This window comes from Gymnogyps californianus, chromosome 27 (genome assembly GCF_018139145.2).
Source record: "Gymnogyps californianus isolate 813 chromosome 27, ASM1813914v2, whole genome shotgun sequence".
In the NCBI taxonomy this organism is placed as follows: domain Eukaryota; kingdom Metazoa; phylum Chordata; class Aves; order Accipitriformes; family Cathartidae; genus Gymnogyps; species Gymnogyps californianus.
Genome location: NC_059497.1, coordinates 3874990 through 3943011, shown reverse-complemented (window position 1 = coordinate 3943011; position 68022 = coordinate 3874990). Strand labels below are relative to the sequence as shown.

Below are 68022 nucleotides of genomic sequence, written 5' to 3'. Positions count from 1 at the left end.
GGACCCCCCCCACGGCATCCCCGTTGTGCAAAGCCGCTTTGCACCATGTCCCCTCTGCACCCGTGCTGGGTGTACCCCTGTCCCATGAGGGCACCGCGGCACCCCCCCGCACACCTTGAGCCGATCAAGCTCCCCCAGGCCAGGCCGGCGAGCCGCCGCCACACCACCCTGCCAGCAACGCGGCTGGCACCCATCCGCTCCCAGGTAGCTGGGACCGGCCCCGCGGCCTCTCCCTCGGGGCACTCGCCCTGACTTGGCAAGGCCACCACGGGGGTGATTTATGCCGTGCCAGCATACCCACAGTGTCAGGGGTCTGGTAACACCGGCACCCAGTGGGAAGAAGGCTGGGGTCCTTCATCTTCATGCGGAGGAGCACGGTGCCATGGTTGGCAGCCCCAGAAAGGGGCAGCGGGATAGGGTCCAACCCAGGGTATCAGGAAGGGATTCCTCACCACGAGGGTGGCCAAACCCTGGCAGCAGGGCAACCTCCATCCTTGGAGACCCCGATCTAACACCAACGTTGGCCATGCTTGGGGCTGGACCAGAGGCTCCAGAGGTCCCCTCCAGCCTACGCCCCTCTGGGATGAGGATGGGGTGGTGGGAAAGGCGGGGGATGGCCCCATTACCAACCCCAGAGAGCAACAGTGTCCTCCCCATCACCCACCCAGCAGGCAGGAGATGGGTCGGGCAGGAGATGGGTCAGGCAGGAGATGGGTCAGGCAGGTGGATGGCCAGAGCCACCCCAGCCCTGTCCGGAGGCGCCTTCCCTGCACAGCGAGCACGCAGCCCTGAAAGGGAGAAGGAGAAGGCGGAGGGACTTGGCAAATAAAAGCCAGGGTCAGTTGACAACGCCAGTGAGAGACTGAGTCACCGGGACTGTTTTTAGCCTCGGCATCTCAGAAACGTGGACCGTGGCGTTGTTAACAGGCACTTGGGTCAGAGGCCAAATGTTTTCCCTTCCATGCATTAAATACCGCTCCTGGAAGTGGCCCAGGTATCCAGCCCAGTAAAAACATTAACGCAAGTCTTGTAAGGCAGCAGGACCCTGGCTAAAGTGGTCCCCAAACTGCCCAGGCAAAGCTTGACCCACCAGGGAGGTGTCAGGGACCCAGTGGAGGGAAAAGCATCAGTCCCTGGGTACCAAGAGCCAGGGCTGAGTGTCCCTTGTCACAGTGTCACACCCAGGGCAGAATAAATGGGGTCCATAAAAAAGCCCCCTGGTTCTGGTGGTGCAAAGGTATATCCACGAGAGCTCACCTGTGCGTAGCAGCCGTTACGGGGTTAATAATGCACAGCCTTGCTCCGACGCCTGTCCTTCACCCAAAAAGCCCCTCTGCCCGCGTGGCACAGCTGGGGGACGGCATGCACACCATCACCCCGGCCAGGCACGGCAGATGGAGGCTGGCACCCGCGGGCCAGGTCTGGGTGCAGCCCGCAGAGCAGGGCTGAGGGAGGCAGGGGGACCCCTGGGACCCCACCACAGGGTAGGGTCAGATCCTGCCTCCGTGGCCGCTCCAAACCGGAGCAAAAGCCCTTCCCGCAGGGTGGTTGGAGCGGTGCAGGAGCCCTGATTGAAACATCACTGTCCGACTGACCGCCCGGGGAATTCACAGCCCGCTAGCGCAAACAGCCCAAGCCGACAAGTTCCTGCCCTCCCCTCCCGCCCCCTGCCCGACAGCAGCAATTAAAAATAAAAGTGTTAACAGGCAGAAGGACGTTCCTCAGGCGAGGACGAGCCAACGGCAGCGCAGAGGCCGGGGACGCGCCGCGGCCGCAGCTCGGCACCACCCGGGGCTGAGTGATTAATCAGCCCCGTATCGTGTCCGCCTTTCAGCGGGGAGGCGAGGAGGAGCAGGGTGACCTTGGAGGGGCCTCGGCCGCGCCGGCGGGGAAGGACACGCGGCCGCACCGCATCCCGCTCACCTTGGCAAAGGTCGCGCGCTCCCAAGCGCGCGGGAGAGAGCCGGGAGCGGGGCCCCGCACACAACTCCGCGGCCAAAGAGCAAACCCCGTCCTGCTCCAACGTGGGCTGACTCCAGGCAACTCGGGTGTTGTTTTTTTTTTTTAAATAACTGCATAAATGAGCAATAAGGGGAACTGGTAGGACAGCACCATCCCTGGCCCCGAGCTTGATGCCAGCAGGGCAGACGTAATGCACCACGGCGCTGGGATTTAGACGCACCGCGTGCCCCAAAATCCTAGAAACCACCCCAGAAAGTGGAGACGCTCAGCAAAACCAGCGCTTGGGCTCCATGCGCCCCAAGTTCATGGTGCCACTTGCCACGAGCAGAAGGCGCAAGGTGACAGCAGCCACCCCGTGCCCCCTTCCCGGTGCCGGAGGCACTCCCAGCGCCGCCCCCATCCCTCCTCCCTCCCGCCACGGCCCCGTGCTGCTGGAAGGAGGTAATATTTATAAATACGCCGCGTCCAGCCCCCAGCGCCCGGCCAGGAGGCTTCTCAGAAGGCAGATTTCATGTAACCGTACCGTGGCCGGCAGCCCCAGTGCCGCGGCCGCCCCGTCCATGGGAGCCGCAGCTGTTCCCCAGCCCCAAGAATAAACAAGTTGGGGACAGCCTGTGACTTGTCCTCCCAAACAGCCCCAGGGCTCTCTCTGCTGTCATCCCGGCCCCAGCAGCACCTCTCATGCCCGGGGGAGCACCCAGTCACCGCCACTCACCCGCAGAGGAGAGTATTCTCCTCTCTCCTCCTCTCCTCCCGGCTCAGCCCGGTGCTTTCCTGCTCCGTGAAGGTCAAACTCGGCTCTCAGGAGCCCCCGCTGCCAATCCAGCCCCTGCCCTGGCACCGTGCCGGTGCAACCGGGTCGGGTCCTCGCTACGGGTGCTGCCGCCTCCCCGGCATGAGTTATGCTGGTTTGACCATGAAGGAGCCCAGAGGTTTTTCCCACCAGGCTGGGCTTTCTCCAGGCGAGATCTTCGCCTACCCTGAGCCTGGAGCGGTCCCCGAGGAGCGGCGGCGGGGCCGGGGCTGAGCGTGGCACCCACCCTGCTGCAGATAAGGTGCGAGCTGCAGCCAGCGCTGAGCCTGCTGGCACCCAACCTCCCCTCCTCCCGTGGGGTTTGCAAGCCGGGAGCAGGAAAACGCTCCCTGCATGCCAGGTGGCTGCAGACCCCGCTCCGCCGGCCCGACCCGGCCGCAGCCCCCTCCTCATTGCCTCCTAAAAATTCCCCACCCCATGCGATTCCCCCAAAATCTCAAGGAAACAGCCTGGGCGAAAGCCAGAGCTGCTGCCCTCACTTGTCCCTGAGGCTCCAAAAACTCCCCTGCCCATCCCCAAGCTCATTGCCAGCCATTGCCACCAAGGTGTCCCAGCCCGGACCCTGCACCCGCAGTCCCTCCGCTTGCTCCCGATGTGACACGGGGGGGTACAAAGGTGCCCAGGTTGGGTGCCCCCTCGGCCCTGCTAATTTTGGCACATGGGTGCTACCGCAGCAGCTGTACAAACTGCGCTGGAGGTTCGGCCGTGCGCTGAAAGGAGAATTTACAGCTGAAGCAGAGTCCCCGAATACTGCTGTGCCGGGCGCAGGGGAAGAGGCTGAGCCGGGGCAGGGTGATGGGAAACCTTCGGCTTCGCAACTGTTTATACAAGAAGGAAATCACTTTCGTTAATAGTGTGCATGTATGGGAAGGAAAAAGAGGGATGTAACCAGCAGGGAAGGATGCTGCCTGGGCGTTTCAGGTTTATCCGGAAAGAAAGTTGTACTGATTTAACTAAAGGAGGGGATTTAAGCAGAGAGCAGGGTGCGGGGAGTTTGTTCGGAGTTGAATGCACTTGTAGGAACGGTGACAAAACCCCGGGAGCAATTCTTAGAAGAGTCTTTAAAAATAAGATGGCACAGCCTCCTTGCAAAGACTGTAGGGACCGTGGGGCTGGGGCGGGATGTGTCACTGAAAGACCTTGAACCCTCCCCAGGCGACCCTGTCCAGGCGACCTCACCCACCACCCGCTGCAAATCCCCTGGGCCGCACTGCAGTGCTCGTCCCCATGCTCCCACTCCCAGCCCTGTAGCACCTATCTCCCCAAAATGCCTCCGGAACCACCCACTGCACCTCCACAGATGGAGTATCCCCCGCTCCCCAGGCAGCTGCCGAGCTCTGCCCCCGTCCTACAGACCTACAAGCTCCCGGTGGCCAGGATCCGGCCCCACGCCATCCTCCCGGGCTGGATCCCCCCCCGCCATGGCATGCCAAGCTGCTTCTGGCGAGGTCCTTCCAGGCAGGCACCGTGCAGCCCTGCTTGCCTCTGCCGCTCGGGGCTCGGCCCTCGCGCACTCTTCCTCTGCCCGCAGGGAAATCGTGTGGTTTCTTTACTCTTTCTTTTGTTTTTGCAATTCAATATTTATAGCTTTGCTCTGCTGCCTGTTTATTCAGTAGAAAGCGAGGGGCAAGACGTTTGGAAAAGGGACGGCTTCTTCAAAGGCGACCATCAGCATCAGCTGGACAGGACTGGGGCCGGCATCAGTGCCGGGATCATGCCCATCATTCTCAGTTTTCTCAGCAATGTGCCGCCTCCACCTCCAGCCAACTCGTGTGTCTCCCTGGAAGGCGAGGAGCAGGAACCGGAGCTCATCCTGGAGCACGAGGCTCAGCCTCCTGCATCCCTGGGCTAACCATGCTGTGGGACCCTACATGCATTCAAATCTGCAAGGAAAACCCGCTCTGACTGAAACCCAAGTGCCAGGCGCCAACCCTGCGGCGGGGCACGACCTTGCAATGAATCAGGGGGAACCATAGGGGCTCTTTCTGGACATACCGGTGGGGGAAAGAAAAAAAAAGATGAGCACGTATTTCCTGCGTGTTCACGAAGAGATCATCCTTTTCGTCCCTCCAAGCGTTACACCGCCAGTGCATTCCCCTGCTTCAGCTGCAAGGGTGACAACGACCGCGGCTCGCCTCGGGAATCACCGGCTGCGGGGGGGATGCACCCCAGCCACCTCTGCACCGGGACCACACCACAGCTCGGCAAAGCCCGAGCTGCTGCCTCCCCCGGGCTCACGGAGGAGATGCCACCACAGAAAGGCCACCACAGGATGCCCACGGAGCTGGAGCCAGCATGGCACGGCGCCAGCATGGCATGGCGCGGTGGCAGGCACACGTTGCACCTCCGAGCAGCCTCTGCTCTTTTATGGGGCTATAAAATGCCTAGCGCTGGCTCCTGCGGCTGCGAAGAGCCCTGTAAATCTCCCACAGCAAACAGAGGGTCAGGGAAGCCGTCATAAAACGGCTGCCATGGGTCAATGCCGGCTCAGGCTGCAGCCACGGGATGCCACGATGCTGCCCCGGGGACGTGCCAGCGGCGCAGTGCCACTGCCAGGCTGCAGCGCCCACGCCGGGGACACCGCTGTGCTCAGTTGACTCTGGCAAGTCGCTTCCCCCCCAGCCCGGTTCCTCTTTGACTGAGGAGCGGGATAACCCCACGCAGGGCGGTTACGAAATGGCTCCCTTTCGGTGGGTGCAGCTCAAGGTCCCCCCCAAAAAAACCAAACCGCAAACTCCAGGTGCCCCCCGGGGATGGAGCCCAGAGGTGATGGGGATGTGCCATGCCCAGTGCCGGGAGAGCTCCGTCTCTCCCCACCATCCATCTGCACCCCCCAGGAAAGGAGGGAGAAACGGCGATCCAGGGCTGAGATCCCCCCGTGCCATCGCAACATCGAGACCCCAGCACCCCCCTGCAGCACCCCACGACATGGGGAGAGCTGCAGGGAGCCAGAAGAGCATTTCTACCCTCAGTACACGTGCTTTGGGGGGGGCGGGGGGACGACACCCCCGGCATGGCCTCCCCAGCCCTATTTCCCTGCAGCGGCTGCTTCTTTCCCCACAGGGCTGTGCTGCTCGGGCTCCACGGCCACCCCACCCTCAGCCCTGGAAATGTCCCCCCTGCTCCGATGATTCATCACTTTGTCGCTCACGCACGCAGGGCTCTTCCCTTTCCCCACAGCACCGCCGAAACCCAGCAAACAGGGAAACCTCATCACGGCAAAGGCGGTGGCAAGGGCGGGGGGGGGGGGGACCAGGAACACACGTGCCGTAAACTCGGTGCCACGGAGCGTGGAAAAAGAAATAAAGACCTGGCTGGAATCACAACCTCCATCCCAAACACCCGGATGCTGGAGTCGCCCCGTTGCAGCCAGCCCCACCCCAGAGCGGTTTCCTACTGATAAGGGCGGGAGGCAAAGCCAGCATCCCTCGGGAGGCAAACCCAGCATCCCTCGGAAAACACGCCGGCTTTCCTCCACGCACCGTGGGGTCAGCACGTGCCGCTCGCAGCCGCCCGCTGCAGCCATCGGCACCCACCCCTATAGCCTAAATCTGGTGGTTTCTCAACTCCAGCAGCCCAATTCCCAAAGGCCTGCCGTCCCGGCATGGTTTTCCCCACCGGATCCCCCGGCAGCAGGTAAGCGCAGGCTCAGCCGCCACCGGCACACGCAGCAGGGAGAAACCAGCCCCGCTCCCTCCTCCAGCCGGAGGAGCAGCCGTGCATGAAGCCAAGCAAATATGGCAGGGGAAACTAGAGGGGAGGGGGGGGGGAAATCCCCCAAACTCCACACCTTTGCTGTCTGCTCGACTCTCTGCTGTTGTATAAAAAAAAAAATCACAAACTCCCCCCATGCCCCAAGGGCCGCGAACGCGCAGAAGCGCTGCGATTCCTGGAAACAGGCCCTGCTTGTCCCTGGACCTGCACGGGCTCATTTATTTATCTTAGAAGAGCACAACAATAACCACCATATTTTCTCTGGTTTTCTTCTTTTTTTTTTTTTTTTTTAAGGAAATTTCCCCATCATCTGACTCACTGAAGCTTTAGAGGACATGGGCATGAGGGCTGTCGTAATCCTTCCTGCTTCGCAATTAATTCATAAATATAATTAATCGGCGGCTGTAGGTTAAGTGCAGCCCCCTCCTACGCCCCCGCCAAACTCCTGCTGCCCCAGAGGAGCAAGTTGCAGGCTGGGGGGGGGGCTCCTCTTGGTGATCCCCTAAAAGCTGTGTGACATGGGGTACCCCAACTCTTCCCCTGCCTTTTGCAGACCCCAAAAGCAGCAGGGCTGGGGGACTGCCAGCTCGCATGGTGGGGACCCACTCTCCTGCCCCCCAGGCCAGGAGGGATTTGCACCCTGTCCCGGGGTGGGGGGGGGGGTGCACGGAAACCCCCGAGCAAACCCAGCGCTCCGGGTGTCAGCACTGAGAGCTGGAGCATCCGTGCCTCAGTTTCCCCACGCGTGGGGTAAATGCTGCGGGGCAGGGGGGGGTTTACGCTGGTAAAGGCGACCCGGGCAAGTCACCTCCGGCTGCCGGAGGGCTCGCAGCCCCTGGGACCCTCGGCCTTTCGGAGGGGGCACCTGGCCAAGGTGCCGGAGACCCCCGACCCCCCCACCCAGCCGACAGCTCAAGCCCCGCAGCGCCGGGAGCCGCCATAGCCCCAGCCCGGCTGAAGCCTCTTGTAAGCGGGGGCCGCTCCCGGGGGCGCAGGGGGGGGGGTCGTTATTATTTACAGCAAAGGAGGAAAAAAAAAAGAAACAACCTCGCGGCTGCGAGTTCAAAGCACCCCGGGATGGGGCAGGAGCGGGGGGGCACCCAACACCCCTCCCTCCCCCCCCCGAAGCCGGGCTCCGACCCGAGGGGGCCCCGCTGCACGGCTGTCCCCCCCCCCGGCACCCCCCGCCCCGCTGCACTCACCCGGCGGCTGCGGGGGAGAGGGGAACGCCAAAGGAAACGAAGTGGCTCGGCTCCGCTCGGTTCGGTTCGGCTCCGCTCGGCTCGATTCGGCTCCGCTCGGCCCGGCCCGGCTCGGCCCCGCTGACTCCCGCGCCGAGGGAGGGCAGCACTGCCCGCCCGCCCGGCCCGGCCCGGCGCGGCACGGCCCGGCCCGCTCCGCTCCGCAGCACGCCGGGAGCTGTAGTCCGGAGCGGGGCAGGGCTGCCCGCGCCTGCCGGGACTTGTAGTCCCCCGCCCCGGCCACAGCAGAAGCGGGCGTTAGGTGATTTCCTCCCCCAAAAATGGTTTTTTCCACCCCCGGAGCGGGCCAAGAGGGTGGGTGCCGGGGCGGGGGGTGAAGGCAGGGCTGTGCCGGGGTCGTGCAGCCCCTTGCACGGGCGTTGTGCAGCTCCTTGCACCGGGGTCATGCGGCCCCTTGCACCGACGTTGTGCAGCCTCTTGCAAGGGCGTTGTGCAGCTCCTTGCATCGGGGTCATGCAGCCTCTTGCATCGGGGTCATGCAGCCTCTTGCACGGGCGTTGTGCAGCTCCTTGCACCGGGGTCGTGCGGCTCCTTGCACCGGGGTCGTGCGGCACCTTGCACCGGGGTCGTGCGGCCTCTTGCACGGGCGTCGTGCGGCCTCTTGCACGGGCGTTGTGCAGCTCCTTGCACCGGGGTCGTGCAGCTCCTTGCATCGGGGTCGTGCAGCCTCTTGCACCAGGGTCGTGCAGCTCCTTGCACGGGCGTTGTGCAGCTCCTTGCACCAGGGTCGTGCAGCTCCTTGCATTGGGGTCGTGCAGCCTCTTGCACCAGGGTCGTGCAGCTCCTTGCATCAGGGTTTTACAGCTCCTTGCACCGGGGTTGTGCAGCTCCTTGCACCAGGGTTTTACAGCTCCTTGCACAGGGATCATGCAGCTCCTTGCACCAGGATCGTGTAGCTCCTTGCACTGGGGTCATGCGGCTTCTTGCACCGGGGTCTTACCGCTCCTTGCACGGCCATCACGCAGTTCTTGCACCGGTGCCAGAGGCTTGTTGCGGCCGTGGAGGGTTAGCAGTGACCTGGAGATGTGCAGGGTGGTGGGGAGCAGTAGCAGTGTCTGCCTGCTCAAGGCACGGGGGTGTTTGCCCCCCACCCCAGACGGGACCCTCGGGGTCTGGCAGCTGCCGGGGAAAGCTGTGCGGGGAGTGTGGAGCTTTTAGTGCGAGATGAACTCTCCGGGGATTGGGGGCTGCAGTGGGAGGGAGCGGTGGGGACCCTGCCCAGCCAGAGACAGCAGGCCGAGTCCCCAGGGCACAGCGTGACCCTGCCACCGGGCTGCCCGTGGCAGCAGGACGGCATTTCCCTCTCCGTGGCTGAGAGCTCCCCGCTCCGCGGGACCCGCCGTGGCAGATTTGGCTGGAAACAGCAGATTTAATGGGCGGTCACATGCCCCAGTGGGGTGACTGTCATCTGACCGGGAGATGAGTGTCAGACAACGGGCAATGGGGCCCTTCAGCGCTGCATCTCCCATGCATCGCCCCGTGCTGGACCTCGAGGATCAGCCTCTTGGGTCTGGTCCGGCCACCCGGTGCTGGCCCATCTGTCTGACACTGCATCCAGCAGCTCCTCTTGGGGGGAAATCCAGACACCCCAAGCTTTGGTCACATCCGTGTCCCAGGCATGCCACCCCCTTCCTTCTTATTGCCCATCCTTCGAGGCTGCAGCAATAAAGAGATTTACCCCTCGAGGACAAAACCAGGGCGTTTTCCTCAGCGTGGGTGTCCTTGCATGACACTTTTTAATCCCTAATTTATTTGCAAATACGTGTGGGCAATTCCCCCAACCCTAACGAACCGAGAGCTGTTCACACGCAGCTCCTTGTCTCTGCACATCCTGCTCCGAACTGGTTTCTGAAGCCTCCAGCGACTGCACCGGCTCAGCCCTGGGGTCCCCGAGCCACGGCTGAGCACATGGTGCAGCCTGAATTTCTCCCGACCATCCCAGTTTCCCAGCCAGCCCCAGCAGGAATCCGGGTCCCAATCAAAAAGGTGACCCCAAATTTGTCATTGCTGCAAATTCAAAGGCTCTGTGCACATCCAAAAGCCCAGGCAGCGCCTGGAAACCTTGAGCATGAACTCAGGCTTTGTTGTTTTATTAAGAAGAGCTGTGCCAGATCCTGCTCAACCGCAGCCAGATGAGACACGAGGCAGTTAGATTTGCAGCCCTTTATTCACTACAGGAGATTTGGAGACTACTCATCGCCATGCACGGGTCCAAGGGAGGATAAGGTGTTTCAGGGATGAATTATCCCACGGGTGATGCTCAGCATCCCTAGGCTGACATGGCAAAGCCAACTCTGTTGTTGGCCAAGTCGAAGATGGAGTAATACTGCCGGAGGAAGATGTTGCCGAGGATCCAGAGCGGCTGGCCACTGGAAGAGGGCACGTACGTGCTCTCGACCCCAACGGTGCAGACGCCGCCATTCTGTCGGGGGAAAAGGAGCAAATTTCAGTGCCAGTGAGGAGCACGGGGGATTTGTGCTGCCCGTGCCTTCATGGCTGCTTTGGCTGGGAACAGGATTAGACTCTCCTTACAGTCACATACTGGCATGCAAAAGCACCGTGAAATCGGGTGCTGGGAAATATGGCACTCAGGCTGCTGGAAGCTTCTGCATTTGAAAAGAAACTCTGACTTTCTCCTGGGCAAAACTGCCCTGTGATGGCAAACGTGTTGGGAATGATAAAATCACACCTACGTTTAAGACATAGACAGAGGGAGGCAGCAGTAACTGGACTCCGTTGATGGCAAAGTAGAGGGTAGGCATGTTCGGGACGTTGCTGCAGTTGACGACGAACTGCAAAAGAAGCAAAGAGGGGCAGAGGGGTCAGGACCCGAGGGCTGGGCACCGTCCTTCCTCCGGCTGTAACCCCAGCCGTGCTCCCTAAGGGTCAGCACAGCTCTGACTGTGGCAGGGCTGCGCTGACCTGGGTTTATCACGGTTGGAAGAATTATTTTTTTTTTACACCACCGCAGTGTTGTTTCAGGTGAGATGTTTTGTTCCAGAGAGGCTGGGAGCCCTCCGTAGCTCGGCGTTACCACCCAGATGTGTCCTCATCCCATGGCATCAGCCCCTCATGTGCAGGGTGCAGGGCATCCTTCCCACCTACCCCATCGTTATTCTCCTCCGCACCCAGCTGCTGCAGGAAGTCTGACATGAATTGTCCCGGGATGGTCAGCAGGTACGTCCCAGTGTCCACAATGCCATGACAGCCTTGGCTGCACCAGCCTGTGGCTGACGTCCCGATGGAGAACCTGGAGAGAGCAGCAGAAAAGGCATCAGAAAAGGCTTCCCCCCCCTTCCAAGACCCACTCCGAGCTGTGGTGCAGCACTTACTCCTCAATAGCGATCTTCCAGTAAACTTCCTGGACCACAGGAGTCCATACAATCTCCCCAGAGTACAGCTGGGGGTCAAGCCCTCCGAGGATGACTTCCCCGCCATAACTATATGATGGGTTGCTGGAAAGACACAAAATTAAACCCCAGATCAGGCAGGCTGCTCAGTAGAAAGCGATGTAGCATACAGGTGCGTGGGGAGAATGTGTGGATGGAGAGAGAATGAAGAAAAGGATGGATCCAGGCTGTGTCTATGCAAGAGAGAGACCCGCTGCCAGAGGTCTCACCGTGAGAAATAGAAGCTGAAGATGGGTTCGGTGAGCTGGCTCTGCTGCAGCATGTTCTGCATCAGCGTGTTGTAACCGCTGATGGCAATGCCCGGGTAAGCCATGCCCAAAATCCCATCGAAGTCCAGGTAGTAAAAGGGGCTGCTGGGTTCATCCAGGCTCAGGCCAAACTCCTGGTTCCTGACGACGATATTCTGGATCTAGAGGGAGAGGAAAGATGCTGGGAGATGTCGGTGTTTTGGACATCCCCCTTGACAGCAACATCCCACCAGAGAGTTTCTGGGGAGAGGCAGGGGTGGCCAGGAAGGTCATGAAGGTAAATCCGCACTGAGAGGTGCTGAGCTCTTCCCCATCACAGATGGGAGTCAGGAGCAGCCTGGCTCATAGTCTTTGTCCCATCACCCTTATTATTTCATAAAAATACCCACAAAAATGGTTTGCCTCAGTTAAATTAGTTTAAAATCGCACTTTCACTGTGTGCAAGTCCCACAACAGAACATTTCTTATGTCCTGTAACAACAAAGCCCAGCCATCAGTGTAAAAAGCAAATGCTTATGGCCAAAGACATCCCTTAGCCCAAAGCAGTGATGAAAAGCCCAGAGGACTCGGACTGAGTTTGTTTGCAGATCCCAGTCTCTGAGCAAATGTATGCTGACACGCAATAAACTCTACATGGGAGATTCAGGCACTAATATCCAAAATAAGAAGGTACTTTCAGCTACCCTCTAAATTTTTAACCAAATTGGACTGATCACAACCGCAGTCGCTTCCTACTCTGATGGCAGCAATGCACCAACACATCAGAAGTCACTTACTGTCACGGTGTCGTACCCTAACGCCACCGACAGGTCACCGGCCCCGTAGCGCAGGGTGTAGGTCTCATCGATGCCCGAGAAGGTGGACGACTGGCTGTAGTTGAACCTGTAATGATTCACTGCACAAAGAGAAGGTCACAGTCCCTAGGTCACATCCTGCTCTCGGTTCAGCATCCCTGTCCCCCCACGGACAGGAATCCCCAGCAAGGGGCTTCACAGGGAAGGGGCCAGCCACAACCAGCCCCGCCGGTGTCACTGAACAGAGAGCAAACACCAAACCCCATCGGCTCTCACTGATTTCCCTGTCATAGCTCCAGCCCGCAGCGCGCAAGGGATATCCGAGAGCGCCGATGGGTGGGGAGCCCCAGCCCCCCGGCACTGCTGTGTCCCCTGAGGGATACTCACTGCAGGCTGGAGACTGGCAGTAGATGGAGGGCACCCACAGGTTGGAGGAGCCGGTGTCGAAGACCACCAAGAAGTTTTGCGGGGGGGTCCCGATGCTGATCTCCCCGAAGTAGAAGGACTGTGAACAAGAGCATGGGTGGATTTCTGTTTCTGCCTGGTTTTTTGAACAAGAGTTTTCGGCTCTCTGCCTCTGCTAGCTGAGAAACCCAAACTGCTAAGGGGTTGTAGGAAGGGCTCGTAGTCTTTGAGTGCATCCAGGGCAGCTAAAGCACAGAAAGGGGCAATGATTTGCCTCTGACATAACAAAGTTAGCAGCAAGGCCAGGAGTAGTAGATCTGCCCTATAACCATCAAACTCCGCTTTTTCTGAGAAGGGAAATCAATTCAGGATACAATGTGCTGCCTCCTGCCTTCGTCTCCCAACATCACCCAGCCCTTGGAGCCAGGCTACAAAGACAGCAAAACTCCTGCCCGTGCCCAGCACAGCCCCTTGACTTGTGAGTGGGGAGGGAGTCGAGCCACCCGCTGCAGAGCTTCCTGCAGGCAGCCAGAAAAGGAGGAGGGCATCCCCAAAAACCAGAGCCGGGTGGCTCAGAGGAGGAAGGAAAAGCTTTAATACTTACATCCAGGTAGTTCGCTAGCGTTTCGTAAGCCACAGCATTACTAAACTGGTATTTCCTCCCGGGGTCGCCTTTGAGGTTCTTCAGGAAACCCTCTGGCACCCCCTTCTCTCTCATCACCTCCCGCATGGACTTGCCTTTCTTCAGGGGGATCCTGCATGGGATGAAGATGGCAGCAAGATGCTGAGTGGCCGGGCGGCCCCATCCGCGTCTGCACCTCCATGTGCTGAGGGCAAGCCCCGCTCCGCGGCCAGACCCTGCACCCTCGCACCCATCTCAGCCCCAGGGCTCACCTCACCATCCCCTCCCCGAGCTGGAGGCAGAGCAGGGCCAGCACTAGCCACCACATGGTTCTGGGTGCTGCTGGTTCCATGACAGCTCCTGCACTACCTCGGCCAGGGCAGGGTATATATAGCCAGGAGCCATGCCCAGCCCCTTGCTCCAGACACCCCTTTCCTCTATCGCTGCACCCACCCAACACCAACACTTGCGATGTGTTTATCACCACAGCCACCCTGATTTCGCCTCCTTGCCCGGCTGTTCGGGCGATAACAGATTGGCCAGGACCTCTGATACCAATACCAAATATGTGACATCTGATAAAAAGCAAAATGCTGTTGTTATCAAGAAGTTAAAGTATTTTCTCTTGCCTTCAGCGCCAGCTTGACCTTTCCAGAAAACAAAGGCAAAACACACCCCTTATAGCAAATGGAAATTTATGATGCTGGTGTTCCTCTTTTGACCCATCCAGGCAGCCAAGGAAGTGCCACGGGCCAGCAGTATTTCTTCCATCCAAGTCTACAGACTGTGTTACCTCCAATTCCCTCAACACATCTAGCAGGAAAGAGCAGGGATGGCTTTTCAGCCCAGCTCCAAGCCTCCCAGGAACCAGCACGTACCCCCAGAAATGTCTCTCTTTCCAGGCATTTGTCCTTTTGTCATCCTGCCCCTTCTGCCCTCCAGCTCTGCTAATACCCCCCAAAGAAGCTGAGACGGGGGCTAGAAACTGCTCGGTATAGCAGCCCTGAAAGACGTAACAGGCCTTTACCTGCCCAGTTACAACCACTCAGCCATCTCCAAATGACACTTTAATGTGCTGCAGTTTATTATCCATGTCAGAGTTACGCCAAGGGTGCTCAGGTCACACGTCTGGTGCATTAGAGGTGATGTCTCCCATACGCTTTGAGTGATGCTGGTCATACCCAGGCTGGAGAGATGCAGGGGAGCATGTATTTAGGCACTCGTTCGCAGGGGATTTTTAGTCCTAGGAGACCTTTTTCTCCCCTGGGAAGGTGCTAGCAGCCAGCCAGCCCTGCCAGTCCCTGCCAGGTCACTGAGGACCCATCCTGGCATCTGCTACCCCAAGGATGCTGCTCAGCCTCGTACTCTGAAGCCTGGGCACTCCCTGGCCATGCGCTGTCAGGGAACGGTGATTGTCCCCACGTCCCCATCACCCTGGCAGCCTCATCTGTGCTGGACAGTGGCCTCATCTCCCCTGGAAAACCTGAGGAGACAAACGTGGGAGGTTTTCTGTGCGAAGCTCTCAGTAAAGGAGCCTCAGCTGGACCGAAAGCCGGAGGCTGCTCAGACCCCTCTGCCTGGGGGACGCGGCGCTGGGCCAGCTCCACCTTAACCACGTGCTTCAACACGTATTGCTTCGAGCACCCACCACACGCTGTGGTTCTGCTTCCATTTCACTGGGACCAAAATCTTTCTCCAGATCTGAATTGACCCCACGGGGGTCACCAACGGGGAGCAGGCAGAAGAGAGGCCAGCGCCACTCTCCCTGGGGTCAGGCAGGAGCAGCCCCGCTGTCCTTTGCTGTAGGGCACTTGCAGACTCCCCGGTCCCTGCCAACAGTGGGGATGGACCCCAGCAGAGCCTTGCTGCTTCCATCTGAGCTGGACCAGTGCTTCGAGCCTGTGGCGGCTCAGGAAACCCCCCAGTGCCCCTTCCTCCTCCATCGCATCCTGATGGATCTGCCTTTGCTTGGACTGATCCTGCAGGAAGCAAAGGGAAGAGCAAAGACCAGCAAGGACATGGTCAGCCTTCGCCTGTCCCTTCCTGCCACCGCTGCTGCCAGAGCAGCTTCAGCTCTCAGAAACCTCCCCGTTTCATAGGGGAGGAGAAATGCCCTTCCCTGCTATCCCGCGCCTGTCTAGCTTCCCGTCTTGCTGCGCTCAGCCTGTGTCAATATTTTGACACAAAGCACAGAGGAGTTTGTGTCCTTTCTCTGGTGAAATGACAGAGCTATTAATATATCTGATAATGAACTCCAATGATAAAGAGCTTCTAAGAAACAAGTTTGGATCTGAGGAAAGAGCGGTGTTACTCGAGCGTCCCCCAGCCAAGGTGTTCCCTGTCCCCTTTGGCCACAGACCACAATTTCCGATACTCCGGCTGTTGTTTTACCTGACTGAATAGCCCCGCTTCAGGATTTAGGGGTCATTTGGATGTCATAGCTAACCTAATCTGGCCTCATATTCCCACTTTGACTTAATCACAGGACTTTGATAACCTTATCCAGCTGCAAGGAAGATTAGTGGCTTCCCACATGCACCTCTGACGAGGTTTCCCGATGCCCAGCAAGAGGGATGGAGGCTGGGACCGACCGGCCCCGCGACTTTATCCTCGGCTGGTCGGAGCGATCGGTTCAGCCTTGCAAGTACCAGCAGCAGCAAGAGACAGGACAGTGTGTCCCTGCGGTCACTCCAAGGTCACCACAAACTGCAAGCAAAGCAATGGCCACTGCCACTGGCTAACTCTGTATTTGCCTGAGTAGGTGCTGGTGAGCATCTCCCTGAAGTGACTTAGTGCAGCCCGGCAGCAAGCAGTGGCCGGAGGAGGATGAAACCGTACTGCCCTGTTAGGAATTCGCACGGCATTTCTAAACACGCACCAGTGCCTGATGGCACAGAGCAGAACTGGCTTTTTGGGGAACCCCTCGGGGAACTCCTGTCCCCGGAGTTGTGGTTGGTGTTTAAGACCAACCCCAGTGACCTTTTGGTGTCCTGATCCCCTGCACCGCAGCCTGGCACGTGGTGCTTCTCACCTCCAAAGCAATGCCCTTGCAGGAATCAGGCTCAGGACACTCATTCTGGGCTTGTCCCTCATTGAGGACAAGGAGGACAGAAGTGGGTGTATGGGGTTTGCGTGGCAAGGTTTTGGTGGGGGGGCCACAGGGGTGGCTTCTGTGAGAAGCTGCCAGAAGCTTCTCCTATGTCCGATAGAGCCAATGCCAGCCGGCTCCAAGACGGACCCGCCGCTGGCCAAGGCCGAGCCCATCAGCGACGGTGGTAGCACCTCTGGGATAACAGATTTAAGAAGGGGGAAAAAAACCTGCACGACTGCAGCCGGAGAGAGGAGTGAGAATACGTGAGAGGAACAACTCTGCAGACACCAAGGTCAGTGGAGAAGGAGGGGGAGGAGGTGCTGCAGGCGCCGGAGCAGAGATTCCCCTGCAGCCCGTGGTGAAGACCATGGTGAGGCAGGCTGTCCCGGCAGCCCACGGGGTCCACGGGGAGCAGATATCCACCTGCAGCCCATGGAGGACCCCACGCCGGAGCAGGGGGATGCCCAAAGGGGGCTGTGACCCTGTGGGAAGCCCGCGCTGGAGCAGGCTCCTGGCAGGAGCTGTGGCCCCGTGGAGAAAGGAGCCCAGGCTGGAGCAGGTTTGCTGGCAGGGCTTGTGACCCCGCGGGGGACCCACGCTGGAGCAGTCTGTTCCTGAAGGACTGCACCCCATGATGGGACCCACGCTGGAGCAGTTCGGGAAGAACTGCAGCCCGTGGGAAGGACTCACATTGGAGAAGTTTGTGAAGGACTGTCTCCGTGGGAGGGATCCCACGCTGGAGCAGGGGAAGAGTGTGAGGAGCCCTCCCCCTGAGGAGGAAGGAGCAACATGTGATGAACTGACCGCAACCCCCGTTCCCCGTCCCCCTGCGCCGCTCGGGGAGGAGGCAGAGAATTCAGGAGTAAAGGTAAGCCCGGGAAGAAAGGAGGGGTGGGGGGAAGGTGTTTTAAGATTTAGTTTTTATTTCTCATTATCCTAGTCTGATTTGATTGGTAATAAATTAATTTCCCCAAGTTGAGTCTGTTTTGCCCGTGACGGTAATTGGCGAGTGATCTCTCCCTGTCCTCATCTCGACCCACGAGCCTTTCGTTATATTTTCTCTCCCTGTCCGGCTGAGGAGGGGAGCGATAGAGGGCTTTGGTGGGCACCTCGCGTCCAGCCAGGGTCAACCCACCACAGCGGGGTGCAGCCGGGCCCAAAGGCAGCAGCCGGGATTTGGGGGGACGGCAGCTGCCTGCTTTCCAAGCGCCAAGTCTGCAGCCCCCAGCTGAGTCGCAGGAGCCTTGCAGAGGGGACGGGGCTGGGCTGTGGGACACCTTCACACCCAAGGGCTTGGAAGCCGGGCTGCACTGTCTGCGGGAGCTACCCCAGGCACCAGCATGGGGAAGGACTTGTCGCTCCGTCCCTGTGCCCACAGGGCTGTGAGCTGAGCTGCAGCTCGGAGCCTGCTGCGTTCATCAGAGCCACCGCCAAGCTCAATAATTCACTATAGATAAAGGCTGAGGCTCAGTCCCACAGCCGTTAGGAGTCGACAGACATATACCCGTTTGCAAGAAACATAAATACATCGACTTTAGATTTGAAGCAGCCCAGGGACAGCTTCCCCACCGCTTTCCCCTGCTGACTCTGCAGAAATCTGCCTAGGAGTTTATCACAGCACTTATCTTGCTGGAGAAAGAGTATCTGAGACACGCAACCCATCAGTCTGCACTCAGTTGTCACTCGACAAACTCAGAAGGTCAGAGACAATTTGGGATGTTGGGATTTATTTGTAATGGGAGACTGTGAGAACACACACAGAAATCCTGGAGGGACAGGGAGCCATGCAGGCAGGTAAAGGAACATAAAGATCCGTAGGAAGCCTGTAGCTCTCCGGCAATGCTGGCTAAGGTGTGTTTGGCCAGGAGAGGGGCTGGATTTTGCTGCTGCATTCCTCTACGCCGACAGGGCGAAGCCGATGCTGTTGTTAGCCATGTCAAAGATGGTGTAATACTCCTTGAGGAAGACGTCCCCCAGGATCCAGAGCGGCTGCCCATTCTGGGAAGGCAGGTAGGTGGCCTCAATCCCAACAGTGCAGTAACCGTTGTTCTGTAAGGGGGGAATAAGGGGGAGTCAGAGCCTCAAACAAGCACCAGGACCCTGCCAGCTGGGCTGCAGGGAGGCGGGATCTGCCCGCATGGGTAGGGAGAGCATTGCTACTTGTCAAGAAGCACCGGGTCCTTTCCTGGCCCTCAAGGACTCAGCAGGATGAAGCTGCTCAGCTAATACATACGTTCAAGATGTAGGCAGAGGGGTAGAGCGGGAGCTGAGCTCCGTTGATGACGAAGGTGATGGTGGGCAGGTTCTGGATCTCATTGCAGTCAACTGCATACTGCAGAGAAAGGGTTAAGAGGAGGTTATGGCTGGAACAGCACCCACTGTGAGAGGAGAGATACCCCCGTATGCGGGGGTAACATACACTTTATCCCCTGGCAGCGCCACGTCGCCTCGTCCTTCCCTGACATGCCTGCAGTACCATGTTCTGTAGATGCCACGTGAGTTTTGTGGGACCTGGCCTCACTTGCAAGCCTCCCCGCTGCTCCGCGCGCACCTCCAAACCATCCCCTGCACTTACACCGTAGCTGGTCAGCTGGGCACCCAGGGCCTGAACGAAGCTGCCTATGTACTCCTGGGGCACCGTCAGCAGGAACGTCCCCGTGTCCACGATGGCCTGGCAGCCCTGGCTGCACCAGCCGGTCGCTGACTGTCCGATAGCAAACCTGGGAGGAGAACAGGGAGAAGGACGTCATTTTAAGCACCCATGGGCAACTCAACCTGTCTTGGCTGGATCTGTAAGTCTGGGATGCTCCGAAATGCAGTACCTAACCCCTGCCTCAAGCCCACGCCGGCTGCAATAGCTGCAGCTTCATCTGGAGGACAGCTGTACCACCCTCATTACATGAGCTGCCCGGGTGGATCATGCCCATCAGGTACAAACACAACTCACTCATTAATTGCCACCTGCCAGTAAAGCTCCTGGGTCACCGGTGCCCATATAATGTCCCCACTGAAGAGCTGAGTGTCAACTCCTCCGAGAATGAGCTCTCCCCCGTAGTCGTAGGTGGGTTGGCTGCAAAAACACAGAGTTACAGCAGCAGAGATTCGTAAATCGGTGCGATATGCGTGGGCTAGCGAGGGACAAATTCACAAGGAACCTGCACGGGGACAGGCAGAGGGACACCGGTGCACATCGAACATGTGGAGGGCCCCGGCAGATTTTTACCGAGAGAAGTAGAAGCTGAAGATGGGCTGGGTGAGCTGGTCCTGCTGCAGCATGCCCTGCAGCGCGGTGGGCGTCCCTCCCACCGCCAGCGAGGGGTAGGCCATTCCCAGGATCCCATCAAAATCGGCATAGTAGAAAGGCTCAGACGGCTCGTTCTTGCTGAGCCCAAACTCCTGGTTTGTGACCGTGATGCTCTGCATCTGGAGGGGAAGGGGACGCCAGGTCAGCCTGCATGCTTAGACAAACCTGAGTAGCCATCAGATGGGATGACTGATGCTCTGAAAGACGAAAGAGCACACTGCAAGGTCATAGCTGGTGAAAACATCACCAGGCAGCTGGGAAAATTAGCAGGAATTGGGTTAAAACAAAGGGAAAACCCAGCTGGGTAACTGATGGCAGCAATAACCACTTTATATCGGTTCTGCCCATCTCAGGCTCTGGTTTGCCCAATCTTGGCTACACGAGACATGAGATCTGCCCTTAGGCTGTCCCCCAGGCTCCTTCCATCGGGGCACCCAGCTGGTGCTGGGGACACAGCGCCCAGGAAGACAAGGACGGCGCGGGGTGCACTCACCCTCAGCGTGTCGTAGCCCAGCACGACCGTGAGCGCGCCGCTGCCGTAGGAGAGGGTGTAGGACTGGCCGTTGGAGATGAAGGTGGAGGACTCGCTGGGCCTGAAGCTCGCATGATTGACTGGGTGGGAGAGAAGAGGGCAAAGCTCCTGGGCACGTGCTCACCTGGGATTTCACCGCCGGTCGCTCTGCCGGGATAATGCCTGGGAAAGCGGCTTCCCCGGCAGAGAGCAAGTCGTGAAGAGCAGAACAGGCTGCTCCTCTGCCTCGCGGTTGTCTCTAAGGCACGGTTTGCATCCCAGTTTTGCCTGCATCCCTCTCCAGGGAACAGCCATCGTGATCACAACCACATCAGCCATCCAGCGTGAGCAAAGCCATCAGCAGTTAAATCCCCATCGCTCTCCCACCAGCAGCGAGTTACATCGGATGAGCTCTGCCAGGGAGCGGGACATCAGCTCCACGATTTGTAGCTTTGCTTTTCCCTCCGCCCAGCCACGAAAGGACAGGGACAACCACTGCGATTTCTGTGCTCTGGGGACACCCACATGGCCGTAATGATTTGGCCATCTTCATTAGCCAGGCACAGGAGGGCAGAGGGCTCTGTGTTTCCCAAGGAAGGCACCAGCTGGTACCAGGGAGCAGCTATCCCAGAGTAGCATTCCGGGATCATTTTTGGTCTGGCATCATGATTTCCCCAATGCGATCGGACTACGCTGTGCTGCTGGGGGAACTCTGTGCAACGCGGCTGCTGTACTCACGGCACGCCGGCGTCTGGCAGTAGGTGGAGGGCACCCACAGGTTGGAGGAGCCGGTGTCGAAGACCACCAAGAAGTTTTGCGGGGGGGTCCCATGCTGATCTCCCCGAAGTAGAAGGACTGCAGACAAGAGATGGGGTATCTCCGTTGGCCACAGGGTCAGGGACAGACCAGGCTTTCGCCTCCCAGCCCTGCGCCAGCATCCCAGTGCTTTGCAGGGCGGTGGGGAATGCCAGGCTCACTCTTGCGAATAACAAAGTAGGCAGGAACAGATTGAACTCTCACCCTGCTTTTTCCCCCCGAAAGATGTAATATTAAATATGTATTTTGTTATGTCTTTTGTTACATACAGAAAAGCATCGCTTTTCATGGCTGGGGGAAAACTCTTCTAAAGTCTAAAAAGAAGCTGAAAAAAGAGTGGGGAAAAAAGCAATCTCTCACTCCTGGAGCTCAGGGCTGAACAGATCGCTCCGGCAGCTGGGAAGGAGGAGGAAAAGGGGAGCGTGGTGTACGGACAGACGGCGAGAGGGGAACCTGGGGTACTCACATCCAGGTAGCTGGTTATCGGTTCGTCCACAACATAGTCCTCACTGAAGCGGTATTTCTTAGCTGGATCATGTTTCATTTTCTTCAGGTAGTCCTCCAGCACTCCGGCCTCCCTCATGTTCTCCCGTATAGACTTGGCTTTCTTCAGTTTGATTCTGCACAGAGGGGAAAAAAAAAAAAAAAAAAACAAAACACAGCAGGAAATGAGGAGATTTGGGCATTTTCAGACAATCAGTTCTCTGGGCTCCTTTGAACCCTGCCACGATGGGAGCCCTCCACTCGGCTGCCTTGTACGTCCCCAGGGGCTGCCCTCCCAGCAAGGGATGCAGCCTGGACTAGGACCACGATGATCTGTGGAGATGCAGGAGGCCAGAGTCACACCTGGTTAGACTCGGTCAGCATCCTTGGGGACGCAGTGCAGCCCGTGCAGGTTACAACTGCAGCCGGGCTCTGTTATCTACCCTCTCCCCGCTCTTTCTGCCACAGCGGCTGCTGCAGGACACCCACCTCACCAGCCCCTCTGAGAGCTGGAGACACAGGAGGGCCAGGACGAGCCACTTCATGGTGCAGGAGTTGTCCACCGGTCCACGCACGCCTTCTCAGAGACCACAGCAGATAGGCTGAGCTGCCCGGACTCCCCGTTTTATACCGGGAAGCAGCGACTCCCCCCTTATCTGCTGATCTCCATTTTCCATTACCACCATGCACACCCCCCCGGCTTCAAGGGTTTCTTTGTATTTTGGGCCACGAGGATTTTGAGGAGCTTGTGTCCTTAGCGGGGCGCTGAGGTGAGAAAAGAGCAACACACGTCTTCGATAGCAAGATCAAAGTGTTACCATCCGATAAGAGGCCAGCTCTTAGCACAGCAAAGAGAGGAGTGACCCAAACGTCACCGTGGTGGGGCGTTATCTGTGTTCGTCAAAACCTGTTCAAACCTTTTCCCAAAACAAAGGCGCTCACGGCTCTTGGCGCAGGATGGAAACGCGTCGAACTTTTTGTCTGCCGCTCTTCTGCCCGGCCAGCCCAGCCGCCCGCCCGCGGGGACCTTCTGGCATGGAGGAGGGATGGCTGCTGGCGCTGAGGCTTTTCCAGGGCACGGTGCAAAGAGCTGGAGCCGACTGCTTTGCTCCTCATCCCAGGGGCTCGGGAGCCCATGAGGTTTCTTCTCTTGTTTTCTCGTAGGTGGTTTCCAGCGCTGTTCTGCCTTCTAGTCTGTCCTTCTTCACCTCTTCATCAGCCTCCCAGTCCTTCACTATCCTCTCCTCCAGGTACAGCTCATTTCCATAGGTCATACACCTCAATCCTGCTTCTGCTTTCATACTGCTTTGGACAGAAATCACATATTTTTCCCTTTTTTTTTTTTTTTTTTTTTTTTTTAAATTTTGTGGAGCAACTGAATCCCTCTCCATCCTGCGTTAAAAGGCAGGTGCTGTGCCTCCCTGCATGGGGGAGCTTTAACCCACCCGCGGAGGAAGCCCTTGGGCTTTAACCCACCCACCGGGTCCTCGCACCAGCCCAGAAAGTCAGGAAATTCCTTGTTTGCTTTTTTTTTTCCCCTGTGGAAAAAAAAAAAAAAAAGAGAACCACAAACACAGACCTCCCAAACTGCCAACAAACACCCAAACAGACCAGACCAAAACGTTTTCAGTTACAACCTAAATATTTTCTAGCAAACGGACCAAAATATTTTTGGTCGTAACCTAAATATTTTCTGGCAAACAGATGAAAACATTTTTGGCTATAACCTAAACATTTTCTAGCAAATGGACAAAAATGTTTTCAGTTAGAACCTAAATATTTTCTAGACCTCCTCCGGCCTGGCTTGCATCCCTGTTCCAAGCAGCCTGGCTCTTCACAGCGGGGAAATCACGCTCTCCATCATCCGCCGATAGCCCGGCATCGCTATCGCTGCGCTCATCCCGTGTCAACACTCTGCACAGATTTTATTCCCTCAGGAGCACCGGGGAGTGTGTGTCCTTTGCTGGATATTGAGACTATAATAAAGCAATTATCTTGTTTGCTAGCAGGATTGATAGAAAGATCAACTTATTAAGATTGGATAAAAAGCAAATTCTGGCTGAAAGCAAAGAGCAGTTATCAAAACGTCAATATACCGAGTGTTATCTGCAGGTCCCCACGGGGACTCAGCCTTGCCAAAAGACAAAGGAATAAGGTGCCCTCTACAGCACACACACAAACACATTCTACTTTTGGCACTTCTTGACCCAAAGTTAAACAGCACTTGTTTGCCGAGGCATTTAATCTAACGGGAATCAAAGGATTTACAGTTTCTAACATCGGAGATCCCGTGTCCCTATGCGGAGCCGGACTCAGCCAACAGCACGTACCCACACCGCTCCAAGGCAGGACTTCTCCTCAGGACCAAGCTCTGGGCATTTCTCCTCCTTTGCTTTCAGTTTCTTTTCGGTGTTGGTGCAATCGCCCAGCCCACACGCAAACAGCTCCAGCCCAGGGAACCCCATCTCTCCCAGATGAGTATGGATCCCCTTTGCATCCCATAGCCAACTCCGCCACCTTTCCCGGGACACTCCGGTGGTGTAAAACCAGCAGATGAGATGAGCCATGAGCAGCAGCTGTCCTGGCTATCCGGAGGGCTTAAGCACTTTCAACACGAGCCAACAAATCCTATTAAACAGCCGCCACTTGCAGAGGCCGGCACCGTCTCCCAAAAGCCGGTAGCTCTCAGCAGAGCGTTTCACAGGATTAGAAATGGGCTCTACAGTGGGATCCAGCCTCCCCCATGACCCAAAGACCTCTCCTGCCTGCAGACACCACTCCAGGGGACAGAAACTTTTTCAAAGACATTGCCATCACCCTGAATTTCCTAGTCTGCCCTAGGCTCTGCTTTACCCACGGCAAAAACACAGAGATGTGACTGGTCCCAACTCCAGGACAATTTACCACCCCGGTTCCTGTGCCTCTGCCCCAGACACAGGCTATTGCTATTTACCTCAATAAATGGCAGCACAGAACTTAATAAACATGACTATGGGACTGCCAGGAGCTTTCCCTGGTCATTAAAGCCTGTTGCTCTCGCAAACACCATGTCAGCTAAAATCCTTCCTGAAGGTGCCAAATCCCATGGGAGTTAACGCTCTTCCCCTTGATCATGTAAACAGTCTTGCTCTATGTGATTAATTTAAAATAGCTATATACACTTTGCCTGGAGCACAATTGCTCTCTCCTTGGGTTCTCCAACCAAGAAAAGCTGTTGGTGGAAGCATACCACATGATGGCATGTGTGTGTCCGAAGCAGCTGTGTTTATGAACTGCACACAAGCACACGTATCCTTTACTCAGCGCTGCATGAGCTGCTTTTAGCGTTTTATTTCCAAAACAGACATTATAGTACACAGATGAACAGCTTCCATCCACATTTAAATAAATATTCCTCTTTTCCTACACAACCATGAGAACGGCTCCTGAAATAAACCGTTGCGCTCTAGGTCTAACATTTAACATCCCAAACCAGGGCGAGGATCGGCCACTTCACGATGATCTTCTCTTGCAGGCAGTTTCTGAAGAGACCTCCAGTCACCCTGCTCAGTCCCAGACCCCAAGCTGATGCTGGAGCTTTACACCACCTCCTTATACACCCCAAAACGGTCCCCACCTTCCTGCATCAGTGTACCTGAGTTTAGAAATGCACCCATCACAAGAGATTTTCCCACAATGCTAAGGACTATCCTGAAAACTCCAAGTCAACCACCAGTGGCCAATGCCATGCTATTTTCAAGCTATTTTCAACTTCTTTCTGATAGGGCTATCAAAGTCTTCCTAGAAAGAGAAATGAAAAATGTTTCATTGTGTTTTCCTGGGATGGGATGGAAATAATAACATGGGTTTATCATCAGTTGTGTTATCTCCTCTGTTTCCCTTCAGTTCTTACCTCCAGCATTTTAGAAAGTCATGGAACGACCCTGAAGGAAAGAAACACAGGGGTTTGGGTTGGAAGGACACGGCACATGAAGGCACGCTCACTCAGGAAGGCACGGATGGCACTATTAGCTGTTCTTAAGTCGATTCCTGCTGGGGAAGAGTTTTCAGAGGGAATTTTATAAGCCAGGGAATTAAACTGTGCATGTTACTGCACGATTAGCTCTCATTTGCTGTAGAGTTTGGAAAAACAAGCAAATCAACTCTTTGCACAGAGCGACGGCAGAGAACCCACGGAAAGGCCCTGTGCCGGGAGCAGGAAGAGTGAAGCCACATCTCGCTCAACATTGGCAAAAGCACCTCATTCCCACCAGCCCCCCCAAATTCCACCACTCCAAACTATTAGCTTAAATTACCCATGGTGGAAAGAGCACGTCTTAAAAGGGCAGGTACTCCAGAGACCATGAATGTTCTTGCTATGTTCAACCTACATTCATAGCACATCAATTTCCAAGGCAACTTCATGATTTCCTCCTGACGCTCAGCTCAATGGAAATCTGGTCTACACCCTCATGACCAACTGTCAGCGATGGCTCTGCCCCAAAGAGAGACACCATGAAAGAGTCCGTGGCTTCAGAGCCTCAGCTCCTGTATCACACGGGCCAGAGAACCTCATCCAAACACTTCTGCGAGTTCAACTTCCAGCTCAAACAAGCAGCACGTGGAATTGTCCTGCAAACATCTCCCCGTGGGTCACGAGCCAACAGAGAGGGAAAGGTGGCTGTCTCTGCATACATTTTTCTCTTCATTTCTTTTTTAAGCCTATCGTAGTGAGGCTAGCCAGGTGGAAGACAGCAACCATTGCTCCAGGTAGAATACATAAGGACATAGATGTTATTCCTTCAGGGGAGGGAGACCTGGAAAACAAAGGTTGCAAGAAGTCCAGCTTGAACTGCGTGAGGACAACCGGTGATTGTTGGCCCGGCTTTCAATTTTAAATAAAAAGTGAAGTTCACTTTGAAACGTGACAGTTGTCTCTCTGCACTACACACAAAAGACAGGACCAGCGGATAATCATCATATTCCATTTATTCTGTATACATTCGTAGTGCACATTAATGTAAGACATGAGCACTCCTCAGGTCACATAGCGCTGCTGTTGTTCTTCACCTGTAAGGTTACACCTGGATGAGATATAAAGAGGGACTGAATGGATATCCATAGAAATAACCTGAAGAAGCAATTACACAGCAAGATCAACCCCTCTGGTCAGAGCAACTGAATCCCCGGTGGCCAGAGCCCCGAAGCACCTTTGTTTTTCTGCCATATCAGAAATGTTCAGTATCAAAGACACCAGTACAAGTAAGAACAAGGAGAATCGCATGGGAGGAGAGCTTGAGATAACACAGATGCATCTGGGCCTTTCAACTGTAAAATCACATTCACTTACGGAAGAAAAACAAATCAGATCCCTTCTTTACAATTAGCTTTTCCATACCCTGGCCTGTAATTGCCAACTTCAAAGCTCTCAGGATTTCCACTAACGTATTCACCTTTGGTCCTGTTCCGTAACAGGAATCTAAACCTGTTCTGCTACCTGTGTGCGGCATTTCAAGATGAGTCAAGTTTGGGGGAAAGACAAACTTCCCAGAAGGGCTGATGGCGGCCCTCCCAGAAGCTGAATTTAGGCAATGCGTTCATTAACGATCATTCGTTAATGATACTTCACAGTCAAGATACCACCCGAGAGGGCTGAGCAGCATCACACGGAGGGACAGAGGAAAGACTTTGGGAGAAAATGGCTGAGAGAACAGGCAGCTGTAATACCAAGCCCTGGTTTGGTTTTTCTCCCAGTGAACAGCGTGGCTTAGGTAATAAAAATAACAATACTTCAGTAATAACTAACACATTCAGGTCTCTCTGCAGAAATATTGATCCTCTAACCCTCACAATCCAGCCTCTCCTTTGCCAGCCTCTCCGTGTAAGGCAGGTATAGCTCACAGATATTCCAACCTCCTTCCCGGGGGGAAAAGCAGTGACACAAAATGAGTTAGAAGGAAAAACAAATCAAGAAACCCTCCCACGATAAAAGACAACTGAGCGCCGGGAGAAGCTATGTTCCTACCAACAGGTTCTTGGGAAAAGGAAGGGTAAAAGATCTATTTATGTATGCACCAGGGAGGAAATATCAGGGGAAGAAGTCTGATTGATTAACTCAGAACTCAAACAAGAACCACTTAAAAAGGTTAAGACAAATTCTCTCTGCATAGCACATGGCTGCTTACCAAGTCATCCCTTGAACTTCAGTCTCACGAGCAGAGGAAGGAGACCAGCGAAGATGCAATGCAGTCCCAGCGGGGGCTACGCAAACCTGCTCCCGCAGCAAGTACATAAACCAACAGCTAAGCTCACGCTGCTGGGTCTTTGCCATTACCCAGGCCAGCTTCATTTTGCTGCCTAAACCTTTTTTTCAGAACCAAACAAAGTCTCAGCAAACGCAATAGTTGACTGAACACAGCTCCTTTTTCCGAGTTACCAATTCACAGACAAAACATCGAGGTGAACCATCTGCCTTGCAGAAAAAGCTTGGGAGAGTAAGAGATCTCACAGCTTCAACTCAGCTTCAGGGACTGACTCCAGGGCAGGTTTCAGACGTACACATGCTCATTCAGTTACTCCTAGTCACCTGCGTGGCATCAGTTGGATGCACAGAGCCCCGGATCAATCCTCCTTAACTCAAACCAGATTTACGGATGCAGCCACAAAGGGTGAGGTATTCTGCTCTACAGAGGCGATCTTCACTGTGGGGGATATTCCACGGTTGAAGGGACAGGAGGAGTCACTGGGTATCCCTAGTTTAGTTTCCCATCCAAGTAAGCATGCACAAACTAATATGTTTGTGTGCATCCATTGGAAAAGTCCAGCAAACTTGCATGTAAGGCTCAAAGCAAAATCTGTAAGATCCATCTTTACAAGGTGCCATAAAGATACAACATATTACACAAATATAATTTCCAACCAAAAGAAAACAGTAACAAGGAGAGACTCCAGAGAGTTATCCGAAGGGATCCCTCCTGCCCATCACCCAAATCAAAGACCTGAAGGAATGACAAATGCCAACTCAGATGTCCTCCTCGCCTTTCAACCCAACACTGGCTTCTCCTCCGAAACCGCTTCGAGCGTGGCCGCTAGAGGAAGCTGCGACACCGGCGAGCACCGCTCAGCCTGTAGCGCAGGGAGAAATCCGAGAGTGTGACACTTGTGCTCCCGGTGCCCCAAGAACCGCCGCCTCACTGTTCAACCACCGCTCCGGTCCTTCCTTGCGCTTTCACACCACCTGAAAAATGGAATATTAAGAAGTTCTCAAAGGATCCTGGCTACTTAACGCGGGACATCGCTCTTTTAAGTTTTCCAGAAGAGCCAAAAAGCGAGAAAAATCACTGGGACGTGAACCCGATGTGCACCCTGAAAGCCATAAACGACAACCGGTTTCCTGGCTGCCTGCACCGCGTTTCCCATTTAATTGCTTAAACATTAAACAAACCCCCTGCAAACAATGAGCTGTGACTGGCTTTTCATTCCCAAAGCTTTCCGGGGAGCTTCCGATACCACCCGCGCGAAGCCTGCTGAGCCAGCAGTGCTGCTCCCGACCCATGGCCACCAGGGAGGACACAACGGGACGTAAAGCAGAGGACGGTGCAGCAAGGCACCCGCCAGATCGCTGTGCGCTGAAAGCAGCAGACGCAGCCAGCATCAGCTCTACGTTTTCTCATCTTTAAGGTCAAGGAAACTCTTCTTCTCCTTCTTTGAATAGGTGCAGCATCCTCCACTATAAACGGGATAAGGGATGCCGTCAGGGAACAGCGATAATGTATTTGCTATGTGAGCACACAGCTATTGCACAGCGGTCTCCTTGTCACTGCTGCTTTCAGTGTCCTTGGGAGGCAGGGGAGCATCAGATTCGCCAAAGAGGAAAGGGAGGCACAAGTCGGACAACCCAGTTTGTCCGGAGGACATGGAAGTCAGCAGTTCGAAAGGTCAAAGCCAGCTTTCCCAAAGCAAAGCTAATTTAGAGCCACCTAAATGGGACTGCAGCCGGGGCTCGCTGGGAGCCCAGCCTTTCTGAGGAACCACCAGCACCGGTGTGCTTTCCCTGATCCCTGGAGCTCCCGGTATCTACAGACCCTCACACCAGCCTCATCCTGCCCGTCGGAGACATGCAGCCAGGCTGGTGGCCACAGGGAGCACCCCACGAAGCAGCCCCCGGCCTCACCTGCTTTCTCCCAAGACACAAGCTGCCACCCAACAGCATCCTGCCTTGCATTTAACCAACCTGCAAACCTCCCGTGGGGGTGGGAAAGGGCCCTCACCTCTTCCTCCACGTAAATGCAAAACATCTCACCCTTTTTTCCCTTTCTAGGGGGAAGCGGGGAATAAGTATTTTGCATTTCTCAGCTCAGGCAGTGGAAAGGCAGGTTCATACAGAGGCTCCCAGAGCACTGCCCTGTGCTGCCATGCGGGAGTTGCTAGTGCTGTCCCAGAGGGTGACACTTACACCTTAGAAATTCTGTATTTAAATAGTTTATTTAAAGCTTAACGCAGTTAACTTTTATATATATATATATAAAAAACCAATTTCTTCTCTCACTTCCCTAAATGAAAGCTAGATTTAGGGGGATACATTACTTGTCTGTCTTTTTTTTTTTTCCTTCAAATAAAGTCATTTGGTACACATATAAAAATATATCACTTGGGTTTCCTTTCAGTTATAGATCACACAAGGGTTGGGGTGGAGAAAAGAATGGAAGACAAGCACAAGGACTTCCAAAAAAAAAAAAAAAGAAAAAAAAAAGAAAAACCAGTGAATTTAGGCATGTGGTGCACTCTGAATTTATAGTGCAACAGCAAGCCAAGAAATCCATGTTCTGTGACACAAGCATGGCATTACTCATATTTTTATCACTGTTTCTGAACCTGCATGGCACATGTCCTTGCTCCCAAAAGGGTCACATTTCAATATGACATTACAGCACCAAAACCAAAAAGGCTGAACTTCAAAAATCTGGAAACCAAGCTTCTGGAGCTCAGAAGCAGGTTGCAGCTGGACGATCGGGTTCCCTCCCCTTTCACACCGGAGGCTCACTGGCTTCGACATCGGAAAACATTAGGGACAAGGAGAACACAGCAAGGTTTGGGAACGTTTCTGCTGGCAGCAGGACACCTCGCAGGGCACTGGATCTCTCAACTCCTATCCCAGGGAGGAAGATGAAGAATACAGACAGCAGAAAGGTGGGACTCCAGAGTAACCCAGAGCACTTCTGTCTCGTGGAAACAGCTTATAATGGCAAAGAGTAATCCAGGGAGGGATTAAGCCGCAGCGTGTCACTGTGCGGAGAGGGGTGGCGGAACATCCTGCAACGGGAGAGGAGCAGAGACCCTACACAGGACCTCACGCAGAGGCCTGACAGCTCAGCTTAGACTCAGCCCTGGTATCAAGAGAAAAATCCACATCAAAGGCCACAAATTTACCCGAGAGCCGAAATTTAGCCCTTCCAAGTCCATATGTGTAGGAAACAAACTGCACATTCACAATCAAATATTTCTCGTGGACCCAGCCAGGCACGTGGGTGTAGGCAACGACTTTGATACAACTCCAAACTCAGCTGCCTGGCAGCTCTGCTTGCGCTCCCACGTCTCCCGTACCATTTCCCACCCACCCTGTGACAGTCAGTCCCAGTTAAAAAATTTTTGATTCACAGCTGCTCTCTTCCCCAACTGCAGCTCAGCAAAGCCACCAACATCTTCTGAGATCTGTTCCCCAGACAGAGGACGTGAGCCACAGCGAGTACATGTTTCATATCGGCACCGGTTTTGGCAATTACCGCTGAGATGCAAAAGAACATTTAATAAATAAATAAGTAAACAAATAAATATATCAACAACACTTCTGAACAGCCACCAAAAAGAACGCTTAAAAATCGAAACAGGATACGGTACAATTGAAGTTTTCTATACCAAACCTCAAAACTCTCTCATAGTTGCGGTCTTCCCCTCCTCTTTTAAAGCAGGGTCTCTTCAGAAAATCAGGTTTATGTGATCACAGTGTCTGTGCCCATGGCTGTCAATCCTTCTCTACTAATTTCTAGAGTTGCCCAATTTAAATCAAATCTGAGAAAGGGACAGAAGTATGAAAAGCTTCTACGAGCTTCAAAAAAATAGGAGAACAGAGAGAGCTGAGGGGGAAAAGACCGCAGCATGAGTTCCCAAGTCATCAGGGATCAGCGAAACCCCAAGGCAAAAACCGACTGTGGAGCAGCCCGGCTGCAGAGCTCGCCTGGAGTCGCAAGGCATGAAATCCACGGGAAACGGGCTTGATTTGCGGTGGAGCTCCTAAAGCAACTCGCTTTTGGAAACACGCCTCCACCATGCTACCACCCTGCCTCTGCAGCCAGGCTGTTGGCACAGCTCACGGAGCTGCCAGGCAATCAGCAGAGCTAACCCGATTCCAGGCTGGATCCACACAGTGCCGGTACTATTGCTGGCACCTTCTGCCCCTCTCACCAGAAATTTAACCTTCAAACGGCATCGTCAAAAATCCCACAAGGCTTTAAAAACGAACTACATGGGAGAGACGGAGAGGGGAAGACGGACAGATAGACTAGCCTTAACATCAGCTGTAGGAGCCATCCCATGACACCAGGTATGGGGTAAACAGGGAAGCAGAAGGCAATGGCGAATGGAAGTCACACCGGGCAATACACTGAAGGGCAGGTACCGAAGCCACGACACAGTGCTTGCACTTGGCGTTCCCCCTTACAGAGGCAGGTCAGTGCTGTTATGTCGAGTTTTCCGCGAAGTCCCATCATCTCTCGGCAGGGCCCTTTGCAAACTGGACATGGCCGCTGTCTTTTTTAGGTCAATGACTGCGTAGGAGTCCGTCCGGCGGGCTTCGTGGGTGGCAGGAGGTGGGACACGGGGGACCGGTGGGTTCTGATGTCCCTTGCGCGGCTCAGCCTCCAGCTCCACCTGGATGTAGTTGAGTTGCCGCGGCTGCTCTGGACAGGGCCGGGGGAAGTCGAAGCTGAAGACGCTGGGCACGCAGCCGCGACGAGGCTTTGGCAGGAAACCGCTGCGCCGCTGGCCGCTGCCCCCGTGCAGCGCCGTGTTCTCCGAGTTCATGTAGTTCTGCAGGGGATCTTCTTCATCAGCCTCGGAGTAGCCGTTGGGGGAAGGCGTCAGCACATCCCCGGCGCCCGCGTCCTCCTTGCCCCGCCGGAGCGGCTGGCACTCCCACACCGGGGGCAGCGACGGCAAGTTCTCATAGTGCAGCAACGCCGTTCTGCGAAGGGAGCAGCCGGGTAAGCCCGCGTCCTCCCGGGTGAGTTTCAAGCGCCCGCCTCGGCAGAGAGAGGAGGTGCTGGGGGGCAGCAAGCCATTGACGTTCTCGTAGACGCACTGGGGCGAAGGACACTCCTCCTCGCACTCGTTGTTGTTGTTGTTGGGGGGGCAGAAGTGCGTCCTACACTCCCGGTGGTGCCGACAGACGCGTCTGTAGTTGGACGTGGGACCTAAGATGAACTTAACCTCCCCTGGCTGCAGAAAGACCTGGGGATTGCGGTCTTCGAGGGAGCAGCTGCGGTTCCTATGGGGGAAAGGAGGGTGGACTTCAGGCAAGGAGTGCATACAATGTCGGCCCCTCAGCTCCTGATCACCATTGGCCATGTTGACGTAGGTGTGGGACTGCAAGGAGAGAAGCAGAGGGACAGTGAAAGGAGAAGAGAAGAGACAAGAGCAAAGCAGCTGTCAGCAGCTGAGAAACCAACAGGAATGGGAAATTTGTCGGTGGCTGATGAAGCAGGAGGAGATGAAAGAATTTCAGAAGTTGAAAAGATTCTAGGAAGCAAAACACAAAAGCCATTTCTGGATTTGTAGGTTGAAGGAGAGACAAAAAGGAGTCCAACTGCAGAAGATACACATCATCTACTTCACGCTCGATGCATATGGCACAGAACAAAAAGCAAAGCCATTTGTAAACTATTTCCTTGAGCGGCTTACACTGGTGATATTGCAGCACTCACGCCTACCTAGGCTTCTCTGATAATGGTTGAGACAAGCTGGATTTTGTAGGTAAAAATCTTAAATTCTAAAACTGAGAACAAAGACCCGAACATCAAAAATAAAAATAAAAAGAGTTTGAACTTGGGTACGCATCTGCACATCAGTTTAGGGGTTGCAGCGATAGCTGACAGATAAGGCAACGTGACTTGGGCTCACAAGCTAAGTGCTGCTGTTAAATAATTGCCACGCAAATACTCGTGGATCAAGGAAGCCAACTCAGTCAGCCTTGATAGGGCATCTGTTGTAGTGAAGTGTCAGAGAGCAGAAGTCTACAAGAGCAAAATGAAGCAAAAGAGAAAAAAAGGATGACAAGGTACGAGGATCCCCTGAGCTTTGCTGGAGTAAGAGAAACCTAGAATTGCACAGGACTGCTAGCACAACAAGCTGCTTGTTCATTGTTTGCAAACAGCAGAGTTTAGGACATCCAGGTTTACCTGCTCGTCAGGCCCAATAAGGGCATGAGTAGAGTCTTCACCCACAGAGGAATGCCTCAGGCTGCTCACAGAGGGGTGGCGGGCTGCGGAGTATGATAGGGTTTCTCCAGGGAAGCTGTGAAATCCATTGGGAAATCCTGGGACAGTGTACCCCAGACCTGGGAGAGAATCAAGACAGATAAGCATTAGAGCATTGGTTTGGTACAAAATAGAGTTGACTTCATTTTCACAGTAAGCTGGCCTCTTAACTGCACCTTGTAAGTCAGAATCAGCCTGTCTGGGGAAGATCGCTATGATGAAGTACCTTGTATAAATAAAAGGGCTAGGCCCTCTTGTTTAAATCTATTTAAGTCACTCCTAATGGAGACAGGAATTGAGCAAATTCAAATTCTTCCAGATGCGGTTTCCTCTAGGAACCACCTGATCCTCGTAGGTGCTACTTAAAAAAGGCCACTTGGCAGCGGTCCAGATGAAAACCAACCGAAGGGCAACAACTTGGTTGACTATTTGAAGGGCTTTTTGTCGCCGTTACCTTAGAAACAACATACCACATCCCAGACAAGTGGGGCCTTAAAATAAACATGCTGCATGGGGCGCAAGTGGACATAAAGATCTGGGTCAGCAGCGAGGCAGCGCGTGGGAGAGATCCATGGGCTGCAAAGGGCAGTTTCACACGAGCAATTGCAGACATCACCCACATCTCTGTGTTCCCCCCCTTCTTCTCCCCAGACACTGAAAAAGCCTTACTGTTGGGTGCCTGGGGGGTCCGGGAGAGCTCCCGCTCTGTGGGGTGACTGTTCCTGGTGATGACAACAGGCTCTTCCACTACGTTGATACTGTTACACTGCATCAGGTCCTGAAGCAGATTAAAGATCTCCTCTGCTCTGGAACACTTGAAGGCAAAAATCCCTGCACGGTAACAAAGAGGAGGGTCAGAAAAGCAAGAAAGCGATCCTGCTTTAACAGGAGTGTATGTAATTCCCGGCTCTAAACGAACAGGCAATGCAATTCTGATTTCTTTTGCTGTGTTTAACACAATCAGCCCCTGCAACCCACAGCCAGAGGAAAACAACCAACAACTCGGTGGATTATTGCATCAACAGAAATACAATGCCATGACTGCCATCTGACCAAATGGTGCATTATTACAAGAAAAATAGTGAGCACCCCAGTTATCTTACAATGATCAGAGCAGAGGTGTGAAAGGGACAGGCAAACCTGTCTTGTTTCATCTCTAATCTTCTATTTTAACTCACTTGGCACGCAGTCCCGTTCTCATTACCAGGGGAAAGTCTATCCAGTGACTACTGGAAGCTGAACCGGGCCCTGTGGAGTGTGCACGTGAGGGAGGGACAAGAACTTCGTATTTCAAAAATGTATGGAATTTAACAGTGTCTCCCCAAACGAGCAGCCCAAACCAGAGCCGGTGTGTGCAGAGCTAACCAATCCCACGCTGGCACGCACACACACGCACAAAAGCCATAGCAACGAGAACAGCATGGCAACAACAGCTGCTACCCCGAAGAATAAGGTTTTAAAAATTCTGGCCAAAAAAATAGCTATATCTGCCTTATATAAGGTGGGGAGCAGCATCAGGATGGAGTCCTCCAAATAAAATTAACTAGGCAGAATAAAATCGTACAAGGAAGGGAGAAAACTCATCAAAACACAACGCCATCCCTCTCATTTCTGTCTGCTTTAAGACTGATGAGTAAGTACGTGTCTGCTAAAAATTTTGCAATCTATGAAGAGCAAACAGCTCTGCTTTATCACCACTACCTGGACCTAAACAAAACCAGAACGCACACAGGGCAGATGATCTGCATCCTGCAAAAGGCAAAACAGAAACTAAAGACAAGCACTTCCCATCGCTGGCAACTGATAAGCACATGACTGAGAGGAAACCCCACTTACATAAATATTAAAAAGGAGCATACGGCACTACAGATTTGCGCAGTGCTTTACACACACACTGAACAGTCATGCGGAGTCCTTTTGGATAAGGAGGAGTTTACAAACACATTAATAGAATGAGGAAACAAACTTTTTTTTTCCCGGGGATGCAGATGCCAAGAAAATGTTCAGCTCTTTAAAAGCAAGAGAGACAGACTGGTAAGGAACTAACAGGCTCCATTGTAAAATTGGAGTCTATTCCCAGCGCTGCTGATGACTTGGCACGTACTCCTGGGTGACTCACTTCCCTTCTCTATGCACAGCATCTCCATGCATAAAATCAGTAAAACGTAAAACTCCTTTCCCTCTACGTTACAAAGTGCTGCCAGACACAAAATGCAAAGCATTAAGTAGAACTAGCACTAACCAAGGCAGAGAGAATGCACCGAGAAACCCAAACTGTGCTCGAACAACTATTGCTACTGATGCGCATTTGGCAGCTCTGTGGAATAAGTGAATCCTAAGAGGGACCTGCAAAAAGGTGCAGGCGATGCCCTTTCGCTTCATCCCCGGAGTTAAAAGATGCTTAACAAAGCTCCGGTCTTGCAAAAAGCACTTTCTAGCTCCTAAGGAAAGAAGTCCAGCAACACCTCCTACCACAGCTGTGCATTGTTGGTACCGAAGCACAGAGCTGACGTGTAACCGACATCCTCTCTGACCTGAAATATGCCCTGTCCGATGCTCGAGCCTGCTTCACCGATTACCTCATGAGCACCAATGCACTAGCAAAATGAGACCATTAGATTTACGCCCAGGTCCTGAGCCACAATGTTGTTCTCATTCACGTTTAAATCAGGAGCATTAACTGTATGTGCGTGCACACTCCGGTATTCTGTGGGAACAGAGGCTGCAAAAGAACCTGTTGATTCGTTAGATGCAGGAATTTGGGAAGACACAAGCATCAGCTCACTCCGGCTGCCTGGGAACAGAAATCTCAGCATTCCTTCCTCCAGGAACCTCCACACTCACCCTGCCCCGTCTGGCAGCGACGACCGCTCTCAAAGGAGAAGAGGTTGGAGTCATAGCCATAGCGGCGCAAGCAGAGGTAGGGCCACCTGACAGCATCTCGTTTGTGAGTGTGCAAGATGAGCTCCGTCTGTGTCAGCTCCATAATCCCAGATCCCAGCTCGTTACCTTCATCGTCCACATTCGTTACCTGCAGAGGCCACAGATCTCACATCAGGAAAGTCAGTGCATTCGGTATCAAAAATGCCCACCCATGAAGATACTGTAATTCCCGTGGATTCCCCCTTCATTTACTCAGATGCCTTTTTCTCAGCTGAGAGCATGAATTCATTGCTGGCAGAAGGCGCCAAGCCGGCAGCCCTGGAGACTGTGCGCTTGGCAGCTCAGCTGATGTGTCTCAGCATAGACACTGGAACACAGCCCTGAGCAATAAAAGGTTTCTCTCCAGTTCCCCATTTCCCAGCTCAGGCTGAATCTCAGCACAGAAGCAATTTCTACTGCAAATACAAACATAATTGCAGCAGAGGTTGCTTAAAGAAAGGAAAAAAAAAAACCCAAACCAAAACAGTAACATATTTGCAGATCTTACCAAGTGAAAGACTTCTCTGCAAGAGCAGAGGTTTTCTTTCCTCTCATGCTGGAGTTCAACCCATGCTGGGCTTTGCTAGTAGTCAGTGCTGTCACAGACTCTCTGATGGGGATGAAGGTGCAATACTTACCTTAAATTTGGTGGGATGGTTGTCTGGGATGCTGTCTCTGCACAGACAACTGCAGCAGCTCCCCATGACGTCAGCATAAGAGGTAATCCCTGGGGAGAGGACAAACATGTTTTCAAACCAACTCCTCCCACCCTCTCCAAATACACAGCATTTACAGCCTGTATCCTCCTCGATCCCCCTGCACGTGGCCCAGTGGGTTTGGATCTCAAACTCTTCAATGTGTTCCTCGATTAATGGACACTGTACAATATAAGGATAATTAAAAATGACAGCTTTCTCACCATTAGGCAACTGTTGGATTTTTTTGGAGGAGTGAGAAGAAATTCCCACTGCTGTCCCTCTATCTCCTTCGGGACTTCATGGTAACCAGGTTTCAGAGTCACCTAAAGCACAAGGGAAACGGTCCCATCTTCCACCTGACAAGGAGAATACAATTAAACAAATTTAAAAAAAGAGAGAAGATTAAAAAGTGGGGGGGGTGTGTGACTGAAGTTCCCTTCAAATATCACAAGGAAGGCAAGTGCACTTTTTTTTTAAATTAACTACCTGCGTTTATATGAATATAGAAGATAATTCTGCACAGACCACTCCTGTAATTTCTGAAAAAATATACAGTCTACAGCTAAAAAAAGCTAAAAATAAGAGATATTTTACTTCTTGGCTTTGGATGGAGTAGGGTTTATCAGAGCTACTGTAGTGCAAATAAAACACAATAGTAATACTGAATGGCTGAGGGCGGTGAGGATACGAGGAATCACACGCATCTGCTGCTTCGGAATGTGAAGATACCTTCACTCAATGGAAGGTCCTTAAGGGTCAGAGAACCAGCAGTCTTGAAAGCAAGTGAACACAACAGTTCTACTGTTCTACTTTGGACTATGAAAAGTAACAAGGGCCAGAAAACACAAAAACTCCGCTATCTGACAACAGTCAGCAAGCGCAAGTATCAAGCCGGCAGGAGCTGCACGCACTAGTAGTGAGAAATACTGCTCTCTCTGACACAAACTTAAAGGACGCCACATCCACTCTAGGGCAGGAGATTCAGCAGCAGGTAACACGAGAGGATGCCATGTTTTATTTGGCGAGAACAGCTAACGATCTCTCCATCTGAGGCGTGAGAGAATAAAGCCATATGGATAACCAGCCTGGCACTAGAGCAGTAAATAAAATGAAAAGGCTATTGGAAACCTCTCACTCTGCCATGCCAGAATCTGCCTCAACAGTCACTCCAAATTAAACAATGAATCACGGAGTTGCATCTCCGTGCAAAACCCATTGCACAGCTGCCCTCAGGCTCCCTCCCGGTGCAGAGCGGTGCAGAGGGAGATGGAAGAGCCAGCAGTGAGCTGACCAAGGGGTCCCATTTCATTTTTTACATCAAAACAGAACCTAAATCACCTTCCACTGCAATGCCATGCCTTAGCTTTGGCCCCTGAAGAATTCCCTACCATGTCCTAACCCTGCAAAGTTCCCCAGAAGAGGAATGCTTCCTTTTGAGCAAGCTGAAGGAGCTCAGGCACAAATCAAGCCGGCTGCCACCTGCCCTCCCGCACATACCCGTCACCCCTAACAGTAATAACGCCACACGCTCCCTGTTCAACACCGCATCCTGCTCAAGCCATCCTATCTGTTTTTCTAGACTCAGTATGGATTTACTCCCCACTGACCTTACAGGCTTTGATCAATAACTTAGCAACAGATCCCTCTCCGCTTCATCTAATCTGGTCACTAGGGGCCTTGTCCTCTACTGTCTCTGCCCTCCCACCTCATCAATTCCCTCAGTTAAAAAAAAAAAAAAAGTCTTGTAGAAAACATGTTACCTTTGCCCCCTCTTTCTTCTTTATTCCTCTCTCCCTCTGGTGCTCCCTCCACCCGCAGCTGTCTAACCTGCGAGGGGGTTAGGTTGAAGTGCTGTCGCCTATCCTGAACAGTTATTATGGTCAGAACTGAACAAACGAGAAAAAAAAACATTGTGAGATCCCTGAATACTCCCTTGGCGCTTCCCACTACTCCTCATTGTTGAATATTTTAGTGGCATCCCTTTCACGCAGACACCGAGACTCTCAAGACTCCCGCCTCTTGCTCAGTGCTTTCGACACGCACCTTTCCAACGGCTGTTTGCCAGTTCAGAGCCTTAACCAGTCGAACCAAACACTCTAACAGTACGATACACTTCCCTGTGAGCCAAAGCACGTGCCCCCTAAGACCAGCAGCCCCATCCTCCCCTCCAGTCTCCCCACCTCCCAGGACCCAAACCTAAATCCTCCGCAAACCTTCGCAGCCCTCCTTGGCCCAGCCTCCAGACCAGAGCTCACCTCTCCCGATTTCGCAGCCGGGTCGTTTGCTCTCCTCCCAAACCCTCTGCTCCTACGGAGGCTCCGTCCGTACCCCCCCACCCACAGAAGACCCCTCACGCCTTTGCCCTCCTCCAAGCGATTCTCTTAAACCCAGGACTGCAAAAGAGGGTCCACGTAACCCCAAAGGACCAGGGCACCCCAGCACCACCGAGACCCACCGTGACGGCCCTGCGGAGGGCCACAGCGATACCTCGTGTGGAAATGCACATGGCCCCACACCAACCCACTCGTGACACGCAGCAACCTCCCCCCCACCAGCATGGGAGGGGGGAGAAGGGCTGCAGGGGGGCACCTCTAGGGGCAAGAGGGGCCGCTGGCAAGGAGAAGAGGCTGGAGGGAGGAGGAAGGAGCTGGAGGAAGGAGGAAGGGGCCTGCATAGCCCGTGGGGACGGGGGGGCATGAGGAAGGGGCGAGCCCCGGGGGTAACGGGGAAGAGGGTGCAAGGGGGCGGCTCGGGAGTGCGGAGGGGTGCGAGGGGACACCGCGGGGCACGACGGGGACGGGGGACAGGGAGGCAAGGGATCGGAAGGGAGGCAGAGGACAACGCGGGCGGCCCCGGGCCGAGGCGCGGTGCCGGTGCCGAGGGAAGGCCCGGGCGCGGGTCGGTACCTGAGGCGCTGCCCGGCTCCGCCGTCCGGGAGCTGAGGCCCGGGCCCCCGCTGCCGCCCGGCCCCCGGCCCGGCCCGCCCCCTGCCCGGCCCGCCGGGTCCGGGCTCGGGCTCGGGGACCGGGTGCGGGTCGGGCCCCGCCAGCGCCGCGTCCCCCCAGCCCGGACCGGGCCCGCCGGGAGCAGCGAGTCCACCGACCGCCGCCTAGAGCGTCTCGGGCTGGGAGGACCCGGACGGGCAGGCGCGCGGCCGCCAGGGGGCGCGCTGGGTCCGCGGCACCACGGCCGCGGGGGCGGGGTCAGGGAGGGGGCGTGGTCACGGCGAGAGGCGGGGCCAAGGGCAGGGGTCTGGGGGGATAGGGGGGTGCGATGAGCGGGTCCGGGGGGCAGCGGGGGGGCTGGGGACGGGGGTCCTGGGCCAGTAAGGGGCTGAGGGGGGCAGAGAGGCAGGAGGCTTTATGGGGGGGTCAGTGGAGGGGGATTGGAGGGGTCTGGGGTATCAGTGGAGGGGGATTGGGGAGAGGTCTGGGGCAGGGGTTGCTGGGGGGGTCAGTGGAGGGGGATTGGGGGCGCCTGAGGCAGGAGGAGGTGCTGGGGGGGTCAGTGGAGGGGATTTGGGGGGTCTGAGGTGAGGGGATGCTCTAGGGGGGTCAATGAAAGGGGATTGAGGGGGTCTGCGGCAGGAGGGGGTGCTGGGGGGGTCAGTGGAGGGGAATTTGGGGGGTCTGGGGTGAGGGGATGTTCTAGGGGGGTCAGCGAAAGGGGATTGGGGGAGTCTGTGGCAGGAGGGGGTGCTGGGGGGTGCGCTCTGCAACCAGCCGCCCCCATTCACAGCATCCCTGTGCACTGCCCACCCCAGTTCCACCAGTATCAGAGCACTAAAACAGCACAGTCAATGGTGGCTCAGTGCTGGGGTGCTGCAGGCGGCTGCACCCCCAGACCACCTTGACGGGCACCCGATTGCTCGTGGTCGGGCTGCACGGGGCCCTGAGTCAGCCCCAGCACTCCTGATGTGATGTGCTAAATAACGCCCGCGGCTGGCGTTTGGCCTCGGACGAGGCATGGCTTCCCGGCCGGGAACGTGCGGGGTCTCCGGGAGGGTTCAGGGCAGACACGAGGGAGCTGCCCTGCACACAGGACAACAAGGAGGCCGTGGGGAGAGTTAGGCTGGGCTGCAGATTTTATAATTGTGATTTTTACACTTGCCATTTTTACAATTGCAACCGCTTTGCAATTACAATCCCACCCGCGCTGTTAGGGCACGGAGCCATCGGACATCAGCCGCGACATGTGAGCCCTCCCGGTCTGCTCCAGCACCGAGTCACCAAGCCACGCTTCTGCAGCCCTGCCTTTTCTGCGGGGATGCTGCCGGCCGCACGCCGGTCACGCCACGATGCTTTGGCAGCAGGGAAGCCCGTCGGGCCGGCGTCCTGCCCGTCACACGTGCCGTGTCGCAGGTGCATGCTTGCCCGGTGCCCATGGGGAACCTCGTGGCGTTTCCAGGGTGGTGGCTTCAGTGGAGCGGCGGCTGGTCCCACCCCGGAAAGCCTCGAGTGACCCATCTGTTGAGTCCGAGTCCCTGTGCCCGGCTGGTCTCCTAACGAGGACTTTGCCCATTAATCTTTCCACCGTGTAGAGGGATGGTGGGCGTGCGGAGCGCAGGCAGCAGCCGCTTTGCAGCTCGGGCTGGGAGCTGGCAGCGGGGAGGAGGGGGGGGCCCACCACCCCCCCCGGTGGTACAAAGTCCATAGCAGCAAATGGGTCGAGATAAAGCTGTGGAGACCAACCTCCCACCAAAGCCAAACAGCGGATTAACTTCCCCGGTGCATATCTGAGACCTTAAAGGGTCCCTGGGGAATTGCAGCGCTGGTTCGACAGCCCCAGTGGGACCCCTACACGGGGAAGCAGAGAGCAGCAGCCTGCGGAGATGCTCGCCTGCCCCTTCTCCTTTTCCTCCTGCTTCTTTCCCTGCCCAGGTGATTTTGCAGAGATATAAACCACCAGTGAGCAGTGCAATAATCCATGCACCAACACCGCCCTGCACGGCCTCTCCCAGCAGTGCCACTGGCTTGCTGTGGAGCCTGGCCACCTCCTTTGCCAAATTACCATCACTACAGATTTAGATTGCAGTCCCGACCCTGGTCCCAGAGCCCTACATTACGCACGAGCTGCCTGCACCCCCCGGGCTCCCAACGGAGCCCCAAAACAAGACCAAGGTGCTCGGACCACGCGGGTGGCAGAGGTCTGGTCCAGTCCCTGCAGACGTGGGGTTTTGGGGGGATGCTGTGTCTGTGCCCATCCCCAAAGTTACATCAGCAGGCAGGAAAATCTTATGGCATGTGAGAAATACACAGAAATACAACAAAGACGCTCTGCCTTGCGTCAGAAACTCTGATAAATTTTACCCTGACTCTTGCCCGAGTGCAATTGCTGCAGCCGAAGCTGGTCTAAATGGCTTTTAGGCGACTCTCCGGTGTTCAGGGCTTGCGAAAACTAGGACATCCTGAGTTGCCTCTGGCTAACTCCTTTGTGAGAGCCCAGCCAAAGTTTCTCCACCTCTAAATTGGGGTGTAATGACACTTCCCCTCTTTCATGAAGCTTCAACTCTTTCTGATCTAGGTAGGGAAATAAATCACCACGCGGATCATAAAAGTCATCAAAACGGCAACCTGGGGTGAACTGAGCCGCAGATGGAGGGAAGGGCGCGGACGCTCGGAAAATGAGAGGTAGCGAGAAAAACAGATGTCATCTAGAGCTCTTTCCCCTGTAGGGTTAATGTACATCCATCCCCCCCCCCCCCCCCGCCATCCTTTGCTCTTCCCCTCCCTGCCTGCCGCTGCGATTCCCTGCCATTGGCTGCCTCTGTAGGTTTAGGCTAAAAAGCCTGTAATTAGGACCCCGGCTGACACAGATCCAGTTTCCTGGGCAGGCAGATTAAAAAAAAAAAAAAAAAAAAAAAGCGAGAGAGAGAGGGGAAAAAAAAAAAAATTGTTTCCCTGACTGAGCTTGGATGTTTTCCTTTCGCTTTGCAAAGTTTTCCCTGCTCAGCCTCCATTCCCTCGCCTCCTCCGGAGCAGGGCGGGACGGCGGCGGCCGGAGCCGGGCAGGAGGAGCGGCCGGCGGAGCCCGGAGCGGCGGAGCCCCGGTACCGGGGCGCGGGGAAAGGGCAGGTAGGTGAGGCTGGAAAGGTTTCCCGGGGTCGATTCTCCTAGCTACGTGTTGAGCTGGAGCTGGGGGAGAAGGCGCTTGGGAGGCGGGGGGGTAGCGGGAGAGTCCCCGTCCGGGAATTGTTGCAAGGGGAAGGGGAGGTGAACGAGGGGAGAGGGAGGGTTTTTTGGCTGTTCTTCTCTGGGACAAATAAATGGGGGGAGAAGAATGGTATCGCTGCCCCCACGGTCTTTGTTTTCGGGAAAATGTCTCCGGAGAGCAGGAGACGGCGTCTGCTCCATCGTGCCAGGCTCCGCCATCCCGGGCTGTGCAGCCACCTCCACGTCCCGGAGCAGGCAGGTGCGCGGGCACGGGGCTGGCAGGGCTGGCAGGGCTGCCCGGCTCCCCTGGCCGACAAGGGTCTCCGGGAAGGGGTGTTGGCTCCACCATCCCTCCTCCACCTGGGATTTGGCGGGAATGGGATGTTTTGGGGTTGGCGACGGAGCTTTTCACCAGAGGCGGCTGGGCCCCATCGCACACCGACGTGCCGGGATGAAATCCAGTGGCCGCGGGGGAGAGGTGGGGTGGCGGGTCTCGGTTCGTACCCGCAGACGTACAAATGACTGAGTTATGGCGAGTTAATGGGTTACTGCTCCCCGCCGAGCCAGGGCAGCCGGCCAGAAAACACACTAAGAAAAGCCCTGTGCAGCACTGGCACATCCCCGGCAAGCACACAGGCCATGGCGTTGGCCACTGTCCCCTCCGATAACGTGGAGGACATGGTGGTGTACGGCGGAGCAGGATGCTGAGACCCCCCCCATCATTTGGGGGGCTGCGCTGACCCTGTCCCTCCACACTGCTGGCCCCTGAGACTGCTGTGCCCAGCCAGCGGCACCCAAGCATTGCTCCACCTCGTGCCATTGCAGGTCCAAAAGCCACCGCGGGCTTCTTCGTGAGACAGGCTCCAGCTCGGGCAGCCTGGCTTGGGCTGCATTGCAGGACTAGCTGCTCCGGCTCGCCTTGCCAGACCTCAGCTTATCTCGGCCCAGAAGAGATGCATCTTTATTGCTCTGCATCTTTATTTCCACGTACCTTCATTGCAGCTGTGTTGACAGGAGCTCAAGCAAAAACAGGTTATCCTGTGGGTGAGGTGGTGAGCACAGAGCGATGCCTCTGAAAGCTGCCAGTGCTTTTGGGTGCTTGAAAGGGGATCTGGTCTTTTTGGTGATGGCGAGCTGTTGTGTTTCCTCGGGTTGTGGAGCTGGGGAGTGTTTGGTGCTTCTGAAAAATAGGCTAGAGGGGTCTGAAAGTGGCTCTTTTAAGATGGAGAGGTGATTTTAGAAAACCAAAGGCTGTGGCAGAGATGCAGCTCAGCCCCTGGCCGTGCTGGGAACAGGGAGCCTGTGCTGAATGCGAATGGGCCGGGGTGGCTGCACTGCAAGTTAATGTGTGACCTTGGCAGGAGAGGGCTGGGAGCCCGCACACGCTCCCACAGCCAGCTGGAGACGGAGGCTGCTCCTGGGGAGCCAAATAAGATTAATATTCCCATGAATTTTAGCCTCTTGTACCCAGGGAGCTGCAACTGCTTCGCAAAGGGCTGTAGCTACTGTGGGGAACGTGCTCGGAGCAGGAAGGGGAATCCTGCAGGGCCACTGAGCCAGGCGGTGCCAGCACCAGGACTGGAGCCTGGACAGCCGTTTGCAGCCCTGCTAACACCGAAAGGCTGCGAGCAGGCAGGGGAGCACCGCGGGGACGTTGCCCATCCTTTGGAGAGCACAAGGGAGCTGAGCAATCAGAGTCTGGAGGAGCTTCCACAGGCAGGACGAGAGGCTTTTAAAGCAAAGGCAAATGACAGCCAGTGGCACTCAGCCTGCCCAACTGGTCCCTCGCACATCCCTTCTGGGGGGACGTACCTCCAGCGCTCGGGTCTGCGCTGGCAGGGAGGAGCAGCTCCCCAAAGCGCCTCCTGCCATCTCCCCCCTGATGCCTGGTCCAGGCTCTTCTGTCCCTGTTTTTGAGGGCAGGGGGAGACAGGGAGCATCCCTGTATCCCCTTGGCAGGCCAGCAGGCAAGAGCAATAGCAGGACTGCCTGGAGGCAGCAAGGGAGGGCAGGAAGGAAGAGGGGACAGGGATGGGGAACAGAGGAGACAGACCTGTTGGGGCTGCTTGGCTCCTTAGCATGGGAGGCACATACCACTGTCACCGTCTGGGGCTAATTACAGGGACTTGTCTACAGCCCAGACGGCTGCCAGCCAGTGTAATCACATCAAACCGGGCTGGGCTCTCCAGAACAGCCCCATGGATTCACAGCAGCCAGGAGCCCTGCCCTCTCTGCTCTCCCCCAGCATCACCCCACTGGGCTCCCTGCTGACAGCCCTGGGACGAGCTGCCCTGTGTGCCCTGCCACAGGGCTGGGGCCACGCAGGGACCACCAGCTCTGCTGAGTCCACGGAGCATCAGAGGGGTCTAATTACAGCAAAGCCCCAACAGATTAGACAAATGCAGCTTGGAGGCTTAATAAGCCAAGCACAGCCCAGGACTGCCATCCGCCTCCCATGGGGAGGGAAAAGCAGAGACACGTGTTACCCAAACAAGGCAGCGGCAGAGCTGGGGCCAGACACCGAGCCCCCGGAGGTCCCCATTCAGCATCCCCAGGGACACACGCAATCCTCCTGCCCAGCTGTAGAGCCAAGGCTGTTTACTGGCCCAACATCAGCAGTGGTACAGTGGTCCTTCACCAAGTCAGCAAGGCCAGGGCTCTCTTTGGGCTGCATATACACAGAGTTGAGTCAGATTATTTCATCCATATCCCTTCCAGAGCTGAGCACAGCTTTGAATAGCACCATGCAACCAGCCCTGCAGGCTTTCTGGGCTAACCCCAGGGCTGGCAGACCCCAAACCCCAGGAAAGAGCAAGCAGCCCTTTTGTTTTAGCCCACTGATTAGCCAACCTGCAGCGTTAATCATTGACCCAGGTGCATGGCAGGGAAACCTGAGCTGCTTGGGCTGATCCCACTGGCTCCCAGCTCCAGAGCTGCCCACGTTTGGGTGCAACATCCCAGCACCCCAAGATGCTACATAGGAAGGGGCAACTGCAGTGGAGGGAGCGTACTGGGAGCAGGGGCTGCGCCGGGGGTGTTGAAGCTGTTTAGTGGGAGCAGTGGGGATGCAGCTGCTGGTGCTGGCCAGGATGGCCCTGACAGCACGGGCAGGGGGGGATAAACCAGACGTGCAGAAGTACCATCCCAGTGCGGAGGAGTGAACTGGTCCTCATGGTGGCAGTGATGCAGGAGGACCTAGATGCACGCCCGGGGGTCACCACCCCTCAGCCCTTAGCCTGAGCCTGTGCCAAGCCTCTTGCTGTACAAAACACTTCCAGAGCAAGTTGATCAATCCACGGTGGGCATTGCACAGGGTGAATCCAGGGGTGCCCTGGGGCCGTTCGGTCACAGCACCAGGACTTGCCCCCGGAGCAGCGGCTCAGCTCCATCCTACCTGCATCCCACCCTCGCTCCCCATGCCGGGGCAGGAAGCATGGGCAGAGGGTGTCAGGCTCTGGGCCGGTGTCCAGGGAGCCCCAGGAGCCACCGCATCACCATCTCGCCTTTGTTTTGGAAAGCCAAGCCAGGAAGGAAGCGAGCAGTGAAAAGCGCCGCGTGGGGAGGAGGGGATGGGACCAGACTGGTTTCCACTGCGTAACCATTAGCCAGGCGAGGTGGTGGCGGCTGGGCGAGCCGGTGGTGGCTGGGCGAGCCGGCCGCCCAGGCAGGAACAGCCGCTCGGGGCAGAACAATAACAGCCTGAGGGGAATAAATTATTTTCCACTGAATTGGGCTAGACCTCGGTCTCCTCCCACTGCCCCACGCAGGAACAGGCCACTAGACCAGGGATTAGCTGTGCCAGCGAAGGACTGGTGGCAGCCGGGGAAAATCTGCTGTGGGTGAGCAAACAGCCGGTGCCGTTTCCCAAAACCTATTTGAGCTTGAGCACGGACACCCAGGGTCTTCACTGCCTGGCTTCAACCCCTCACCATCCTGTCAGCGCCTCCTGCTTGGCAGACAAAGCCCCAGCCCTGCTGAGCACCCATGCCCTTGGTGTGAGTTTGCTTATAACCCCTGCAGAGAAAGGAACAGCCCCCAAAAGCCCTTGGACTTCTGCAGTGGTTCAGCCAAGGGTCTCGAGGTCGTGGTGGTGCTGAGCATCATCCCGGCTGGACCTGCCCTGGGGTCCCTCCCCAGGATGAGGGGCTGCTCGTCCTGCTGCCACATGGAGACAGGTCCACGCTGGGCAGGCAGGATGATACGTGTCCTGGGGATGGACCCCTGCTCCCCACCTCGCCGAGGGTCTCACCAGCTCTGATCCTCTCTCCCCAGCTCATGTCCCTGCCGAGCCCCGCATGGCCCCAGCGAGACGAGCCTCCCCCCTGCGGCATCACCACTGGCCTCCCACCGGCCTCATCCGACAGCGACTCCGGCTGTGCCCTGGAAGAGTACCTGGAGCCCCCCGCGGACCCCGCGCCCCCCGAGGTGGGCAGCACCCCAGCTCTCCCAGGGCTCCTTTTGCTCCCTGCTCTCCCCCAGCCCTGCAGGTGCCATCCATGGGTGGTACCTGCAGCAGAGCACCCCCAGCCCCGGGATGAAACACATGTTTTAGCAACCTCGAGCAACGCAGCTTAATCCCCCTAAAAATCTGCTTGTGTTTCTCTTTCCCGTGTGACATCCCAAGGTCTCGCTCTGCTTCGGCACCTGCTCGCCGCAGCCTGCCTCTCCCGCCGACAGGATCCGGCTCCGCGCCAGAGCCCTCCTGCAGCAGCTGCCTCCTCAGGACTGCGATGTAAGACACATGTTTGTTGGGTGCTGCCCACCCCGGGCTTCACCCACCATGCATCCCCTCACCTCCGCCTCCCCGTGCAGGAGCGGTACTGCCCTGACCTCACGGAGGAGGAGAGGAGGCAGCTACGAGCTTTCAGTGCCCGACGGAGACGGGAGGCCCTGGGGCAGGGGCTGGCATGTCCCGTGCCGGGTCCCTGCCATGGCTGTCCCTGCAAGAAGGTGAGGCATCCCACCCCCAGCAGCGGGCAGCACCCATTCCCCAGCGGGGACCCATCCCCAAAACCAACCAGGCCCCAAACCCCGCGTCCCTCTGCCTTGCAGTGCGGCAGGAGGCTGAACAAAGGGGACCTGGGGATTTCAGCATCTCGGCTGGGGGACCACTTCTGGCACCCGTCCTGCTTCTCCTGCCACTTCTGCCACCAGCCCCTGGTCGACCTCATCTACTTCCAGCAGGATGGGAGGATCTACTGCGGCCGGCACCACGCCGAGCTCTTCCGACCCCGCTGTCCCTCCTGCGACCAGGTGGGTGCCGGGCAGGGGAGAGGCTTTTACCTCCCTTTTGCTGTTGTTAAAAACTCCTGAGCTTGGCCAGGGGCTGCAAACGCAGCAAAGAGCCGCTGGTGGACAGGAGGAAGGGTTCCTTCCTGAGCCTTGCAGAGAACCCCATGCCCGTGCCGAGGCACAGGGGCTCCTCCTCTCTCTCCTCAGCACAGCAAAGCATCCTCTGGGCTACGGGTTTTCTAGCTGGGTGCTTAGAGGATGGGTTGTTTCCCCCCCCCTCCAGCTGATCTTCATGGAGGAGTGCATCGAGGCGGAGGGCCGGCGCTGGCACCTGGAGCACTTTTGCTGCCTGGAGTGCGACGTGCCCCTGCGCGGGCAGCGCTACGTGATGAAGAGCGGCCGGCCCTGCTGCCCCCCTGCTTCGAGAGCCTCTTCGCCGAGCCGTGCCAGGCCTGCGGGGACCCCATCGGTACGGCCCCCATCCCCACCCCACCCCACCCCACCCCGGGCAGGGTGCAGTGGGGCTTCCCTGCCCAGGCAGGCAGGACGTGGGCTGGGAGGGCTGCAGAGCCAGAGCCCTGCGGCTTCGGCGCGGAGGACGGGTTTTGGCACACGGCCGCGGGAAGAGCCTCCCCCTCACCCGTGGTTGCCCTTCAGGTGCCGACAGCGAGGAGGCCACCCACCAAGGCCTCCACTGGCATGCCCGAGCCGCCTGCTTCTGCTGCAGCCTCTGCCGAAAGCCGCTGCGCGGGCAGCCCCTCACCTCCAGCCGCGGCCGGCTCTTCTGCTCCGAGACCTGCAGCCTGGGCTGGGATGCATCCTCCACCACCTCCGACTCCTCCGACTCGGCTTTCGCCTCGGCTCCGTCCCCCGACTCGACGTCCCTCTCCCGAGCTGGCCCCGCCGGCAGGACCGCACCGGGGACGGGCAGCACCTCGGCAGCCGGGGGCTGCAGGCAGCGGGTGGAAGGGGCAGGTAGGGATCCTACTGCTCCGCTTGCGACATGGTGGGAGGGGAGTGGGAGCAAAACCAGGCTCTGCTCAGCCCCTGGGTACTTTATGGGGTATGTTGCATGGGTGCAGCCCAACCCAGGGCTGGAGCAGCCGGGATGAGCTCCAGCCTCCCGCAGGAGGGCCAGCGCTGGCTCCGTTGCATCCCGAGGCAGCCCTTGCTGCATGAGGGGCTGTGGCAGGGCAGGCTCAGCCTTCCCCTTCCTCACCCATCCTTGCTTTCCTTCTTCCAGAGGCTTTTTTGGATCAGGCCCCTGTGCATCCTGCATTCAGGAGCCTGGAGGACCGTGGAGCAGCTGCTAAGGAGCGGAGCAGGGATGCTGTGTACACAGGGATGCTGGGACCACCAGCCAGCCACCCCTCCGCCCCCCAGCCCAGCACAGAGGGTCCCAACGAGCCTGGAGCCTTGGGCCACCTGGTTTCGGGGGGCCCTGAGCCCCGAACACCTGCAGGCAATGGAAACCCACGCTTCCGAGCGGGCACATCCCCTGCCCGATGCAGCCCACGGCCGGAGGACATCGACCTGCAGGACATCACGGAGGAGGATGACTCCTGGTGTCCCACTTGCTCTTCATCTTCGGACTCAGACTCGGAGGAAGACGGTTTCTTCTTCGGGAAGCCCATCCCCAAGCCCGGGATGAGTTCCCTGGGCAGGGAGCCCCTGGGGAGGGCCGGGGGCAGGACGGCAAAGCCACAGGGCAGCAGCAGGCACTGCAGCGTGTCCTAGCAGCGGGGACTGGGGGGTCCTCGACCGGCACTGCCATCCTGCCAGCCCCTGCCATGGTCTCAACACATTCCAAGTGCATTTTGGACGCAGCCCAAGGCTGGTGGGGAGAAGTCTCTGGGATCTTTTCCCCCCCCGCCCCCCCGGTAGCTGCTGGCAAAGCACAGCCTGCAATTCCTGCCGGCCTCTTTCGCAATTAGGAACAGGTAAAGCAGGTAGGGAGCAGAGAGCCGGCAGCCGGCACCAGGGCTCCCATCTCAGACAAGGCGGCAGCCCCGGAGAGCAGCCGCACGCAGGGGAGGGCGGCCGGGTGCTTAAGACAAGGGCTGCTGCCTGCATCGTCCCGCTGCGGGGCTGCTGCTGCGGACCCACGGGGACAGGAGGGGTGCTGGCTGCCAGGGTCGGTTCCTTCCCTGGGACACCTCCTTGAAGGATGAGCGCCACTGCCAGATGCTCTCCATCCCTGGTGGCACCGTGTCCTGCTGCCACCGCGGGGAGGGGACCAGGGGGGCAGCTCTACTGCTGCCGATGACGATGCTCCAATAAAATTCGGCTGAAATCTGAACGCAGGAGAGCCACCACGTCTGCCCCATTCCTCCCCACCCCACACCGGCATTGACCATGCCACCAGAGGAGTGTGATTCCCCAGGGGCAGGGGCTGCCCTCTGCCACAGCCGGGGGTCCCCCACGGTGGGGTCACTGCGGGACCCCTCCCTCACTGGCTCCAGGAGAGCAGGACCAGAATGACAGCAGAGCAAGGGCTGCAAAGATCACAGCTTTTTTATTTTTAGATTTAAAACCAAGAACAACCCCTGGGGTTTCGGGGCACATCCCTGTGAACCAGGAATGGAGTGAGGAGCTGGGGTGGAGGGGAGCTCCCCGCAGCCGTTCTCCCTCCCACCACCCTCCAGTAAAACCAGCTCCCCCTTTTGCTGCGCATACAGGTCTTGGCAGGGCTAAAACTAAGCAGCCCCCCCCTCCTCCTCCATCTCCAAGAGAGATGGTGACGCTGTGCCAACATGTCCATACCACCTTGACCCAAGAGCTCACCACCATCACGAGCACCCCGATGCACCGGCACGGCCCCCCATCACCCCCCCAACCCCAGCTGGTGAGAGAGGGTGTCCATCCGCTCGCCCGGGTCCCCCCCTTCAGCGGCTGAGGGTGGCCGAGTCGTAGCTGTTGATGAAGTCTTCCAGCTCCTGGAGGTGATGGATCCGGCCTTGGCGGAGGTTGGCCCTCAGCGCCAGCCCCAGCGCCGCCTCCATGGAGGGCTCCTTCTGCAGCAGCATTGTGGCCACCACCGCGATGGTCAGGCTGAACTGCTGGTACGACTGCAGGGGAGTGGCACAGGGTCAGCATGGGGCACCCCAAAACCTCCCCGCCAGCAGCATGTAGCCCCCCCTAGGGATATTTTTCCCCCTGGGGCTGGTTCATGAACCCCCTGACAGCACCTGAGCCCCTGCAAACCCCTTCTTGCCCACAAGCACCTTCCCCTGCAACCACCATCACCAGGAGGAGTTTCTCCCCAGTGACCCCAAAAAAGCCAAATTCACGTCCCCCATCACCCAGCATCGCTTCTCCCCCCAAAGGGTCCTCGGGCAAGCCCCCCACCCTGCAGCCGGTCCCAGACCCCCGCATGCCTCGGCCAGGGGCCGCCGGGACTCACCAGCTCGATCTCCTCCTTCCTGGCGAGGACGGCGGCGGAGCGGAGGTCTGTGCTGGCTGGGGAGGGTGCTGGGAGCGTGGAGCAGAGCCGGCGCTGGCCGCCTGCAGCCTGGGTGATGGAAAAGGCAAGGAAGGGTCGAACGCTTTGAAGGGGAGGGGGAACTGGGCAAAGTTGGGGCCAAACTGGGGCTGCCAGTACCGATTACTAGCCAGAGACTGGTCACCCCGCGGGGGGACCTGGTGGCACCTTGGTTCCCCAGGGTGCTGGTTTGCCACCCTTCCCTCAGGTGTGAGAGCTGCCCCCAGCTGCCCCCCTCTACCCCAGCCCCAGCAGCATCGCCGCCGAGAGCCCCGCTAGCAGATTTCTCTTCCCCATTAGGCAGTAATTAAGCTGCTCTGCAATGCTCTCATTTGCTTCGTTAAAGCTTGAGTCCTGGGGTCGTTCACGCTCCAGCGCGCTCTCAAGCCTCTAGTTATTTTTTTGGCCTTTCTCCCAGCTGTCTCCTGTTTATCGGCATCTCCAGCACAGCCGGCACCGGGGCCGACACGGGCTCTGCCTCCAGACAAAGCACTGCTTTAACCCCGGCCCGTAATCCTGCAAACGGGGAGACCAGAGGGATCCCACTCCACTGCTCCTGGGCTATGGCAGTATCCCTGAGCCTAGGGCACTTGCCCCATGCAGGGACCCGGGGACGCCTCGGGGTGAGCGCAGGAGAGCGGAGGCACCCTGACCCCGTACCGGCTCCGTCTCACTGGACCCAGGAGGGTGCTGGGTCCCCGGTGAGGTCTCTGGTGCAGTGCAGATATCAGAGCAAGCCTGGCTGGGCTGTGCCTCCGGCTCTGTGGTAGCTCCTGGCGGGACCTGCGAGTTTTCTGATGGCTGAAGGCCACCGAGAAGCTGTGGGAGAGAAAGCGGCTGGGGGAGGAAGGCAGCGGCTGTGCAGGAGCGGGGGGAGCCAGTGCCGCCAGCACACCCCTCGCCTGCAGCAGTGGCCTTGATGGGCTATCACCCGGGGGGGGGACACACGCCGTGGAGCTGCCCACCACGTGCCGAGACCCACCACATGGCGGGCAGCTTCTGCCTTGGCTCCTCCGGCTCCACTCGGCAGACGCTGCTGTCCCCGGGAACACGGGCAGAGCTCAGCACCCACCTCTCCAGTGGAGCCGGCTGCCGTGCGGACCCCCTCGGCAGGCTCCGGAGGGGCTGTCGGACCGTGGGGATGTGACCCACCACCTGCGCCAGCCTTAGGGACACTTCGGCTGCACGGCTCTACCTGTGCAAAGCGTTACAGACGCATTGCAGAGCCCATGGTGAGGGCTGGCAATGCTGCCCAGGCAAGGGGAAAAAAGGGTTTGCAAAGGGGACTGCAAGCTCCCGCCTCCCCCACGGCACTGCTTTTAGGTGGGAAGAGGAGATGCACTAGCTCATACCTCAAGATGCTCCCCTGTCCCGGCAGAGCTCTTCTCCGGTGGGGCTGGCTCCGTTTCCAAGCAGAGGGGCCCTGGCTGTGGCTGCCCGCAGGTTTCTGCCTGGCTCCTGGCTCAACCTGGGGACATGCAATGACGTGAGGCCGGGACACGTGTCTGTCCCAGGGAGAAGAGCTGGGGGTTGGGACGGACGGGGTGCTAAAACCCAAAGGAAACCACGGGGCTTTGCAGCCCCGGAGAAGAGTCAGGAAAATTTCCATGCCTGGCAAAGAGACAGCAAGGTGAAGAGCGAAAGGGCTGGATGAGAGAGAGAAGGAAGACGTTACACTGGCTGAAGAGACCCCCTGAGCCAGGCACCTCCAGGGGTGCGAGCATCCCTGCCTGCCCCCAGGAGAGGGGTGCTCTCCTACCGGCGTCGCTCCTGCTGCCTGCTCCGGCTCCGCAGCCTCTGTCGCAGCCTGGGCATCAGCAGCCGGGCTCTTCTGAGGGGTGCTGGCCGGGCTGGGGGGCTCCGGGACCTTCCCGCTCACCGCCGGTGGGCCCTAGGGGAAACCATGCTGGTTAGGGCACGACGGCACCGCACGGGGCTCAGACCGTGCAAACTCAGGTCACTGCTGGGTGCTGGGATGGGGCGGGGGGGTAAAAACCCACAACCTGAGCCGTCTGCTCCTTCCTCTGTGCACCATCTTTGCAGGAACTAAGTGGCTGGGGAGGATCAGGGTGCTGTGGCATTTCTTTGACTCCCAGCCGGCTCGTCCCAGAGAGGGAAGGAGAGGACCTGGAGGATGGCTGATTCCCTGCGGAGCAAGAAACACAATGGGAGCGACTCCTCGCTCTGCCCGAGGAGATGCTGCGAAGCATGGCGTGGGGCCCCTCGCAGCCAGTACAGTGTCGGCACAAACCTCTGGAGGGCCAGGGACACGGGAGGCGCTGGACCAAGGCTAACTCTCGGTGGCCATGGCGAAGGCGTCGGCAGTGTCTCCCACCCAGGCCACGATAGGCCCAGGATGGGCAGCCATCCTGGAAACCATCTCGCTCCCTGCAGAAGCAAAGGAAACCCCAGGGTGGGGGGGATTTAGGCTGGAAGGGGTCTCCGGTGCAACCCCCCCACCCTGAGCCGGGCCAGCTTCAACGCTGCATCACCTCTTGGCTGTGCACCGGAGCCGAGCCTGGCCCCGGTGCCCTTGCTCAGCACCCCACAGCTGCATGGTCCCTCTGTGCCCCCCACCCTCAGCATGGGCACCCACCCTGGCAGGCTGGTGGGGGGCCAGAGTGGGTGCTGCTCCTCGTCGGGGAATTCAGGCCAGGCAAAGCAGCTGGGGCCAGGCAGCGGCGGCTCCTGCGGGGAAGGAGGTGGGTTTCGACACAGAGCAGGACAGGGGATGCTGTGACTGCAGAGCAGAGAAGCTGGGCTGCCGCTGCTCCCAGCACCGCGCAGGGAAACCTGTCCCCATGCACTGTCCTTGTCACCAGGGCAGTGAATGGCCCCTGCCTCATTTCACCCACTCCCTGCCCTCAGTCCCGCAGCCGCTGCCACCCCCCCGGCCCGCCACCCCCTCACCCGGCGCCAGCCCTCTCCGAAGCAGTCCTCAGGTCCTCGGTCGTTTTCTCTGTCATCCCAAGGGGGTGGTGGGGGACAGTCGTGGGGTGCCCATCTCCTGTCCTCATTCCCATGGAAGTCGGCAGGGCCAGGGAAGGGTCTGGGGTCCCGGGGACCGGGCTGCAATGGCAAATCGCCGCCGGTGAGGATGCTGGCACGCTGGGGGTAGCCACACAGCTGCCACCCACCCCAGTCCATCTCCCCCTCACCCGGCGCCAGCCCTCTCCGAAGCAGTCCTCAGGTCCTCGGTTGTCTTCTCCATTGGCCCAGGGAGGTGGCAGGGGACAGTCGCGGGGTGCCCATCTCCTGTCCTCGTTCCCATGGAAGTCGGCAGGGCCAGGGAAGGGTCTGGGGTCCCGGGGACCGGGCTGCAATGGCAAATCGCCGCTGGTGAGGATGCTGGCATGCTGGGGGTAGCCACACAGCTGCCACCCACCCCAGCCCATCTCCCCCTCACCCGGCGCCAGCCCTCTCCGAAGCAGTCCTCAGGTCCTCGGTTGTCTTCTCCATTGGCCCAGGGAGGTGGCGGGGGACAGTCGCGGGGTGCCCATCTCCTGTCCTCCTCGTTCCCATGGAAGTCGGCAGGGCCAGGGAAGGGTCTGGAGTCCCAGGGACCAGGCTGCAATGGCAAATTGCCGCCGGTGAGGACGGCAGCTCGCTGGGGTGTTTTGGTTCTGCTGCGGTTCCCCCTCCCTGCCATGGCCCTCAGCTCTTTCTGCCCCTCCTGCTCCTGGCGGAGCCCCTGGCTTTGGCCACCCCAGATGTGTAGGTGAACCCCGACAGCGCCATCTCCCCTCGCTGCACGGCTGCTCGCCCCGGCCCTTGCCCCCTTACCGGGTGCCATCCACCCCTGCCTCTCCTGTGCTGGTGCTCCCAGGGCAGCTCGTCCCAGACGTCGTGGGGGCCATGAGCGCGGGGCGGCGGTGGTCCAGCCTGCCATGGACCGGGCTGCGGAGAGGGCACAGGGAGATGAAAGCAGGATGAGACCCTCACCTTCACCCTTGCACTGGCTGGATGGAGCAGGGATGGGGAGCCAGGAGCCTGTCCACCCTCCTCTCCCGGCCAAGGTCACAGATGATTCCCAATTCTTCCCCATACCATGGTGATGCTCTCCTGGCTCCTCAGCATCCCGAGTGATGGAGCCGCGGGCACCCATCCTTGCCCCGCCAAGCTCCTCCACTCCCAACCACACTGGCAGCCCCAGCTGCGTGGCAGCAGGAAGGTCACAAAACCACCTACCTCCCTGGGGAAGCCCCTCCTGCAGCCCAGCGGTGAGAACATCTTGCCAAAAGCTTGTCCTGGCCCCGGTCCCAGTGAGGAGAAGGGCCCCGGAAGGTCAGCACCCAGCTGCAAAGGGAGAGGTGTGGGTGAGCACGTCCCACAGGACGTCACCGCTGGCTCGGGGACGGCTGCCGGCCAGGTGCCCCCTGCAGCGCTCCCCAGCTCTGCTGAGCCCCGAGGGTTGGGTCACCTCCAGAGCCACACGGCATCGCCACCAGCGATGACCCGCAGGAGATGGGTGAGCTGGGAGCCACACGAACCTGCTCCCTGTCCCAGGAGGGGACACGGGTCCTGGCAATGCCGGGGCTGCTCCCTTGGCACCGGGCACCCCTGCACCCTGCCCGAAGCAGCTCCCCTTGCCTGCCTGAGCCTCCGCTTGCTCGCAGCCACTTTTCAATCGCCCCGTGCAAACCGCACAGGTCACGGAACCCAGCAGCACCACCCCGCTATTGTGTTGCAGGATCCTGGCCAAGCCGCTCTCCCTCCCCGGTGCCGGAGCAGGGACAAGCCGCCCACCGGGTGCCCCCTGCCAGCCCGGCACTGCAGCGGGGTGCAAGCCCCACTCCAGGCTGCATCCCTGCCTCTTGCTGCTCCCATGGGACAGCCTGGCACGGGCACGGCCTGGGCTCTCTGTAAGGGCGAGGTGGCTCAAACCCTGCGGATGCAAAGGGGCATTGCCCAGGGTCCCCGAGACAGCCTTTGTGGCTTCCTCACCGCCGGGCTGCAGCGGCTGCATGGGTCAGAGATCAGGGCTTATTGTGAGGGCCACCATCCCAGCGAGCAGGCGATGCTCTGACCTGAAATCAGCCAACCCCAGCCTGGCCAGGGCACTGGGCTCCCAGAGCCACCAGTTAACACTCGTAGCCTCGACCCAGGCTGGCAGGAGTTAATGGCAGCGCAGGCACCACTCTTTGTCTCACAGGTCAGCAGGGACCACCTAGGGCAGTACCGAGAGTAAAAGAGAGAAAATAACGCTTTTGTCCCCAAATTGAGGTTTTACCTGGCAGATCAGTCCCAGGTGGCCCTGGAAAGCAGCTCGCCCGCCCGGAGAGATGAAGCACCAAGGAGCATCAGATAGAGACCCCTGCACCCCAGCCCAGCTCCCCGCAGCCCCTCAGCCCTGGGACTGCCGCATCTCCCCCACCCCCCGGATCTGCTGAATGCAAACCAATAGCAAGCGATTGCCGAGGGCAGCCAGGTGCTAATTCCCCCCCAGGGAGCTCCCTTGGAGCCCTCCTGAGCACTTGATTTCCCTTCCTTGAAAGCCAAGCTGCGATACCCTCCAGGAGCTTTTACTCCCGTTTGCAGAGCATCTTCTGACACTGATTTCAGCTGCTGAGCATAAACACTCACTAACAGGGGAAGCACGGACAGACCCCCCCTCATTTCCCGAGGGCTGCAAAGACCCCAGGCAGCACCTCTTCTCAAACCGGCCTCTGATAACCAGGGACAGCCAAATTCCTCCGGTTATCTAAGATCCCTCAGCAAACCTGGTTTAAAGCAGAGTTTGATGCAAGACCTGCAAACCCTGCACTGCATCGGCCTCTGCGTGCAGCCCTGTTCCTGCTCCGTCCTCATCTCTGCGGCTCCACTGTGCAAGCGGGGACCCTGCATCCCCAGGGCACAGAGCATCCGTACAAGCCCATGCCCCCAGCGCTTGCCTCCATCCAGCTCCAGCATCACCTGGATCGGCCACATGGTCCCCGGGATGCTGCCAGCCTTGTGCCGGGGCATTTGGGGGAGCAGGGCCCCCCCGGGGACCACAGCACAGCCTGCAGGGACGAGGAGGGGGAAGGACAAGGGCGAGAGGGTCTGGAAAGCGCGGCATGCAGGACAGCGCCCAGCAGGGATGCTGCCATCGCACCCACCTTTGCCGATGCCGGGAGGCCGAGGAGCGGCGTGCCCAGCGCCCCACTCCCCGCATGGACAGCCCCGCTCCCCGGGCACGGCTGGCTCCGCTACCGGGGCGGCCAGGAGGCTGCGGCTCAGCGCTGTCGGGTTCCCATAGACCTGCTCGGGGCCGATGTGCCGCTGAAGCTGCCTGTGTCCGTTGACCCTCTAGCACCGCGGCCGGGTTTGATCCCTGCTCACAGCATCGCCACCCCCAGCAGCCCCGGGGACGGAGCCCACTGTGGCTCAGAGGGTTTCCCGAGCCTGCTGCCGGTCCGACGCATCGCCTCCTGGGGCAGCCAGGCACTGGACACCTCTGCCAGGCACCTCCAGCGTCTCCTCCTCCCTATTTCCCTGCATTCCCACAGGGAACGGCACTCCCGGGAGTTCATTAGCACCAGCCACATGTGCTAGTACAAGGTACAGACATCTCGCCCGGCCCCGTGATGAGATGCATCACCTTCCCGATGCTTAATGAACATCTGCGTCATGTCAGGGTCTGACAGCAGTGGGAGGTTTTGCTGGGGGCTGGGAATGCTTTGATAACAAGCTGGTCTGAACTGGTCTGCCCAGCAACGCAAACTCCTGCACGGACATGGAGCGTGAAGAGGAGTTTGTGACCTTGCAGGAACGCAGGAGGAGATAAGGGAGAACACAGAAGGCTCGGAGTGAGCTCGCTGATGCCAAATGTTAGCAAAGGAGGAGATAAAAGGGAAAGCCCAAAGTCTGAGGTGGAGTAAAATCCTTCAAAGACGGCAAACGAGCAGTGCTGTTCGCAGGGACGGGGCAGCCCATGGCCCATCGGAGCTGGCTGCTTCTCAACGCTGCTCCCACCGGGCAGATAACACACAGCTTTCCAGCTGGTCGGTTAATTATAGTCTCTAATAGCTATAAATCAATTAACTAACTGGGTGGATCAATTAGCTCTTTGGGAAAGGAATACAGCAGCAGGGACAAATGTGGCCGCAGCCTGGATGGCCACTGTCGCAGTACGTCCCTCTCAAGAGCTGAGTGGCTCCGTAACCCCATGGCTCCTTGGCTGGTGCACGTCTTCTTATCAGAGCCTGGCTTGGTGACCTGGGTGTCCCCAAAGAGGAGGATAACTAGCTCTCAGAGAGCAGGGAAATAGGAGTAATAGGAAAGCTATCCTAATTGCTAGAAGTTCTGCGTAAGGGTAAGCTACTCTGATGGCTAAATCTTTGTATAATAATAAAGCTCTCATTGTAACTACAACCCTGTGGCCAGTTCTCATTCCACAAAGGATCCTTAAAAGAACCTGCCCATCCCCATAGCATCAGGTGACGCGCAGCGCGCCCCAAAAGGTGCAAACCACGTCAGGTTTGGGGCTCCGCAGTGAACGCCTCTGCTTGGGCCAGGTTACTTTTAGCAGGTCTCAGACCCACCATCTGCTTTTTCCAGGCACAAGAACTCGGGTGCAGGAGAACACAAGAGCTGCTGCGGGGGTCAAGGCCTCGTCTCGGTGCACCGATCTGGTCCCAGCTCACCCAGCAAACGCCCTGTCTCGCCGGTAACCAGCCGTCACGGTGACCTCGGCTGCTCCGTCCCGGATTGTTTGATGTGGAACCACATGGGCACGGTAATATATAATCTGCTGTCAAAGAGTGTGGAAATCGAGGCAGGGACGGCCATAATTACAGTGAGATTAGTACCAGGGCGCTGAGAAAAGGTGATGGATGCCCAGGTAAGCACCAGTGCAGGGTGCCCCGGCAGCAGGTACGCGTGCAAGGCTTAAACGGTGCTAATGAAGCGAGTTTTGCTGTCAGGAAGTCCCCTCCCGATGGAAACAGGCACCTCCTGGGGGAGGCTGCGATGCCTGGGGTGGCTGAGAGCTTTTTTTCCCCCCGCCAAGTTTTTTCCCCGCAAAGGCTGAGCCAGGGGCTGCCAGGAGAGGGGGAGCGGGCTCGGGAAAGGCCAAGCCCATGGGGGGCTGAGGGCAGCGGGCCCATGGGGCGGAGGAGCGGATAGAGACCCACAAACCGGACTGAAAGAGCAGGAAGGAGGGAGTCGAAGGGAGGATTTGGGAACAAGGAACAGAATGAAGGTTCAGGCACGGGCAGGGACAGAGGAAACAGGAGAGGCGTTTTCCAAATGCCACCGCTGCAACACCGTCCTGCCCACCGGTACCGCCGGTGCTTACTGCTGAGCGCTGTCCTTTGGGGTGCAACGGCGCAGGTTACAACCGTCCGGGCTCCGGGATCCAGCACTTGCACCTGGAAAATTCAGAGTCAGAGAAGAGGAGAGGTACCTCGGCACGGCCCGCGCAGCGCTTCAGGCATTCCCTCACTTTCCACATATTTTTCCCGTGGAAAAACTTCACACACACACCCCCGCCCCCCCCCTTCCCTCCTCCCGCAGCAGCAATCCCCGACAGCGGCTGCCCTTATCGGCCCCTGTGCAACCCCGGCTCCCACGAACCCCGATCCCACCGTGCGGGGGGCTCAGCCGGGCGGGGGGGGGGGGGGGGGGGGGGCGGGGGGTTCACCTGGCTGTACGGCAGGGGATGCACGGGGCCGGCGCTGCCTTGGATTTTTCCGAGCAGGCAGCACCCGCTAAAAACAACCTGCGCAGAGCCGAGGGGTGCAAGGGGGGGGCCCCCCCCTCCCCTGCAAGCGTGCAAGGCGCCGGCGGCGGGCAGGGGGCTGCACCTCCCGGTGCCACCCCGCCGAAACCCGGTTCCCCCCCCGCCTCCCCTCCTCTCCCCCTCCCCTCCCCTCCCCGCCCTTGCACGGGCAACCACGGGAAGCCACGCGCTTCGTGCAAGGCGGCCCCGCCGGGTTGCACGGTGCACGGTGCACGTTGCACCAAGCAACGCCACTTGCACGCGGAGCCCCGCTCCACGAGCGCGCTGCCCGCCCGCCGCGCACCGGAAGTGACGGCATCGCACGGCGGCGGAGGAGGAGAGCGAGGGGTGGCGGCGGCATGGCGGCGGCGGGGGCGGCCGCGGCGACGGCGGCGGCGGCGGCGGGAGCGGGCGGGCCGGGGTCCGCGCCGCAGGGGCTGCGCGGGTGGCTGCGGAGCGCTTACCGCTTCGCCACCGACCGGAACGACTTCCGCAGGTCGGTACCGCGGGCGGGACCGGGTGCGGGCGGCGGGACAGGATGCGGGCCGCGGGAGGGAGCCAGCGCTGGTGGTTTCTCTTTTCAGGAACCTGCTGGTGAACCTGGGGCTCTTCGCCGCTGGGGTGTGGGTCGCCCGGAATCTGACGGACATCGACCTGATGGCCCCGCAGCCCGTCCCGTAGCGGCGGTGAGTCCTCGGGGGAAGCGAGGCGGGGGGGAACCTGCGGGCTGGGAGACCGCGGGGACAAGGGGGCCTCCGGGCGACCGGGAGCTGCTGCGCTTCTCTGTAAAACTGGTCTCCAAAACTTGTCTCCGGGTATCGGTGACCCAGCCGCAGTGACCACGGGTGTGCAGCCGTGCTGGCAGAGCCCCCCCAAAGCGTGTCAGGGCCCCCCCCGCCCCGGGAAGGGGACGTCGCCGTGCGAGGTGACCAAATAAAAGATAACGAGCTACAGGAGGGACTAAACCCTGAGCCCACGCTGGCACCAGGAGGGCTACAGCCTAAAGCAATCTAATTTATACAAAGAGTTGGGTTAAATTGCCGTACAGCTGCAGAGTAGACTAGCAACCTTGTCTAATTGTGCTTAATTGCTGACCTAGGGAAGAAATAGAGCTGCAAGGGAGGAGAGCTCGTCCCCCCCGCACCCGAGGACCAGAAGAGACGTGTTTAGCCGTTACAAGTTCCGATACGTTCGTGGGAGTACGTTCTGGTCTCCTTCTCTGCAGAGCTGCTGCTTGCACTTCAAAGCTGTCATGCTTGAAGCAGCGACAAGGGGGGGGAAGCTTTTAAGTGTGAAAGGGAGAATTTATTTTCAGTTCGTTCTGCACAGTGAGAATAGTTTACGCAAGGACGCGAAGCCATTGTGTGTGGAATTTTCTTCTGTACCCCCATCTAGATGTTTATTAAAGTATGTAGAATAATGACATAACCCACTGGAATTTCATTTTTTTAATAAGAAACTTCAGCTTACAAAAACAAGGTGTAAAAAGAGTAAAGATTTACAAAAAAATCATAAAAACATGATTTATATTTCACACCCGAAAGACAAAGGAACAAGTCCAGTCCTGGGTTGTAAGCAGGACCCATCAGCTACTTATTCAAAAGGAAAAACAAAACTGTGACAAGCCCTAGGTAAACTCTAACCACCAGAAGGTTTCCTGGGTAATGTCCGGATGAGAGAAAAGCTGGGACACTTAACTGCAACAGAATGACGACGGTGTGTGGGAAGAAGAAGCCATTTGGTGTTGCATAGCATTTTAGCGCCCTGGACTGAGACTACAGCTTGCCGTTCCCAACTTTAAAGTCCGGCTGTGGGTGGTGAGGCTGTTCGGGGAACAGTGAAAGCACCACGTGAGGCTGACGTGGGAGCTGCGGCTGCGATTTACTCTGATGCGGTACACGACAGCTCCTCGAAGATGCTATTTGTAGAGCAGAATAAACTTCCCAGCCCTGAGCATTGGGGCAGTAGGACTGCAACATGGCTTCAGATTCTTTGGACAGTTACGCACGGGTTTTTAGTTTTAAGACATTCTTCTGAAGTAGCGCTGCCTCCACGTTTTGTGACGGAGAACTGCCCCCTTACCTGCCCCAGAGAGAAACTCATTCCACTACCGATACCAATTGTTAAAAATGTTGTTTTCAAAGCGGGTATTTTAACATCCTGTAAAGAAAGGAAGTTCTTTTGAAGTACGGATAATCCAAGTTACGCAGAAACAGTTTCTGCAGGAAAAGGGGATTAATTTGAACATTAAGTCACTTTATAGTTAATCTTAGTTTTGATTTAGAACACACTAATCTCCTCCCAAGGCCTGGGTTCAGGCAGGGGGCAGTTCATGCAGTTAAGTACATAAGGCTGCCATAGGTGACTTACTGGATGTTGTCTTAACAAACCTTGACTAAAATAAAAGCTGCTGAACCTGCGATTAGGAGCAGTGCGCTTGCACCGAGCTGCCAGACAGCTGGACAGATTGCCAGAAACATTCAGTAATTAATTGGATTCTCTTGTCACTTGCTGCTGCCTGGGAGCGTCCTTGAAGCAAAGGCAGTCTCATTCATGAGCACAGCATGGCATACATCAGCTTAAGTCATTAGTGACATAAGTACCAGAAACTTGAACCAGAAACTAGAGGCTGTTCTGACTTAAAGCCCCAACAGAAGTCACTGAAAAATCAGGAAACCCACCCAAGCTCCAGCCTGGCTCCTCACCCAAGAAAGCGGCGCAGCATTTGACTCCTCTTTTCACATGGGCTGCCAGGGGATTTCATACTGAGGAAAAACTGCTCGTCTTCTATCCAGCCTCTGCCAACAGCACCCTTCCAGCAACCTCAACTTAGAGCGGGATTAACTTTTTTTAAAGTGCTGAAGATTAGCTTTAATTCTGCCCTTACTCAAGTCAACAGTGAAGCCTCCAGGGCATTAGCAGAAGCAGGGTCTCCCCGGCAGCATCCTACCCAAGCCCATCGCACCTTAAGGGAGCTCGCCCGGGCAGCACTCCTCTCGGGGGAGCTGTTTGAAGTTTCTAAACTGTGCTTAAATTTCTTTTATGGAAAGGCAGACCTGTAAAAAAAAAGTTTTACTGGAAACAAACTTAGCCACTTGTTCCTTTCCTGTAAACTGCTTGTTAGATGTATAGAAGGCTGTGGCTTAGAGAGTTTGTGACCGCTTAACCAAAGCTGAAGTTAAGCAGGGAGAAAATAGGACCTAATTCTCTTCTACATGGGCTCTAAAGTTGCCAGTGGTAAGTTACTGTAGTTTACACATCTGATAAACTAGGCGAAAACTTGGTTTTCACATGGAAATATGTGGCTCACCTTGTAGCAGCAGGAAATAGCCTTAAGGGCCAGGCCTAGTAACGTCATTTAATAAATGTAAGGAGAGTGAAGATGACACTTGCTATGAAGATGCCATTCCTAAACCAGAGGTGTGGAGTTCCGCAGCCCAAACACTACGCTAACTGCGCAAAAGAGAAGGAGCCTCACGGGTGGTTATCCTAATTTCTCCGCTACCGATTCCATTCAGCGGTGCACCACGAGCCTGTGGTGACATTATTCATGTGCATAGCTCTAGCCTGCCCATGCTATCATACATTCTTTAACCTTGTCTAGCCACCAACGTGGCACGGACTCGTACTAACACAGTTGTAGCAGTACAAATTATCCTCATGGTACGGATATGGTTATCTAAGGAAATAAGGCTAGCCTAAGTACTTTATACACTTAACCCTGCCCACATTGAGGGGATGTGGTTGTTCCTCTTTAGCAGGAGCAACATTCAGAAGCCCCATGCTCCCGAAAAAGACATGCTCACACAGAAAGTGGCTGTAAAGCAGGAACAGAAACAAGAGGAAGCCTTTACTACTCCAGATTCCACCAAGTCCTAGTTTGACAAGCCAGGGCGCAGCGCTTGAGCATGGAAAAAAATCATAATTCACCACCTGCCACCTCTATTGGAAGTATGTTACCAAGACTAAAAATTACAAATCAAATTAGGTACAGTGATCAACTGTATCATCTCCTTTCTCACTTCCAGTTACACAAAGCATTTACAGTGATGTCGTGGGCTTTAAGTAGGTAGCTCCTTTATAAAACTTGAAAATTTGGGGTACTGTTCCTTAGGAACTGTAATATCTAATGGAAAAGCACCATTCATTTTGCCAGTATGAGGCTACTGATCAGAGAAAGTTTTCGCCACAAAAACAATTGGAAGTTGCTGCTAACGAGACTGCGTTTGGATTTTGTTAATGTCTCTGCCTGCAAAACATGCAATCCTCTAACACACAAGGTCCACTTATCAGATGCTTCCTGTCTCTTCTAAACTTAGATCACAGCTTATTGCTGTGGTCGGCTTGGCTTTGTTTTTACTGGTCATTTAATTCATCCCAACTCCTTCCCTACCCCAAGCCTGCACAAAATCAGTAGTACGGCAGTTCAAGAGGAACCCTAAGGGTACAGCACTTGGCTGTAACTGCAGTGCATTCTGTGTCACGCACAAGCTTCAGAACAATAAATAGTTAACAGTGGTTGAAGTCAATGGTGGGCCCTTTTTTTTTCTTCTTTTTCTCTTCCCCCCTCCCCCCCTTGGAAATGTCCATTGCGAAGCTCATTTTTAAGACTTAAGAACTCTTTTGAAAGAATTTTGGCCCACCATCCTTTAAACAAGTGGAACCCATACACACACGCACAAAATAAAAATCAGTACAACAGAAGGAGCGGCCTAAAGGCACAGCCCTAAAATCAACTAAGACAAAGAATCACTAGTTGGCACAGGTAACTAACGTATGTAGCTTTTGATCATTTAAACATGTGGTTTTATAAATTTAGAAGCTTGCTAGAATGCTTCACATTCCCATCTGCAATAAACAGGTATCAATATTAATGTAATAGACACAAAAAAACCCACGGAATTGAGGTTTTATATTCCCAGAGGCAATAAATTCTCAACCTAAGTCCGCCCTATCTGATGTCAAACCCGCTGAAGGGATTAGACGCACACAAAAAGGCAGTGTTCAGAGCTGGTGCTTGGATTTTACTATTTACTTTGAAGAAGGGACACTGGGCCACCTTACGCAACTGTATCTATTGCATGTTAAATTTACACAGGCATTACCACGGCATGCTTTTGCTCACGTGTGGAAGTATTTGCTAGGCGGCTAAGCGGAAACCTGTGCAAACACTGCCATGACAATGGGAACTGTATTTTTTTTCTTTTCTACACCAGCAATTAGCATTAGGTTTGTAACAGAAGGTGCTTCCCAAAGCTACAGCTACTCTACCAAAAACCCCACTGGAGTTTTTATTCCTTGCTCTATGCTACGTGCTCTGACAGACGTCAACTTACTCACCTGACTGGAGGGGCCTGGATGACATAAGAAAATGTAAAAATCTGCCTTTGAACAAGCTGTTATTTGAATTATTACAAATACAGGGATTTCAAACATGTAACGCTAAAATACTAGCTTCTGAGCTTGCTGGTGAACTTCATTCACATACAGATACGAAATGTAAAAATGTCAGTGATACTGAGTACTTGTAAAAACACACAAACCTGTCTGCTGCTTCAGTCAGGAGGGGGGAATTCACGACTTATTTCCCAACATTTCTGTCCCATGCAAAATATTATTGGATACAAGGCACCAAATCTAAGGAATCATACAAAATTAGTTCACAAAACTGTACTGGCAGGCAAAACTAATCTCCCTGTCTCTTGCTTACATAGTTCTCATTCTGCAACACCACTGACTTCCGCTGCAGCTCATCCCGGGGTAATCTGGCAACAGCCAAAACTAGTCTCTCTCACTGGGATGCAATTAGGCATATTCAGGCCTGAGGACGTTACAATCAATAAAGAGTTTCTAAATTACCACCAAGGCAATATTTACGCTAGAAGCCTTGCCTTCTAAAAGCAAAAAAACCTCCCAATAGCGAGTCCACAGGACACACTTAATGCTTTACCATTTCCAATTTTATTCCTACACTCGAAAAAATGTCTGGAAGTCCCTAAGTAAGTGGGGGTGGTACTGCCACTCAGAAAAGTCTGATGTCAAGCATTTAATATGCATTATTCCATTTGCTGCCTCACATTAACAACCTGCCAGACCAGAGAATTGTTCTGGTCAGAACTAATGGGGAAAACAATTGGTATTTTCAGTGCTTTGCAGAGAAACTGTTTTTGTGGTATGCATAGTTTAACTCGGGAATACAGGCAGTAAAGGGATAACATAAAGGCAAATTTATGTAACTAACTTGCTAGTGGAATAGAGTTAGCTAAAATAAAGTGGTTTCCAACAACTACAGCAGATGCTGTATCATACCTGGCCATGAATACATTAAGATTCTTCATTCTTAAAAACATAAAATTAAGGAACACCAATTTACTTAGAAGTTGAATGGAATAAGGATATGCTGGGAACAGTTCTGTCCCAGAGGCTGCATACTCACGAGCCTGACAGTCTGCCAGCGTGCAGTGGCTTCCTACGCCTTCAGACAATAACCTGCAAGGTGCCAAGAACCTCACACTGGCTCTGAGCATCTCTCAAGGCAACTGACTCCTTGCTACAAGACTGGAACCCCAGTAGAGGAATCCCACTACACAGAGAAACCAGTTCTGCTCCCAGTTGTACCAAACCAGAGGTTTTTATGTTGCAGACACTTAGCTTGCAACTCACACCTGTGGCCACTGAACTCCACGTGTGAGTTAAGTTACATCATCTGCCTGTGTGTTTGCAGAAGCAGAGCCTAAACCTGGAATTATTCTAAATACGCATCAGTGTATTAGCAGGATTTGAAGCCATACCGTTACAGGAGGGACAAAGTTTGCTTTATAGGCTACCCTTTGTCAGGCATGCACTTAAGTGGGCTTCACTGTAATTGCAAGCAGTATTTTCATCTTACTG

At 56.3% G+C, this 68022-nt stretch overlaps 6 protein-coding genes across 6 annotated transcripts; 2 read left to right on the top strand and 4 right to left on the bottom strand.

Annotated features, from left to right (window-relative positions):
• Nucleotides 1–10021: 10021 nt before the first annotated feature.
• On the bottom strand, nt 10022–13559 carry LOC127026323 (pepsin B-like). The gene is made up of 9 exons (XM_050911502.1): nt 13504–13559; nt 13214–13364; nt 12592–12709; nt 12187–12305; nt 11372–11571; nt 11085–11207; nt 10858–11002; nt 10446–10544; nt 10022–10174 (listed from the first exon to the last, which is right to left on the bottom strand). Exons 1-9 carry the CDS (start codon nt 13557–13559, stop codon nt 10022–10024), a joined length of 1164 nt encoding a protein of 387 aa, XP_050767459.1.
• A 4659-nt stretch (nt 13560–18218) lies between these two features.
• Nucleotides 18219–21981, bottom strand: PGC (progastricsin). The gene is given in 11 exon segments (XM_050911500.1): nt 18219–18371; nt 18556–18654; nt 18834–18838; nt 18900–19042; nt 19270–19392; nt 19546–19745; nt 20120–20238; nt 20876–20968; nt 20971–20992; nt 21420–21573; nt 21926–21981. Coding segments are annotated over 11 exon segments (1167 nt in total).
• A 9072-nt stretch (nt 21982–31053) lies between these two features.
• FRS3 (fibroblast growth factor receptor substrate 3) lies at nt 31054–40526 on the bottom strand. The gene is made up of 8 exons (XM_050911410.1): nt 40472–40526; nt 39326–39451; nt 37787–37921; nt 37506–37594; nt 36790–36976; nt 34615–34776; nt 33868–34025; nt 31054–33055 (listed from the first exon to the last, which is right to left on the bottom strand). Exons 4-8 carry the CDS (start codon nt 37569–37571, stop codon nt 32129–32131), a joined length of 1500 nt encoding a protein of 499 aa, XP_050767367.1. The 5' UTR covers nt 37572–37594; nt 37787–37921; nt 39326–39451; nt 40472–40526; the 3' UTR covers nt 31054–32128.
• A 2975-nt stretch (nt 40527–43501) lies between these two features.
• Nucleotides 43502–51231, top strand: PRICKLE4 (prickle planar cell polarity protein 4). Its single transcript, XM_050911465.1, is given in 9 exon segments — nt 43502–43639; nt 47990–48142; nt 48342–48449; nt 48530–48667; nt 48770–48970; nt 49233–49362; nt 49365–49418; nt 49607–49924; nt 50193–51231. Coding segments are annotated over 8 exon segments (1593 nt in total). The 5' UTR covers nt 43502–43639; nt 47990–47992; the 3' UTR covers nt 50687–51231.
• Nucleotides 51232–53118: 1887 nt separating this feature from the next.
• LOC127026240 (basic salivary proline-rich protein 2-like) lies at nt 53119–60735 on the bottom strand. The gene is made up of 11 exons (XM_050911395.1): nt 60709–60735; nt 56619–56726; nt 56214–56327; nt 55837–55998; nt 55027–55118; nt 54682–54818; nt 54431–54576; nt 54190–54321; nt 53783–53898; nt 53413–53625; nt 53119–53249 (listed from the first exon to the last, which is right to left on the bottom strand). The coding sequence occupies exons 2-10, from the start codon at nt 56658–56660 to the stop codon at nt 53622–53624; spliced, it is 945 nt and encodes a 314-aa protein (XP_050767352.1). The 5' UTR covers nt 56661–56726; nt 60709–60735; the 3' UTR covers nt 53119–53249; nt 53413–53621.
• An 818-nt stretch (nt 60736–61553) lies between these two features.
• TOMM6 (translocase of outer mitochondrial membrane 6) lies at nt 61554–62559 on the top strand (the record flags this gene model as incomplete). The annotated part of the gene is made up of 3 exons (XM_050911170.1): nt 61554–61627; nt 61716–61817; nt 62231–62559. Coding segments are annotated over 2 exons (171 nt in total), but the record flags the coding sequence as incomplete, so codon positions are not given.
• Nucleotides 62560–68022: the final 5463 nt, after the last annotated feature.

Coding starts and splice junctions, on each gene's coding strand:
- FRS3 (XM_050911410.1), bottom strand. CDS start 37,571: ATGGGGAGCTGCTGCAGTTGTCTGTGCAGAGACAGCATCCCAGACAAC. Junction 36,977..37,505: donor ACCATCCCACCAAATTTAAG/GTAAGTATTGCA, acceptor TGGCCTCTGCAG/GTAACGAATGTGGACGATGA. Junction 34,777..36,789: donor TCGCTGCCAGACGGGGCAGG/GTGAGTGTGGAG, acceptor GTTACCGTGCAG/GGATTTTTGCCTTCAAGTGT.
- LOC127026323 (XM_050911502.1), bottom strand. CDS start 13,559: ATGTGGTGGCTAGTGCTGGCCCTGCTCTGCCTCCAGCTCGGGGAGGGG. Junction 12,306..12,591: donor CTGCCAGTCTCCAGCCTGCA/GTGAGTATCCCT, acceptor CTCTTTGTGCAG/TGAATCATTACAGGTTCAAC. Junction 11,572..12,186: donor TAGGGTACGACACCGTGACA/GTAAGTGACTTC, acceptor CTCTCCCTCTAG/ATCCAGAATATCGTCGTCAG.
- LOC127026240 (XM_050911395.1), bottom strand. CDS start 56,660: ATGTTCTCACCGCTGGGCTGCAGGAGGGGCTTCCCCAGGGAG. Junction 54,577..54,681: donor GTGTCCCTGGCCCTCCAGAG/GTTTGTGCCGAC, acceptor CTTGCTCCGCAG/GGAATCAGCCATCCTCCAGG. Junction 53,899..54,189: donor AGGCAGCAGGAGCGACGCCG/GTAGGAGAGCAC, acceptor GCATGTCCCCAG/GTTGAGCCAGGAGCCAGGCA.